Source organism: Ochotona curzoniae, unplaced genomic scaffold (assembly GCF_017591425.1).
Source record: "Ochotona curzoniae isolate NIBS_2020 unplaced genomic scaffold, NIBS_Ocur_1.0 patch126, whole genome shotgun sequence".
Taxonomy (NCBI): Eukaryota; Metazoa; Chordata; class Mammalia; order Lagomorpha; family Ochotonidae; genus Ochotona; species Ochotona curzoniae.
In genome coordinates, this window is record NW_024466669.1 from 1 (window position 1) to 70,743 (window position 70,743).

General features: G+C 43.8%; 1 protein-coding gene and 1 long non-coding RNA gene across 4 annotated transcripts; one reads left to right on the forward strand and one right to left on the reverse strand.

Moving 5' to 3' along the window:
- Positions 1-9,953: 9,953 nt before the first annotated feature.
- LOC121166331 (nibrin-like) lies at positions 9,954-59,611 on the forward strand. Of its 3 annotated transcripts, none has more exons than XM_040995477.1 (17): positions 9,954-10,104; positions 11,459-11,461; positions 12,397-12,527; positions 13,577-13,725; positions 14,487-14,646; positions 16,649-16,752; positions 26,466-26,583; positions 27,139-27,332; positions 44,551-44,648; positions 45,322-45,448; positions 47,130-47,396; positions 49,238-49,682; positions 53,248-53,334; positions 54,452-54,604; positions 55,819-55,932; positions 58,331-58,380; positions 59,486-59,611. In XM_040995477.1, the coding sequence occupies exons 1-17, from the start codon at positions 10,068-10,070 to the stop codon at positions 59,514-59,516; spliced, it is 2,268 nt and encodes a 755-aa protein (XP_040851411.1). In that variant the 5' UTR covers positions 9,954-10,067; the 3' UTR covers positions 59,517-59,611. The 3 variants fall into 3 exon arrangements, with proteins under 3 accessions (XP_040851411.1, XP_040851410.1, XP_040851409.1); XM_040995476.1 differs by having other exon boundaries at positions 9,955-10,104; positions 45,322-45,451; XM_040995475.1 differs by lacking the exon at positions 11,459-11,461 and having other exon boundaries at positions 9,955-10,104; positions 45,322-45,451.
- LOC121166332 lies at positions 35,207-40,003 on the reverse strand. Its single transcript, XR_005885395.1, has 2 exons — positions 39,815-40,003; positions 35,207-35,371 (listed from the first exon to the last, which is right to left on the reverse strand). It is a non-coding gene; the product is annotated as an uncharacterized LOC121166332 (long non-coding RNA).
- Positions 59,612-70,743: the final 11,132 nt, after the last annotated feature.

The following is a 70,743-nucleotide window of genomic DNA, read 5'->3' on the forward strand; positions in this document are numbered from 1 at the left end:
GCAGGGATTCCTGGAAGGTACAACTGACTCACTTCTGGGACTCGGAGGGGACAAAGGGCAGCAACACTCCTGAACCATACCCATGTGGCAAAGGCCCTGGGCTCTAGGCACATTCCTAGCCAGGCCAGTTGCCATGGCAGTCTAAGGGCTGGTACAAACGTCCCAGTCTGCAGGGCTCATCTGGTCGCCAGCGACAAGGTCACCTGTCACACTGTCCTAAGCAAAATGAAGAAAGGAAGGAAGGAAAAGAAGAAGGAAAGAAGGAAGGCAGTCAGGAAGGCAGAAAAAAAGGAAGGAACATGGTATTTTCTAAAGAAAAGACAAAACAAGGCAACGTGCCTGAGCCCACTGTGATGGCTCGATGGCTAAATCCTCACCTTGCAAGAGCTGGGAGCCCATCTGGGAGACAATTCTAATCCCGGCAGCCCCACTTCACATCCAGCTCCATGCTTGTGGCCTGGGAAAGCAGTCAAGGATGGCCCAAAACCTTGGCAACCTGCACCCACGTGGGAGACCCTGCACCCACATGGGAGACCTAGAAGAGGCTCCTGGCTCCTGGTTTAGAATCACCTCCGGTTTGGCCATTACAGCCATATGGGGAGTTAACCAATAAATGGAAAATTTTCCTCTCTTCCTCTCTCTCCTCTTTGTAAATATGCTTTTCCACGAAAAATTTAAAACAATCTTTAAAAAAGAAGAAAAAAAGAAAATATTACAGTCAGAAAGAGAGAGAGAGACAGAACTTCCATCCAGTGGTTCACTCCTCACAGCTGAATCCTCTGCTGCTTTCCCAGGCCATCAGCAGGGAGCTGGACTAGAAATGGAGCAGCTGGGACCTGAGCTGGTGTCCATATCTGACGCCAGTGCCACAGGCAGAGTATTAGTTTGCTATGCCACCCTGCCAGCCCATAACGTTTTTTAACAGCCAGAAGCTTCATCAGGTCTCCCACAAGGGTGGCCAGAGCCCAAACACTTGGGTCATCATGCACAGCTTTTCCCAGGTCATTAGTAGGAAGCTAGATTGCAAGTGGAGCACTGGGACACAAACCAGCATCCATATGGCATGTTGCGGGCAGGGACTTGACCAGCAACGCCACAACACTGGGCCTCTACTTTAGCTTTCAAGAACTGGGAGCCAATGTTGTGGCACAGCAAGTTAAGTCCCTGCCTGTAGTGGTAGCATGCTTTATCAGAGCGCTGCTTTGGGTCCCCGCTGCTCTGCCTGTGACCCAGCTCCCGCTGGTGTGCCTGGGAAGACTGCTTAAAGCTTTTGTAAGGAGCCCAAGTACCTGGGCCCCTGGCACTCATGTGGGAGGCCCAGATGGAGCTTCAGGCTCCTAGCTTTGTTCTGGCCCAGCCCTGCCAATTGTGCCAGGTGGACCAGTGTAAGATTTCACTATTTCACTGTCTTCCTTTGTCACTCTGTCAAAAAAATAAATTGTCAACTAACTGATTTTCTAAAGCCCCATTATCAGATTTACTAAACATGCAATATTATACACACTGAAATTCTTAAGCTCTCACTTTCCCAGCTGCCTGCTGCTCAGTCTATTCTGACATATTTCCTTCATTGTTTAGTAATTTCCAAAACCTTATGTATTTAAATAGCACAGTTTACAGAGAGAGGTAAGGAAAGACAGAGAACTCTTCTATTTGCTGGTTCGTTCTCTAAATGGTTGCAATGGTCAGAGAAGGGCAGGTCCAAAACCAAAGAGCCAGAAGCTTCTTTAGAGTCTCCCACGTGGGTACAGGAGCCCAAGCATTCGGGTCACCTTCGAAGGTTTTAACACACACATTAGCAGGGACGTGCATCTGAAGTGGAGAAACTTGCAGCAACTTGTGCCCATAAGAGAAGCCAGCTAACAGATTGTGCCTAACTTGCCAAGCCCCAGCACCATCCCCCTATTTAATGAGTTTCAACTCTGAGTCTGTGTATCCTGTGATTCTGCCTGTGGGAGTTCTTGGAAGCCAGAATAGAAGGTGTGCTGCTCGAGAGGAGAAACTGAAATGCACATTCCTAGCTTGAGGCTTTTGCACCGTGTGGCAGGGCTACAACACTTGTTGGCCTGCATTGAGCTGCGTTAGCAGGAGTCAGACTGGGTCAACTGGCTAGATCCACTGGGGCATGCATGAGCCAGAGTAAGTGCAGGTTGCTCAGGCTTTGCTGCAGCATCAGTTGGCATGCTGGGAATGGGAACAAATCCTGTGAGACTACACTACAGAACCACCTGGAAAGTGTAAGATCTGGGACTGGAAGCAGGCCTAATTGGGACACTTGGATACCCCTCTATTGGGGTACAGCTCCCACCAGTGAACATAAGAACCAGGGCTGAGGCAGGCCTTGCTGGACAGGTGGTTGCACCCATCGGCATAAGTATGGGTGGGACATGGTACCGGTCAAGTGAACTAGGCTGCAGCTCGCACTCACGTGTACAAAAGTCAAATGGGATGCGGGATAGACTAGACAGTCTGCTGCACATGCTGGCAAGCACAGGAACTAGGTTTGGGGGTGGGCCTGGTGCGGTTATTAGGGGTTGCTCTGACTAGGCTACAGTTCCCACTGATTTACATCAGGGCCAAGTGTGTGGTGCACAGGGATGGGCTGGGCCACAGTATCCATTGATTTGTGTAAGAGATGGGCTGTGGACAGAATTGACTCAGAAACTGCAACCACCAGGGGGGTTGGGGGCGGTGCTGAGGTGGGTGAACAACTGAGCCAGACTCCGCACTGGCTGACACACAAGACTCAGGTCTGGGGTTACCAATGATAAGGTTTCTTTGGGGGCTTCCTCCCCATACTCCCAGACTGGAACACTACACTCAAAACACCAAGCACAGGGAAAATCACAGTATCTGTGGTCTGACCGTGGAATGCATGTGTCAGAACTGGGCCTCCTCACTTGCTAATGCCAGTGCAGTGGATGACATGCCTAGAAGCACATGATAGACATGACAGCTAACTGAAAACCCAGGGGACGTCTGGTACTATTGCAGATGATAGAAGACAGAATAAAATGGACACCTACCCTGGCCAAGCGTTGACAGCAAGTATCCAAGCAAATTGAGTCTCTAAGGTGAACTATTTCAGCCAGTGGACCTTGAAAGGATTTCCTCAACCTTGGAGCAATGAAGTCAACAACATGTCAGAAGTGTCAAAATCACTTGAGCAGTACCCTTGGAACACGCTCCACATCAGGGACCCTGGGATGACATCAAGTGGCCATCCTGCATCTCCAGGGTGCTGATGCAGTTGGGCTGCTGGAAGTGGCCCTCCTCCCTTCCTTCCCAATTGACCCAGGTACAGGGAGAAAACAAAACAAGAAAAGAAAGTGAGAGAGTGAGAGATAGTGAGAGAAAGAGAGACAGTGAGAGAGACAATGAGAGAAAGAAAGAAACATAAAGAAAGAAAGAAAGAATTATACACCAAAGCAAAAAAATCCTACTTTCATTGTAAAACTTTGAATTCTACTAGAAACATTCAACAAATATCTGAAGAAATAAAAAACTGAAATAAAACAGGACCAAATCATTACCAGTAACCGTAACACTGAATGTAAATGGACTAAATTCTGAGAAACACAGATTAGATGAATCAATTTAAAAATAATAATAAAAGAACACAATAATATGCACAAGGCTGCCCACAACAAACAAAATTCGTCTGCAAAAATGCAAAGTATAAGTGAAAGAATGCAAAACCATAATAAGCCTGGCATGGGAACCTATTGGCTAAAGTCTTCGCCTTGAATGCACCAGGATCCTATATGGATGCCACTTCATATCCTTGCTGCTCTACTTCCCATCCAGCTCCCTGCAGTTGAAGATAGCCAACTGTGGCCACTTGGAGAATGAACTAACAGATGGAAGATCTTTGTCCCTTCTTCTCTTTGTGAATCTGACTTTCCAATAAAAAGCAAGAAAAAAAATTTTTTTTAATTTGCTCTTTTTATTGTAAAGTCAGATATACAGAGAAGAGAAGAGAAAGAGAAAAAGATTTTCCATCCAATGATTCACTCCCCAGGTGATCACAACCACCAGTGCTGTGCAAATCCAAAGCCAGGAACCAAGAACTTTCTCCAGGTCTCTTATGAGGGTGCAGGGTCCCAATGCTCTGGGCTGTACTCAACTGTTTTCCCAGGCCACCAGCAGGAAGCTGGATGAGAAGTGGGGCTGCTGGGATCAGAACCAGTACCAATATGGGATCCCGGCATGCCCAAGGCAAGGACTTAACTGCCTTACCACTTCCCCTGGCCCAAAAGTAAATAAATCGAAAAAAAAAAAAGGCAAAAAAGATACTCCAGGTAAATAGAAATTGAAAATGAGCAGGGATTAACCATGCTTATCATAAACAAAGTAAACTTTAAGACAAACATGGTTAACGAGACCATGATCCTACACAATGATAATGAAATCAATTTAACAGACAATATAACCACTGCAAATACATATACCCCTAATGCTAGAGCACCATTTAATAAACAAATTTAGTAGATCTAAAAGGAGACTTAAGTTGTAATAATACCAGGTTAATTCAAACTCCACTTTCATCTATGAACAAATCAACAAGACAAAAAAGTCAACCAAGAAATAACAAACTCAATACACACAAGGACCAAGTGGAGCCTGCTCCTGTCAGCAGAGCCAGTAATTTGGACAGGGAGAGGGTCTGAGGCAGAAGCACCAAGAGACCAGTCATGGTGGAAGTCTCTCCAAAGCCTCCCTTTTTCCTCCTTTCAGTATTCTTTCCCCCCAAGTCCTTTAGCCAGACAACAGCATGCCAATGAGTCCCATTAGTCCAGGTGCTTTTAGCCACAAGCCCATTTCCTGTTACTGCTCAGCTTAACCAGTGCTAATTAACTCCTTCCCCACAACAGACCCAACACACTTGTACACTATCCCACCTCACACTTGTAGAATGCACATCCTTTTCATCAGCACATAGAACAACAGGACTGATCATACAGTAGAAAAATAAACAAATCTCAAGACATTAAAAAAGACTGGCTCCTGTCTTAGGTCTGGCCAGGCTCAGCTTTTACAGCCATTGGGAGAGTTAACAAGTAGATGGGATGGAAAATCTCTTCATCTTGGCCACTCTCTCTGTCACTCTTTATTTCAAATACATACAATTAATCTTTTTTTAAAAACTCACTTGAATGAGACACAAAAAAGAAAACAATGGTTGCTACAGAAATAGAATCAGTCAGAACTATTATGAACATATACCCACAAATCAGGAAATTTGAAAGAAACTTTGAAATCTACAGGAACATGTAATTTACAAAAGTGAGTCACAAACACATAGAACACTTGAACAAATAACTGGTAATGCAATAGCTCAGGACCAAATGCCTTCACTAATGACTTCTCCCAAACCTCCAAGAAACAGCTAATACCAGTTCTTGTCAAACTGTTTTGAATTACTCCAGTAGTATTTTGATAGGCCAACAGGCTCTTTCTTGGCTGAGAAAGAACTTGATGAGAACAATCCCAGTCACAGTAGCTACAGAAATACACACAGGGGCGGGAGCAGTGAAGCAGGCTGATCCTCTGCTGCAGCACTGGCATCCCATATGGGCACTGGCTCATGTCCTGGCTGCTTCACTTCCCAACCCAGTGACTGGAAAAGCAGTGGAGAATGGCCCAAGTCCTTGGGAACCTGCACCCATATGGGAGACAAGGAAGGAGTTCCTAGCTCCCAGCTTCACAATGGCCCAGCTCTGGCCACTGCAGCCATTTGGAATGGAAACTCTATGTAACTCTACCTTTCCAAGTAAAATAATTTCTTTCAAAAATACATACAAAAAATACATACATACATATACACCCTGGCACAAATAAGGATTAAAAGAGATTAGCAATGAAAATTAAAAACAACACTAAAGAAAAGCCTGAAGATACCCAACAACAAAATGAAAACAATGGCAAAGAAAGAAAAAGAAAGAAGGAGAGAGAGAGAAACGAAGAAAGAATGGAAGGAAAGAAAAACCTAAGTAGCATCCCTCTGTCCCAGCGTCTGCACTGGCAGCAAGTCTGACTCTAGAGATGAAGCCAGCAAGCAAGCACTCCGATGTTGGAAGGAGGTCACTATGTTAGCCACTATGTTAAGTGCTAGCTCCCTAAATCGCAGTTTTTTTTTTACGGTGATGTTTACAGGGTTGATTGGGGCTGGGAAGGATTGAGGGTTAGGGGAAAGTGGGTGAGATCATTGTTTGCAAGTTTCCTTTTCTTCCTCCTGTATCTGGGAGCAAGGGAGGAGATGAGAAGAGAAGCTGCACTCAGCCTTCCAACTGCCTCAGTACCTGGGGTGGGGAATGGCCACCCAATATCATACCAGGGTCCCAATGGGAAGCATGCTCTGAAGGTTGTGCTCAAGTGGTTTCAATAGTTTTGAAATGCTGTCAGTTTTGTTGCTTCAAGGATGAGAAAATCCATCCAAGGACCATTGGCTGACACAGTCCACCTGAGAGTTTCCATTCGCCCAGATATATGCTGTCAACACTTGGCTGGGCTAGTTGTACAGTTTGTTTTACCCTCCTTCCTCTGCTGTGGTAGCAGATGTCCACTGCACTTCCCAGTGGACTGGCATATCCTCCATGTGTATCTGGGTATGCCATCCACTACTCTGCCTTAGCTATTGTAGAGGCCCACTTCTGATACTTGCACTCCACAGTCAGTCCATTGGTCCTAGGATTCAACACACGGTTGGAATTCTAAGTGCAGTGGTTCAGTTGGGTGAATCCCACAGAGACTTCGTCTCTGCTGAACCCAGACCTGACTCTGTGTGTGCTTGCCAGTACAGGGTCTGGCTTAGTCTGACAACACATCAGGCTGTGCTGGGTCAGTTCTGTGTCAAGCCCATCTCTTACACAAACGAATGGATGCTTCATCCAGCCCAACCCAGCCCACTACACATTTGATCCTCAAACATACCAGCAGGAACTGTAGCCTAGTCAGAGTGACCCCCCAAAACAACCATCAATGTACTTCTCACTATGTGCAGCAGACTGCTCCTGTCTGACACACATCCCATTCAACTCTTGTACACATCAATGGGCGTTTTAGCCTAGTTCAACCCAACAAACACTGTTATCAGCCCACACTCATCCCAGTAGATGCCACTGCTTGGCCAGACAGTCCCACTCACAGCCCTGCTTCTCATGCTTACCTGTGGGAGTCACAGCTCATTAGAGAGGAGCCCACAGTTTCCCTACTGGGAGATCCTGCACTCTCCTGGTGGTTCTGCAGTCTAGCTTGACAGGAATTGCCCCTAGTCCCAGCATTTGCCAGCCCTGACGCTGTGGCAAAGCCCGGGCAACCTGCACTTCTTCTGGCTCATGCATGCACAGTGTTTATAGTCACTTAGTCTTGCTGCCTTTCCCAGCTCACATGCAGCCCTATGGGTATTGGTCTGGCCTGGTCTGCCCTCAGTCCCAGTTCTCACTCCCACCAGTACGAACCCCTGCTGCCACCCTATCACGCTAACCCACATCTCCCTGGTCTCACATGCACTGGCGGGTGCTGCAGCCCGGTATGGCATGGTCTCCCTCACCTTGGCATTTGTCAGCTGATGCTGCAGCCTGGCCTGGCATGTTGTGTGCCTAATTCCAGCTCATGCTGGTGGGAACTGCAGCCTAGCCTAGCCTAGCCAGCCCTCAGTCACAATCCTAAATGTGAACTGGCTGCTGTTACAGCCCGACTAGGCCTGTCCTGCACCCTGTCCTGGTTCTCAGATCTGCCAGTGGGTGCCAAGAACTGGTCCAGCCTGGCCTGGCCCCATATCTGAACCACAGGTATACTGGTGGGTACTGTAATCGGGCCTGGGCTGGGCTGCTCCCTGCCCTGGTTCTTGTGCTTACCTGCAGGGACTGTGTTCTGACGGAGATGTTCCCCAAGCTCCTCTATCAAGTCTCCTCCGAGTTCTTTCAGAAAAGCAGAAATTACACCATCACACGTGTGTTCTCAAGTAGTCGGAGGTGTCCTGGCTTGAAGAAAAGATGAGACTTGCAGTTAGATGATGATACATTAGGAGACCTTAAACCAAGCTGAAACAGGAAAAAGTTGACATAGTGGCAGACTACCCATACTTCATGTATGATTAGATGAGAGCGTAACATGAAATAGAGAAGTTAGGATAAGTTGACTTGAATTTGAAAAAGAAAATCTCAAGGAGTTACTTTGGCATGAAACCATCATCCTCACTGCTAACACTCTCCTTAGGGATCCACACAAATGAATCATTGCAACCAAGGAAATCCAAATGCATGGGGTATCTTAATGCATTAATCAACAACGTCCTCAAGTTGTTGATTAAACAAAAAAATCTTTCCAAAGCAGCTGGAAGATGGCCCCAGTGCTTGGGCCCCTACCACCCTCAAGGCAGAACCTGATGAAGTTCCTGACTTGGGCCTGGTCCAGCCCTGGTCTTTGAGCCATTCGGGAACCACAGGGCAGCTGAAAGATTTGTCTGTCTCTCCTGCTCTCTCTGCAATTCTTTTTTTTTTTTAAATTATGTTAGCTTTTTTATTATTTTATGATATATTTCAAAAAATGACCTTACAGATGTCTTATCTGCTCTATACGACCTGGAATAAAAGAACACTTAGAATTAGAACACAGAGACATTAAGCTGTAATACTCACTTGTACTGAACCATTACTACCAAAGGGTAAGTATGTTTTTTAAATAAGCAGATGTGTGGCTATGCAAAATAAAATACAAACTTGTTAAAACAGAACAGTAAACTTGACTTTAATAGCTATGGAAAGGTGGCAATAGGAAGGAGGTGGTTTTGTTTTCTTTCTTCAACACATCTGGTTCTGGCAGCAAGTTGCATTACACATTTAAAGCAGTGTGTGCCCTGAAAGCTCATAGCTTCTGTTTGCGCGTATAACTTGGATCAGAGACCAGACACATGGAAAAGCACTGTTCTCAACACCCTCAACATCTCTCCTTCCAGGAGGTCACAATGCTAACAAACTCAAGACTTTCCTTGCTGATGGTACTTACTCTAGTTAACACTGGATGCTTTAACATTCTCTAAAAGAGAAGTGATGAAAGCGTGTAGAAACCCTCCAGGGTCCAATTTTCACTTCCCATTTCCCAAGTAGTAAAATAGCAGCTCTACATGTTATAAAAAAAAACAGAGAAACAAAGATAATTTAAATTTCTTATTCGTTTTTAACCATAGTAACTTTACAATGCTTTTAGATTTAGTTGAATTTCCAAAATGAAAATGTCAGTTGTCAAATAATTTAAGAATTTATTAAAGTATTACATACAATTGATTTCCTTTTAGCTACCCCTCCCCCTCAAAAAAGTATATATGGTGTATGTGTGTGCATTTACTTATCTTACCTTAACTGAAGTTCTCTTTCTCTGGTTGGACATGAGAAACCAGTTTAAGCAACCAATGCTTGCTTTTATTTCTATTATAAGCAATAATTCAGATCTTTTTTCACTAAATATGACTGCAGCATTTTCACAATAAAATGCACAAAAGGCAATACCAAAAAATGCCTTCTGAACAGGCTTCTGACAGGCAACCCACGTAAGTTAGACTCTACCAAAGTGGCACTACGACAATATAGGCATCCAGTTTCTTTTCCTTTTTCCAAATTTATCAGTTATTTACCACAATTATTTTTGTCTAGTAGGAGACAATTTCATGCTGGACTTAACTCTTAAGAGTTGACATAAACCAAAACTGGACAGCAGTCAACTGGAATCACATTCCAATGGTCTCCAAACATACTTGGCCAAAACACATCTTTTCTCTTTGATTGATTTTGCATTAATTTTATTAAACGTATAGCAAATAACACTGCAAAGTTTTTCTCAGAGCTTTTTCTTAGGGGACTCTGCAATTCTTGCCAACAAGTACCTGGTGAACTTGTAGACAGCGCTGTTCCTGGCTCCCCAGCAGGTGGCGGCCCCGCGCCCTGGCCGCACGCCCGCTGCATCCCGCCGGCAGCACAGAGGCTCGCGCGGCCCGGGAGCGCTCGCCCCGCAGCTCGGGCGGCTGGCAGGCGGGCTGGCGCCGGTCGCGTCGGCCGGCAGCAGGGCCCATGTGGAAGCTCCTCCCGGCCGCGGGCCCAGCCCGAGGTAAGGACAGAGAGGGACAGAGGGCCCGGGTTCGGAGGAGCGCCAACGCGGGGAAGGAAGTCGGGGAGGGTCGCTTCCGGTCGGGTCCCCTTACCTTCCGGGGCACGGCGGAACGGGAAGGAAACCGGGGGTCGGGCACGCGCGTGGTGGTCGCGGCTGCGCCGTGGCGGGGAAGGCCGGCTGTCCTCGGCCCCGGGGTTGGGCGGGTGGACGCCGGGCCCTGTCCCGCGCTGTGCAGTGGCCGTGGGACCCCGGCGCTGTGCAGTGGGCATGGGCGGTGGGGCGGCTGGCCCTTCGCTGAGCCCTGGCTGAGGTGGCTGAGGAGAAACAGGTGCACGGAGATGCTTTCTGTTGTTTCAGACGCGTTTCCGTGCTGTCAGCAAGAGGGGACAGCCCAGACTTTTTCTTTTTGAAAGAGAGACCAGAATCTTGCATCTCCGAGTTTACTGCCCTAGATGTGTCCAATGCTCGGGCTGGTCAGGCCCAAGCCAGGAACCCCGGGATGCAAGGGCCTCAGTTGCTGTCTGTCAGAGTGCGCCTTGGCGGTGCTGGGCTGAACCCCCTGCACAAACCTGGGATGCTGGTGTCCCAGGGGAGCTGCAGCAAAAGCCAGGCCACTTCACCCCGCCCCTTTCCTGTGTGTCTGCACTTCCCTAGTGGAAGTTGCTAGTTGCCTGCCTGGTGTTTGTGGTCCTTATTGGCTGATAAAAGAAAGGGTAAGCCAGTAAAGCCATGATTACCTGTGTGCTCAGGGTGTTCACGTTGTGATTGGGAAAAAAAGGGTCTCCCGAGATGTAGTGTTGACTGGCTAAGTAAAGAGGTTTAAAGAAAAAAAAAGAAGATGATTTCTTTATTTCACTTGAATGAGAGCAGGAAAGACAGAGAAGTCTTCCATTCTCGCCATGGCCAGAGCTGGACCAGTGCAAAGCTGGGAGCCAGAAGCTTCGTCTTGTCTCACATGTGTATATAGGGGTGCAAGGACTTGGGCCATGCTCCACTGCTTTCCCAGCCAGAAGCAGGGAGCTGGATGGGAAGTGGAGCAGCTTGGGGTTGAACCAGTGCCCACATGCAATGCCAGCATGCAAACTGAGAATTAATATGATCTGGCCTCTGAAGGACTTTTGTAAACACCAACATAGGCATCCCTATGAACTTGCACCAGTTCAAGGCCAGACCGTAGAGATTTCAGTTTGTCTTGTGGCTCTCAGAGTTCCTGTGGATGTGTGGAAAGAAGACAGACCTGAGACAAATTGAGTTTGGCACAGCATACCTGAGGAAAGGCTTCATGAATCAAGGTGTGGCCCGAGCCAGTGGAGGTTGAGAGAGCAGTACCCAACAGTCCAGCAGATGGTAGGAGGTGACTTCCAGAAACAGCGGGATTGGTTAGTTGCAGCTTACTGTTGGCCTGGTCTGAGTGTGCAGTGAGAAGGCATTTGCCCTGCAGGACCTGGTATGAGTAGGTGACAGGCTGAGACTTAGCCATCTGTAACGGGGATAGCACTGCTAAGTGCAGACATTTGGCACTGTGTAGCAGGGCTAGCCTGGGAGTCCTGTTCAGCCTGTCTCCAGCTGTTGGCTAAAGTGCACCCTTGGCCACAGCTCAGAGTTGAGTTACTGCCACCTGTGGGCAGACCTAGTTTGAGTCCAGGGCTCAGATACCCTGGATATTTGGGCAGTGAGTCAGAACATGTATCCCTGTCCCCCAAATAAGTAAGGTAAAAATTTACAAACAAAGAATAGGGGCTGGTGTGATGGCTCAACTGGCTAATCCTCTACTGTTAGCACTGGCATCCCATATGGGCACCGGACCTTATCCCAGCTGCTCCACTGCCCATCCAGCTCCCTGCTTGTGGCCTGGGAAAGCAGTCCAGGATGACCCAAAGCCTTGGGACCCTGCACTCAATATGAGAGAACTTGAAGAAGCTCCTGTCTCTTGGTTTCAGATTGGCACAGCTCCGGTGTTGTGGCCATTTGGGGAGTGAACTAATGGATGGAAGCTCCAGTCAAGTTCATATTGGGACTTTACTTGGGATTTCAGTAAATGTGTACTTTGGGAAAGCAATTCCTTTCACTGTTGTTATTCCTTGAGAGAAATGGTATGCCCTTGCATTAATGTAGGTGATCTTTTGATATTCCTTAATAAGGGTTTAATAGAAAATGGGGGTTTAATTTATGTAAAACTGATGAACATTGAAATAGCAAAGTGTTTTCTTGACACATCATGAATTTTATCCTATATAATGTACACATTTATGTATGTGTGTTTGTGTCTCATGATTTTATTCCTCTTAGAACCATACAGACTTTTGACTGGCACTGAGTACATCGTTGGAAGGAAAAACTGTGCTATTCTAATTGAAGGTGATCAGTCAATCAGTCGAAATCATGCAGTGTTAACCTCTAATTTTGCTGTGACCAACTTGGTATGTTCCTGATTGTATTTTGCTAGCTTGCAGTGAGAGTTGAAATCACAGTATATTGCCTTGATGTGACAGAGAGAGAGAGCTGTTTGAGCATTTTATGCTTTTGTTTCAGTGACTTAGAAACTTGGAGAAAGTAGGTTGTATTTGTATTTGTTTACTTAACAACATTGACTGTTCCGTGGTGAGAGTTGTTGGGCTTAGCTGTGATACATTCATGATGCTCGCTCTTAAAGAGAGTATGTGACTGATGGACACAAAGTCTGGGTGTGTAAAGGGAGGCTCCGCAGTGGGAATGACGGTTTTCCCGGGGAAGACAACTGTTGCTTCTGATCCACAGCTCTTGAATGGCTTGGAAGGTATTTGTTAGCTTTCACCAGAACCACGGGTGATGAGAGTGATAAAAATATATGAATAAATACATTCAAAATCATCATGGTAGGAACAAGAAAGTGAAAGTAAGCAGTTAGTTTGAACAAATGTGACAAATGCACAGGTGATGGATTAGTTTACTGGCATTTAGGTTTTGTGTCTATTTGTGTTGTAGAAAAGCATTATTATAGAAGTTGCAATAGAAAAAATAAAATTATTACCAAAAGTCAGAACCTCTAGGCTTTATGCCTTGTTTTCATTCGCCCAGTGTTTACCATGTGCTTTTGATAATGTAAACAAAACAAAACGAAAACGTAGGACTGAAGCTGTCATGTTATGCGTGAAGCAAACTGCTGCCAATCATAAAATTCTCAAGTGTGTGAAATGGAAGGGTTGGGAAAGTCCCAACTGATTTACAGAAATAAGGAAAAATGTGTGTTCCAAGAGTTATAATTCTGAAATTCAGAGATTTTCTTAAAGGGAGATACTTACGTTAATTGCTAATTACTCCTTTGAAGGCAGCCAGAACAGTAGCTGTCATTCCCTGTGGTGGCAGGATATGCAGCTGTTTATTATTTTGCCCTTTTCAAAAGTTATCAAATGTCTCCTGTGAATCGTTTCCCCCTGGATTGTATGTGCTTGAGCTGTAAAAGACTTGTAATTACTTCTCTAATTTTCAGAGTCAAACTGATGAAATCCCTGTATTGACAATCAAAGATAATTCTAAATATGGCACCTTTGTTAATGAGGCAAAAATGCAAAATCACCTTCCCCAAACTTTGAAGACAGGGGATAGAGTCACCTTTGGAGTGTTTGAAAGTAAATTCAGGTATGGATTTGTTTATTTAATTTTTGTTGTTAAAGATTTACTTTTACATGAAAGGTAGATGAACAGAGAGAAGGAGAGACTAGGAGATCCTGCCTTCACTCCCAAGTTGCCACAACAGCCAGAGGTGGGCCAATCTGAAGCCAGGAACCAGGAGCCTCTTCTGAGTCTCCCCCATAGCTGAGGAGTCCCACAACTTTGGGCTGTCCTTGACTGCCTTCTCAGGCCACAGGCAGGGAGCTGGATCCACGTTTGGGAAGCTGGGGTATGAACTGTTGCCCATATAGAATCCTGGTGGAAGCTTAGTGTACCAAACCAATGGCACTGGCCCCACACTTTTTAAATTAGATTAAAGTGGACAATTTTATTTCACAACAATTGAATTTTAAAGCAAAGATAAGGATTATAAGGTGACAGTATAATTGACTTCCCATTTAGCACAGTAGTGAACTCTGTGTTGTTGGTATATTTTGTGGATCAAAGGTGGGGGGTGACAGGTGGGTAAAAGTTTGTGTTAGTCCCTGTGAGTTGTGATAGGAGCCTCGTTTGTTTGATGCTTCATAAGTTAAAATGTAATGTTGATGTTGGTCATGTCTTTTTCTTCTTTGGGAACACAAGATTTAGGAGGTAAGAATTTCCTAAGTTACAAATTTATAATGTGTCAAAATTAAACGAATAATATGTTGTAAGCTTAAAGTTGTAAAGTATTGTAAAGTTGTAAAGTCTTTGTAACTGTGATAACATAACTTTATTGTCATTCACAGGGTAGAGTATGAGCCTTTGGTTGCCTGTTCTTCTTGTTTAGATGTGTCTGGGAAAACTGCTCTAAATCAAGCTGTGTTGCAACTTGGAGGACTCACTGTAAACAACTGGACAAAAGAATGTACTCACCTTGTCATGATGTCAGTGAAAGTCACCATTAAAGTAAGTTGAACTGTGTTCCCATACTAAAACAAGTTCTGGGACCTTGAGTGAACTCACCACAGCACAGAGTTAGCACCATGTGTCTCTTCTGTCAGATTGTCTTCCTCCAGTCTCTGACATTGTCTCATGGTCTCATGCTCCCTCAGTTAAGCTGTAATCACACAAAGATTTCTTTGCTGTATCTTTAAAGCCCTGAGATGTATAGATATGTACCTTCCAAAGATGCTGACTAGTCATTAAAGCAGTGATGTATTTTGGTATATTTTCAGGTTTTGCATTTTCATCAGATTTGATATATCCAAAGGTAATTGAAGAATGGCATTTAAGATGTGATTCGTTAAACAGGCTGACTGTGCCAAAGATATGTGGGATTGTTTTAGGCTGAAAAGCAACAAATACTTTGATTCCTGTGTTTGAAGATGCAAAAACTTTTTGTTATAATTAATTAAATATTAGTGTTATATTCTAATTTATACATAAATGGCTCTTATGTGTGTACATATATGTGTATGCAATAGCTGTCAAAGAGAAAGGCTCACTGCCCAGATTGAACCTGAAGTTAAATTTGTATCATGGTGAAGTTACCCTGAACAAAGATAGTTCCCTCTTGGAAAATTTAGGACATTGATTTTTTTGCTGCTGCAGCAAGACTAACTTAAAAAATACTCATGTTGATAAACTCACAGGTAATAGATTCATAAAACATTTGTAAAACCAAAATTCATATGCATGAGGACCTGATATTTAAATGTTAGCTCAGCATAATCCCCCTTAAGATATTAAGTTACTCAAATGAAGTAGGTAATGATACATGGGTTTAGAAGGTCTGAAATAAGGTCAAAGATGCTTTGATTGTCTTGGGAAATTTTGCCAAGTCCTCAGAGCTGGACACTTCTAGTACCTGACATGCTAATGACCACCATTAGAGACACCACCATGGAGTGTGCAGCGTTTCTTCTTTGGTGTTTCTGATCACTTTTTGTAAAAAAAACATCAAAATAAACCCTGATCATTAGTTTTTGCTCAGTGTTCTCAATGCATAGTTAGGCTTATAGGGTTTTGTTTTGTTTTGTTTTGCTTTTTGCTTTTATTTTGTTTAGATTATTGAATGTTAGGACCAGAGGGAAACCTGAGGAGTATTTAGTTCAGCTTTTATATTTTGAAGAGAAATTGCAACTCGGAGCAGTTACGTGCTTAGCCCAGAATCGCGCGTGTTGCAGTTTTATTCAGTCCTGTGTTGATTGAACTTAAATACTCTATGTTGCATTTGGATGATCTCATTCACATAGGAAGTTGGGATCTGTCAGATTCCAGTCTTTAGAGATACCCTCAATCTGGTCACTCCTAACACCTGCATTATTGAAAACATATGTATAAACTGTATAGTTGGATTATTTTCTAGAATATGCCAGCTCTTTCTTATTTTAATTGCCCACAGTAGTATTTTCTAGTCCTTTATGAGTTTGTGGATGTGTGTTACTTGAGGCTGATAGCTTGATTCACGTTAGTTCACAGTTTCGTTCTCTCTTTATATGTGCATCAGCTTCCACTGAGCCTAACCAGTTGCTCCTTGATTTACTGTGTCGAAGAGGCTTTATTCTATACTCTTACTCCTTCTGAAAGCAGTAAGACTCCAAAGAAATTTCCATTTATCTCTTAATGTGTATTGGCTCTGCAGGATGGGTTAGATTTCTTTAGCCTGAACGTGTACTTGTAATGTTTTTCCAATTGGAATGCATTTTTAAAGTCTTTGTGTTATTCTGCCTATCCCAAAGGACTACTGTGTCATTGGCTTCTGATAATTGAGTAGTTCTGGTTTGTGGTATAAAACTGAGCAAATATGAAATTCTATTTTACAGATTGTGACTTCATTTATCAACTTAAGAAAAGGAAAGAAAACAATTATTAGAAAGGCATGTTTGTAGTTTATAACATAAATGTTTTCTTTAGAAGAAGCTATCATAATGACTATATATATCCACATATATTTTCTTTCTTTTAGACGATTTGTGCACTCATTTGTGGATGCCCCATTGTAAAGCCAGAGTATTTTACTGAATTTCTCCAAGCAGTTCAGTCCAAGAAACAGCCTCCACAAATAGAAAGGTATATTATGTGTTTCTGATTAACAACATATGACAGAAAAGATGAGCGCATTGACTTTCGGTTAACTCTCTGGAATTCTAGATGTGATAGTTGCTGTGTTCCACGTTTTTCTTGTGTGTGTATGTGTTCCATGTTAATGAGATTTTTTCAGTTAGTATGTAAAGAAAGAGTACCCCAAATTCTTAATTGGTTATTTCTTAGCTCTGTGAAACAGATGTTAACTGCTAATATATAACAAAAAACTGTTGAAGCATGGTAAATAGGTCAGCATTGCTCATGTGCCAGTGTCGGGGTCGTGGGTGAGGTACCCATGGTAGTGGGGCTGCAGCAACCCTCTTGGAGAACCACATATTTGGACCTAAATGTTGACGGCACTGGGCACTGCTTTTGTTACCTCATTTCAAAATGAGGTCAGCACTGACACAGTTTAGTAGCTCTAGATTAGTAATTCCATCTATAAAATCTGAGCACATGGCTTGCTCTCATCCTACTTGCTTGTTAAAAGAAATGTTGATTGTTGGTAATTGCAACAAAATGTGGATCATACATGACAGATTTGTGAGCCACTAGACTTGGAGATCTGTTTATGGATATTGTTAGTGATGCTTTAAAGCAGTAAGAATTAGGGTTACAAGGGAAAGTATTTGTTATTATTTATTCCAAATTGTATGATCAAAATGCTGAGCATTACAAAATGGTAAATGTGTTTAGTCAGTTACGTAGGAGAAGAGCTTGTTTACTCAAAATGTACAAGTCAGTGAATTATAGGGTATGTGACAAAATAGATTGTATTTTTTTTCTTGGTAAGGTTTACTTAAAAGATAAGGACATCACAGACACACACTTAGGGCTAGAGTGGCTGTAAAGAGATTTTCTGCTTTAATCTTGTTATCTTGGGTGGGGAAGAGAGAGTGCCACTTGCCATTGACTGGCTTCTTTTGAGCCTGGAACGAGGAGTAGTACCTAATACCACCCCAAGTCCCAGGTGAGGGGAGTGCCTCCTGAGGAAGGGGCCATCTGATTGACAAGTAGATAGACCACATTGCATAAGGTAGGGGAGCTTTGGCTCCCAGTTGGTGATGCTAAGCTTGCTACTTATGTGTCCTGTTTCACTCTCCCACTAAGAGATTTCCAACCCCTTTTCTTAAGGGCTGCTGGAGGATATACATTTGTCTCATCTTCTGTAGCTGCTTCTTACTGATTAGGTGTGAAGGTCTTCATGTCCTGGGTTCAGAAAGCTCTCTGCATCTCACCTAATGGCTACATCTCAGGAGCCATAGGAAACTTAGCTGATTCTGTTGGCTGTGTCCATAGATTACTGTCACTAACTCTGAGAAGTTTCTGGCCTTTTTTGTCTTTGAGGTGGCGTCTGAGGACCTCAGCTGGTTTGTAGGAGCAGGCAGACTCATTCGAGTGCACCTGGACATGCTCCCCTCCTCTGCACTGGAGTCAGCGCAGGCAGCACAGCATGCACTGTGTGTTTCAGCACTAGGACACACAGCCCACTCTGTGCTCCCTGAGATTGGGGATCCTGCCTTGCCTGGGACCAACCAGTCCCGAAAGCCTGGGGTTCTTGGTGACACCAAAGGCTGTTGGTTGGATCACCCCACATTTCCTGCCATGGGTGTGACTGCCTGTAACCTGTTAGACCCCTAACCTGCTGCCCAAAGCCATCAGTGTGGCCAGATTGTACGAGTACAAGCTTACATTGATTCTATAGAATGACTGGCTATTTCAAATGGCCTTAAGTTTAGGAGTGTTAAGCAAGTTAAGAATTTCCAAAGTATTTTTATCAGCATGTTGTAGTGTTACTAATATTTTTATTTTATAAGGATTTATTTATTCTTATTGGAAAGACAGATCAGGTTTATGATGAGAAAGAGGGACAGAGACAAAGATCTTCCATCCGCTGGTTCACTTCCCAAATGGCTGCAACAGCCAAAATTGAGCTGATCTGAAACCAGGAGCCAGGAGCTTCTTCTGGGTCTCCCAGATGGGCACAGGATCCCAAGGTTTTGGGCCTTCCTCTGCTGATTTCCCAGGCCATAAGCATGGAGCTGGATGGGAAGTAGAATGGCTGGAACACAAATCAGCACCCATGTGGGATGCCAGTGCTTACAAGACAAAGATTTAATCTCTGAGCCATTGCACCGGGCCCACTCATTTTATTGTTAGAGGAGTAACAAAGTGGTTCATGTTCATAAGCATGTCTTATTGCATACATATGTATGAGCTATGTTTTATAGGACTGACAGATATAGATTTGTTAATATCTGCATCACCATAAACACATGGTTATGTGTTATGCTACATCACGATAGGTATGAAGTACTGGGTAGTAGTGGTAGTTTGTGATTTTTGTCCTTCTACTTCCAAACATTTATTTATTTTATTGGAAAGGCAGATTTATAGAGAGTAGGACAGAGAGAAAGATTTTTCATTTCACTGGTTCAATGTCCAAGTGGCCACAATGGCCAGAGTTGAGTCGATATGAAGCCAGGAGCCAGAAGCTTCTTCCAAGTCTCAATGTGGGTGCAGATCCCAAGATGTTGGGCCATCCTCCAAGGCTTGTGCAGGCCACAGGCAGTGAGCTGGATGGGATGTGGAGCAGCCAGGACACAAAACTGGCGGTCAAATGGGATCCCAGGGCATGCACCGCAATGATTTAGCCATATGGGATCCCAGTGCTTTCAAGGCAAGGATTTAACCACTGAGCCATTGTGCCGGGCCTGCACATCCTCTTTTGATGTCACCTTCAGCCTCATACACATCCTTTGAAGTCCTGAGTGTGGACATGGTCACCAGGGGAAATGCAGAAGTAGGCAGGTGACAGAACCTTAGAGAGCCACTGTCAGCAGGCTTCTGTGGACGTTGTCTGAGATGCTGAGTCTCCTTTGTAGTTTGCTCTTTGCTTTTCTGCTGGCCCCATCCACGTGGCCTTTCATTTTCTGCCCTGGTGGCCCAATGTGGTGCTGACCTCCTCCAGAGTGGCCAGAAGAGGATCAGGGTAAAGCATACACACAGAGGTGGCACAACAGCCTAGAATCACTGCCCATGTTACCTTGTGGATATTTGATGATCTGGCCAAAGACTATCCAGTGCTGGTGACCTTGAAGGGAAAAGAGAGAGAGAAAGGAGGGAGGGAGAAAAGTAAAGAAGGAAGGCAGGCAGGCAGTAGTAGGTTTTTTTTTTTTAAATATTTATTTTTATCTGGGGCCAGGTGTGGTTGTCTAACAGCTAAAGTACTCACCTTGAACACGCCGGGATCCCATATAGGTGCCAGTTCTAATTCTGGCAGCCCTGCTTCTCATCCAGCTCCTTGCTTATGGCCTGGGAAAGTAGTGGCGGATGGCCCAAAGTCTTGGGATCCTGCACCCACTTGCGAGACCTGGAGGAAGTTCCTGGCTCCAAGCTTTGGATCGGCTTAGCTTCGGCTGGTGCAGTCTCTGGGGTGTGAATTATCAGATGGAAGATCTTCCTCTCTGTTTCTCCTCCTCTCTGTATATCTGACTTTGCAATAAAGATGAAATAAATCTTTACATCATGCATGTGGCATAGGTGGGGGGCAGACCAGGCTGAACCCATTCACATCAACCGCTGGCGAATCTGAGCACCAGCATAGAGTGTGGGTCAGGCCAGTTTCAGTCACAACACATACTAGTGCACATTGAGGAATGCCAACGTGAGATGAGCCGTACCGAAACAGCACACGTGAGAACTGGGGGGTCGAGGGGAGAGAGCAAGTAAAGCTGACAGGGGAATGTGGGCTCCCCTGCTGGACAACCACTCCCACTGGAGAGCATGAGTTGGGATGGGGGCAGACCAGACTAGGCAGGGCTACAACACCTGTGGGCCTCATGTGAGCTAGACTTGGGGAAGGGCCAGGTTTGGCTGACTGTTCCGACTGGTGCAAGCAAAAATTAGAGTGGGTGAGGGTTGGTTGGGCTTTGCCACATCATCAGATGGCAGAGGCTGGCACTGGGGGCCAATTCTGTTAAGTTAAATGCCAGAACCACCTGGAGAGTGCACAATCCGGAAGTTGGAGTGGCCTAGTAGGGAGATAGTGGGCACCTCCCTTGTGGGTAACCACTCCCACTGGAGAGCATGAAAACCAGGACAGGGACAGGGGTGGCTAGACAGAAAGGCATCTGCAAGTGTGTGTGGGGGCTGGATAGTAGGTTGGTTGGGTTAAACTAGGCTTCAATGCCCACTGACAAGTACCAGAGCTAAATGGGATGAGGGACGGGCTGAACAAGCCTGCAGTACATACTGGCATGCATGGGAACCAGGGTAGGGAGCAGGCCTGGTGGGGGATATGGGGAGTTGCCCCAACCATGCTGCAGCTTCCCCCGGATCGTGTGAGAACCGAGTATGAAGTGGGTAGGATCGAGCTGGGCTACAACACCCATGGTTCAAGTAAATGATAGGGCTGCAAACAGAACTGACCCAGCAGTTGCAGCGACCAGCATGTGCATAAGCTGATTGGGGCGACAGACTGTGCTAGATCCTGTTCTTTCAAATTCACACAAAATCAGGTTTGGGATCACTCAGATGAAGTTTCTTTGGAGATCCCTCCAACTGCACGGCTGATCTCAGAACCCCAACCATGAAAAGACTGTGTCAGCCAGTGGACTCTGAATGGGTTTCATCGTGATTGGAATGGTGAGACTGGCAGCAATTCAGACCTGTTGAACTATCAGAACTGCTTGAGCAGGATCCTTGGAGTGTGTGCCTCACATCAGGGACCTGGGATGGGTGGGAGGCTGGGTGGGGCTTTTCTCTTTGTTTCTCCCCTGACCCCAGATACAGGGAAAAAATTATATTAGTGTGGGAAAAAAATCTTTAAAACATATATTTAGTTTTATCTGAAGGACAGATTTACAAAGAGAAGGAGAGTCACAGAAAGTTCTTCCATCCCCTTGGCTGGAATGTCTGGAGATGAGCTGCTCCGAATCCAGGGTCCAGGAGCTTCATCTGGGTCTCCCATGCAGATACAGGGTGCTAAAGCTGTGGACTGTCCTCTGCTGCCTTCCCTGGCCACGGGCAGGGAGGTGGGGCAAGCAGAACATAAGCCAATGCCTGTATGGGATGCTGGCACTTGTAGACTAATGGTTAGCTTGTTGAACCATCTCACTGATCCCAATAGTTTTACCTTTGCTTTTTTTTTTTTTTGGTCATTGTTGTTGTTTTGAAAGTTAGAGTTACAGAGAGAGAGAAAGGAGAGAACTTTTCTATCCACTGGATCACTTCCCAAATGACTGTGACAACCAAGGCTGGGATAGTCCGAAGCTAGGAGCCATAAACTTCTTTCAGTCTTCCATGTGGGTTCAGGGTCCCAAGACCTTGGGCCATCCTCTACTGCTTTCCCAGGCCATAACTAGGGAGAAGGATCGCAAGTGGAGCAACCAGGACTTGAACCAGTGCCTGTATAGGGTGCTAGCACTGCAGGTATAGGACTGGCTAGCTATGCCACTGAGCCTGCCCATTGTGATTTATTACATAAACACCTTTATTTCTGAAACAGATGATCACAGGGTCCATTGTGTGTAATGAACATAAAATTTTTACCCATGACAAAGTCATTTTCAGTGCCACTGTGTATCCTTATTTCTTTTTCTTTTTTTTTTTTAAGATTTATTTTATTTTTATTAGAAAGGCAGATATACAGAGGAGAGACAGAGAGGAAGATCTTCTGGCTGATGATTAACTCCCCAAGTGAGAACAACGGCCGATGCTATGCTGATCCGAAGCCAGGAGCCTCTTCCTGGTCTCCCACGCGGGTGCAGGGTCCTAAAGCTTTGGGCCGTCCTCGACTGCCTTCCCAGGCCTCAGCCAGGGAGCTGGATGGGAAGCGGGGCTGCTGGGATTAGAAACGACTCCCATATGGGATCCCAGGCATGCAAGGCGAGGACCTTAACCACTTGTGCCACCGCGCCAGGCCCTGTGTATCCTTTTTTCGCTGTTTCCTACAGAATAATCCGGAGTTACTGCTTTATGTGCTTGACATGATCGGTAATATTTCATTGTCCTGAATTGTCATCAGAGTACCAGTGTAGTTTAGAAGGCTTCATTTAAAAATGTGTTCAATTTTGATAAAATGTGTTCCAGTAGAGGAAGTTCATAAAATGTTGTCTATGTGTAAGAAACTACTCTTTAGGAAAGAGGAGGCTGCCTTTGTTTGAATTTTTAGCATCTCTGTTACTGTGGATTGCTCTTTCTGTTACTTAGGAAGATGCTGCAGGGAGACCAATCCTTTGTGAGTACCCTGTATTCTTACACAGCTTGTGGGGTGAGCCAAAAATGCAGTGCTCTGAAGGCCTTTCACACGAGCCTGTTCTCAAACCAGAGGCTTATTGGCTGCTTGTTACAAAATGGGCGGGCCAGAGCCCAGCACGATAGCATAGTGGTTAAAGTCCTCACCTTGAACACACCGGGATCCCATATGGGCACCAGTTCTAATCCCAGCAGCTCCACTTCCCATCCAGCTTCCTGGTTGTGGCCTGGGGAAACAGTCGAGGATGGCCCAGAGTCTTGGGACCCTGCACCTATGTGTAAGACCCAGAAAGGCTCTGTACATCTGCCTTTCCAATAAAATACATAAATCTTTTTAAAAAAGAGAGAGAAAGAAACGGGCAGGCCCAAGGTCAGTGTTCTCTCCCTGGTGGCACAAACCACACAAGATACTGACTATCCTGCCACGGTCCTTGATCAGGGACGTGACCTACAAACAGTGATGCTAATGCTGCCTGCTTTGTCTCTGAGCCAGCAGTCTGTCTATTGCCTGCAAGTGTGAAACTGGAACAAGTTTGACCTCACTAGCCTGCCATCAGTTTTTAGGCCTAATAAACACACCAATCTGAAACAGTCAGTACATGAACATTTAGGAAGTTTGTACTAGTAGAGAACAGCATATATAATCAGTTAAAATCCAAGGCAAAGCATTGTGCCACACACCTGCAAGTTGTAGCTGCCCCTTGGGCTAAGCTTTTAGAGATCATGTAAAGAAGCAGTGTAGTAAGTGGTTCGAGAAAGCAGGAACATGCTCCCAGCACACTGATGAAACAGGGAGCTGTGCAGGTCCTGGGGCAGTAGTTGTTGCTGGGGATACTGATTTCACTGTATTCAGTGTGTTTGGAGAAATGCTGTATTTGAAAAAACTTACAAGACAGAAGTAAAATGAATTATTGTGGGTTAGATGAAATTTCTTGAAGATGAGATAAACATTTATGTACAAGTATATAATGTAAATGGTAAAAAGTATTTCTTGATTATCTTTACATAAATATGTGGATAATGTGTGCCAGTTACTATGAAAACATTATTTTACTTATGGCTCTTAACATTTTATACAATCAGGCCAAGTTTATTTTAAAATATTTTTATGTCACTTTGTATTTGGCAGCCTTCTATTGAAGCAGCCTGCCTCTAATCTATATTTCTGTCAGATTATATTTGTGTTTTCTAGTTTTCTTACTAGCTGTCACTGGAGCACCAGAAATGCTTTGAAACTTCTTGAAAATATTACTTCAGAAATAGTGACTTTAATTAGTTGTATAGTTCTCACTAATCTCTGTTCTCATCAGTACACTGAGAAATGAAAGGCTCATCTAGGAATATGAAGTTCAGAACATGGCTCGCTTTTTCTCACTGTGTTATTAATCATCTGTGTTTGTCCTGGAGTTGGAGCACAGGGGTGAAGCTGAGATCGCAGTCTGTGTGCCAGGTCAAGTATGGCTTTCTCTCCAGCTACCCACTAATGCATCTGTGTTCTTTGCTCAGGGTAGTTCTTCCCTATATCTGTGTTTTTGTCAAGGTAGATTGTACCTAGTGGTGAGTTTCAAATTGCACAGTGTTCTAAAGTAAACCAAGGTACATTGTGGAATTTTTAAAATATTTATTATGTATTTTTATTACAAAGTCAGATATACAGAGAGGAGGAAAAACAGAGAGGAAGATCTTTCCTGTGGCCCCGGTCTCCCAAGGGTTAACTCCACAGCTCAGCTTGTTTCTCAAATGTGTAACAGGATGGGCAATCTTGGCCTGATACATTTAGCCCCTGGCTTGACTGCAATTTCCCTCCTTCCTGCTTCCCCTTTTTATATGTCCTCAGGGGAGCTTAGGTGTTGCTTGATCATTGGGAAAGTGCTGGGAGGGGCCAAGCAGACTATAAAGATGCAACTTGACTTTGAATAAACTGGCATTCTCTTCACAAGAATGAGGCAAGGTGTGTTGTGTGTGTTGTCTGTCTTGTCTTTCTCATAACCCTAGTCCCTCCTGGCAACGTGGGCCTTGCCAACAAGTATAAACATCTCTCAATTTGTGGACTACAAATTTAGGTATTAAAATTCTGGGATTAAAACAATGTACTGGGCCCGGTAGCCTGGCCTAGCAGTTAAAGTCTTCACCTTGAACACACCAAGATCCCATATGGGCACCGGTTAAGGAAAAGCTGTTAGGAAAAAAAAGTTGTTAGGAAAAGCTGAAGGTAAATTCTATGCTTATTTTTAGAAACCTAGTTCAGTGTAGAGAGGATGTTAAATCCTTTGAACTAAACTACAGTTAACTCTTTTCTTAGATACAGTAAACCGCTAAAAGTGAACTGTGTAATTTTAAAAGTTGTTTAGAAACAGGAGAGTTAACATGGTAGCTCGAATTTTATATTGTCAGTGAAATCTGTGGTGATCTTCTGGATAACCCAGTCCCCCAAGATTTTGGCTTGCAGAAATCATTTCAGGATACACATAGAGCATTTGTTGTGATGGATTGGAAAAATGCTGTTATTCTTCAAGTTGCCATAAATTTTCCACTTTTCTGTCAAGACTCAGCTTTACTTTAGGAGATGTGTCATATTCTGTGTGGCCAAGGAGAAATGGAGGCGGAGCGAGATGGCAGCTATAAGGAGGAAGCAGGGAAATCAGTTCTACCTCCTTTGATCACCATTAAGATTGCAATATTGTTCTGTTTGATGTTGCTCTCTGAAGAGAGTTAACCCTTAAATGTTGTGAATTGCCTCTTCCTGTCTTGTTCCCTGTAGTCATCCTTATGTTGGGCTAAATGTTTTCCCCGGAGCTAAAGGGACAAGCTGCATCAACTGTAACAAAATATCTTAGGGAATTCAAAGAATGGCCTAATGAAATTTTGAGAATTATCTGTTCAGTTTTACTTCCTACTTGCTTTCTTCTCATCTCCCCAGATGTTTAAAAAAATATTATAGCATCTTATTAAAGAGCAGAAAAATAGGTTCTTTACTCTAGAGAAAGTTTTAAACTAATGTGAACTTTTCTAAAATGCTCTGAAACAATATTACGGTAGTGTTCACAGAACTAAATGTGAGCCTTAGTAACACAGAGTGGCTCCCCAGTAAACACGAGCTGCTGATGAATTTGATCTTCTCTCTCACCCTTTTGCAATTCACATTAACTGTTTGAGTCATGTGTGTTTCCCATGTGTCTGATTATGATTGTCTACCTTGGTTGTTCTGAGGAACTGAAAGCCAGTCCTGCTGTGCTGTGCAGTACCTCTCACTATAGTTCCTGAAAAGGCACATGGGTGGCTTTTGGTCATTTTGTACCAACTTAAAAAAAAAAATCTTACTTTAAAAAGAACTTGTGATTTTGTGGAAATTATGCTTTTCTGGTAGCAGAAATTTATCAATTTAATAGTAAGCATGCAGAGTAGTATATAACTACAATATGCTTTACAAACTTTTACAGTTTTTACCCACCTATTGATGAACCAGCCATTGGAAATAATAATATTGATCTGTCAAGGCGGCAGGAAAGAAAAGAGATCTTCAAAGGAAAAACATTTGTATTTTTAAATGCCAAGCAGGTAATGTTAGAAATTATACTTTCCTAAAGAAGACCATAAATCAACACGTGCTATTGTTCTCACACTGATAAGGTATTTGATTTGAGAATTTTTGTACAGAATTGTGAAGTGCAGGCACCAGCATCTGCCAGGTGATCATGTATATAATTATACTTCTTAATACCTGGTAACTGACTGGGTTTATATAAATATGTAAACACAGAGGACAGGAAACTTTGTCCTGGCTTATTCAGTCAGTAAGCATCCATAGAGTGTCTTCTCTGTACCAAACAAGGGTCCTAACACTTTGTTACTGCAGAAAGTCATGCTGGTAAGCCGACAGAGTAAGTCTGATGACGATGATGTTACTGTGGACAAGGTAATGGTTCCAGGGCTGCATGGAGAACTTCTGAGTAAGGATTCTGCCCAAAATGAAATCTCAAGTGATCTATTCTAGGAGTAGAACCCATTCTTTTTTAATTCCAATTCCGTGTTATTTTCCAAATTCAATTTTTACATAGTAAAAGTTATCTCAGGACACTTTGGCTAACAAAACATGTTTCTTTCCATTTTTAGTATAAGAAACTAAGTTCAGCAGTTGTCTTTGGAGGTGGAGAAGCTAAGTTGATAACAGAAGAAAATGAAGAAGAGGATAGCTTCTTTTCAGCTCCTGGAACGTGTGTTATTGATATTGCAATAACCAGTACACAAACGGTACTTCCTGACTCTCAGAAAAAATGGATTCACTCAATTATGGAGATGCTTCAGAGGTACAGCACTGTTATTTTAAATTAAAATGCAAATGGGAAGTTTTATGTGACATTTTGATTACACTTCATTTAGTAATGTAAAAGTACTAGCTTACTTGAGAAATCTGGGAGAAAATGACCTTAAAAGACATTCATTTGGGAAAAGCACTTGAAAATTCATAGGTAGTGTTTTCATAACACAGTTTCTATGAACTTTTGAAGACGCTTCCTAGATACAAGAATTCTTGTGATAGTTATGCCATGTGGTTTACTTGAAAATTGAGTGTGACTTGGTTTGCTAGGAACAGTTTTATCAGCATGTTTACTGCCTCTTTTTTTTTTTTTTAACAATTATAGAATTTGTATTTAGCCTGTCTGATTGAATAAAGTCATATTAAGCTTTTTTACTGAATATGATATAGTTAAGTTTAAAATTCAAGATAATTTCTTTCTGAAGTTGCTTAAAGCTGAAATGTATTCATCCTTTCATAACTACATATTAAAAGTCATATAAAATTTTTTCTTCCTTTATAATGTAATTTTGAGGAGACAAGAAAAAAAAATAAAGGTCAGATACTTTAGTATTTGTAGTGCTGATAGAGTCAATAGATACGTTCTGTCAAGGGTTTCTGCCATTCTGCCATCAGCTTTTTATTGGTTAACAATCTTAGCAATATTATTATCTTTATTTTAAGATTTGTTTATATGAAAGGTTGAGTCATAGAAGGGAAAAGGGGGAGACAGAAAGAGATCTTCCCACGTGGCTGCAGTGACTGCAGCTGGACTGATCCAAAAGCAGGAACCTGGAGCTTCTTCCCCGTGGGTACAAACACCCAAGCACTGGGGCCATCCTCCCCTGCATTCATAGGCACATCAGCAGGGAGCTGGATTGGAAGTGAAGCAGCTCAGACCTAGCCACCGTGCCACTGGGTCCACAGTCTCAGTGTTGTTGAAGCTTAAAAGGATTTGTGAAATTGTGGAGGGTGTTCCTGGAGCACTCGGTGGAGTCCTCTAGGATGACGGAGGATATAGATTCCCCAGCACAGGGCAAAATCGCCAATCACCTACCAGAAAAATGTGATGGACCAGAGAAAGCTCATCCCAGCTGAGGATCCAATTGTAGCTACAAGTATGCTTCTTTAATTGGTCAATATTGGAACAGACAGCCTGAGGCGTTCCACCCACTGCTCCCTTCCAAGCCTGTGGTGGCAGTCAGCATAAGGAATAAGGGACTGCACTGCAGGTGCACCCCTCAGGTCACTATCTGTGTGGCCACAGTTGTCAGCCACTCTGTGGGGACCTGCCTGTCTCCTGCCTCCTTGCAGGGTGAGTTCAGTTACCCTAGCTCTGCTCACTCTCTCTAGTGAATTGTTCACCCCCTCCATCACACCAACTTCTCACAATGGAAATACCAGGTTAGCTAGTCTGTTGACTAAATTTATACTCACCTAAGAAGATACATAGTTGGGACCTTGAGTGCAGATATGCCCGAGAAATTCATCACCAGCTCTCTTAGAGATTCAGTTGTCCTGTTCCCAGAGTCCTTCTGGCGATGTCGATTACTTTTCTTTTTCCTCATGTGGGTTTGCTAAATAGAAAATAAATTTCAGGGGCTGTCACCATGATGTAGTAGGCTGTGGTGTCAGCATCCCATACGAGTGCCAATTTGAGTCCCTGCTGCTCCAGTTGGAATCCAGCTCCCTGCTACTAAGCCTGGAAGACAGTGGAGGATGGCCCAAGTCCCTGGGCCCCTGCATGTATGAGAGGTACCAGCAAGAAGATCCTGGCTCTTCAGACCAGCCCAGCTCTCTATTGCAGCCATTTGCTGAGTGAACCATCAGATGCAAGATCTCTGTCTCTTTATCACTCTGCCTTTCAAAGAAAAAAGAAGTAAATCTTTTTTTGTAAAAAAAAAAAAAAAAGATTTAAGAAAAGCAAAATTATCATTGTATTGCTAATACAGAAATGTACTGTTTCATTATATTTTATATACTAGGAATTTAATGGTTAGCAAGATAATCATAATCTCTTCCACTAGTGGAGCTTACTATCTAGAGAGAGAGAGAAGGATAAAGTAGGCCCATAATTATGTGTGTGCATGAAGGAAACTAGGTAACAGGGCTAAGTGGAAAAGTCCATTCTAAATATAGAAGGCCCCTCCTGCTAGTACCGTGGTGTGTGGGTTAACGACACTGCCAGTGGTGCTGGCATCTGAGATGGGTGCCTGTTTGAATCCTGGCGGCTCCACTTCCAGTGCAGTTATCTGCCTGTGAGAGCAGCAGAGGATTGTCCAACAGTACTTAGGCCCCTGCACCATGTGGAAGACTTGGAAGAAGCTCCTGGTTTCTGTCCTTGGAGTGACCCAGCTCTGCATCCCATTATAGCTGTTAGGGGAACAGCAGATGGATGATCTCTCTGTCTCTGCTTCTCTCTAACTTTGCCTTATTGTCGCGAACACCGAGCCCGGTCACCAGAACAAATGCCAAGAGTCGAGAGTGGATGCTTTGCAATCAAGCATTCAAGCATTTATTCAGGCAAGCACACACCAAACAGGATGGGGGAAGCCACCGAGAGTGCCTCTTGACTTCAGTCTCATGGAAGTCTGCTGGGCCTTTGGCTCCGGCCTCGTGGGAGCCTGCAAGTTCGAGTGGAAGCCCAAACCTTGGCTCCGGTCTCGTGGGAGCCTACTGGCTTCTCTGGCTCCGGCCTCGTGGGAGCCTGCAAGTCCGAGTGGAAGCCCAGGGGCTTTTGGCTCCGGTCTAGTGGGAGCCTGCTGGCTTCAGTGACTGGGACAAATGCATGGGTTTATATACAAATTCAGGAGCAAAACAGGCAGTTGTTTACAATATTTTGATTGGTTATTACATATTATCTATCAATAACACTTGCTTTTCTTAATTCTAAAAAACATGCATATTCATTCTCAAAACATACTTATTCATTAATATACAATTATTTCTTCTTTTATCATTCCTACCATGACATGCTTACGTACATTGTGGCTTCTTGACAAAGGTGATAAGGGGAGGGCTTGTGCGCCTAGGAGTCTCTTGACAGGAGCGATAAGAGAGGAGGCCCCATTTCACCAGTAGTTTAGGAGGATGGAGTCACCTTTGTTAAAAGACTCTAACATACACACTATATCCATTATTAAGTCACAGCATAACTTACAAAAGAAATCTATTATTGCAGCTATTTCTGGATCATCAATTTCTGATAAAACTATAACAATATTAAGGATACAATTAAGATTATTAATAATATTCCAACCCATATTTCCCAAAGCTCCATTTTTATTTATGGTCATGTTTTGCTGGAGCAATGTAAATGTAAAGTACTTATAGTCAGACTGTTCCTATCAATCCACCCCCTGATCCGTCGGTGGTTCCAGAGGAATCGCCGATGGATCACAAATAGGAGACAAGGGGAATACCCAATGGGAAAGATGTCATAGGCTGAGTCGCCTACGACGACGACGAATTCGTCGTTCGCCAACAAGTGTTGGGTGTCTCCAAGGGTGAAGAGTTGCGGTGGTGAGGGAGCTGGGCGGCGCTTGGATAAAGGGCCGTACAATTGCTACAGGAGTAGGTCTGTTGGGATCGAACGTTGAAAAATTACGGCGTCCAAAATCCAACGGGTCAGGTCCATAAATAAAAGTGGATCTCAGAAAATGATGGTATGCTAGGCAAAGTCGACAGCATGCATGGTGCCTAAGATTGAGAGCGGATCTTCTTCTAGGCATGGTTGTATAGCCACTTCTTATGATATTCTTTGGTAGAAGCACGAGCAGTCCTGCGACAGAAGAAGAAGAAGGCACGAATAAAGATGTAAAATAGTATCAGTATAGTGATGATACGAAATAGTTCTTTCATCCAGTGCCAGGGATTCCATCGCTGTAAGCAGGCAAAATCCTGTAAGATTGCGCGACGTATCAGTTGAAATAGGGTACAATCTTGAGCTATCGATGTAAAGACAGATGATGGGACTATACGAGCGTGTTGTACCATGTAGCGCATTTGTGAGATGTCTTGCTTCATTGTCTTCAGAACTGCAGTAGAATCTTGATGTAGTTTATCTATGACGTGTTGGTTTTGAGTGAAGAGTGTGTCCAGATGTTGAGCGGACTCTTGCCACTTTCTAAAAATTTCATGGCTGGATGTGACAGGCTTAACAAAATAATGCAAACCAAAGGTATGGTTTGTAACCATGGCCACTGAGGTTAGGACTGTCTGGTTGGTTTGATCGTGTTTTGCCATCATGGTGTTGGTATGAACATGGCATCCTGTGGGGAGTTCGACATGTTCCTTGTAGGAAGCGTTGTGCCACAATTGGACCGAATAGGCAGAGTCACCGCACGTGAGGATGCGATACCCACCAAGGTCTGTTATGCGTCTGATGCCATGAGGCCACAGGGCGATTCTAGAGATCGGATAGTCCGGCCTCCAGAGCTCAAACCCTAGAAAAAGGCCTGGCCCAAGCGCATATACTGAAGACATGGGCACATACCAGGAACTATTGTCCACCACCGCCAACAGGTAACGATCATAAGGTACCAGCCAGGAGCCAGAGATGTATTGTGGCACCGGTACAGTGTCAAAAGCCACTACAGCCGATGAAGTGGAAATCTGCCATATATATAAGTCACAAAAGCCGTCAACACAGGAACTTTCTTTAGTAGGGTCTAAAACAGTTATACCCGATCTTGTGTCACGACCAACGCCAGTGTTGAAAAGCATCTTGAGATCATTGAAGGCAGCTTGCAGCATTAACTGCGCATGTAGACACTCTTGACGATGGAGAATCTGGGATACTTCCTGGGCAACAATCTTTTCATCTTCTAGTTGTTTTTTGAAGAGGATGTTCATGCCTTCTTTAAAGCTCTGTTGTTCTGCATGCATTTTGTCCAATGTAACGGCAACAGCATGCAGGTTGTTGGAAATAGCTTGGACTGCTCGGAATTGTTCATTCTGTAGGTGTCGCAGGCTCGTGATCTGTACTTGAAGTTCTTCAGTCATGGCACCTGCAATCAGTGCACCAAGTGCTGTCCCCACAAGGAATGCACCTATTTCTGCTACCTGTAGCAGACGTCGTCCTGAGTTTCCGCCTCGGGCTGCGTGATAAAGGGTTGGTAAGGCGAAATATCGCTTATCACATTGCAAGCTGGACAAGTCTGTAGAAGCGAAAGATGTTAGGGACAGACGTATATGCATAGGTGTGATTGATGGTTTGATTAGAATACGATGTGGTCTTGAAACTACTGGGAGGATGCCTGGTGCTGAGATGGTCATAGCTGGCACTACTGGTGGGTTCACTACTGCTGACGGATAATGTGCTGTGACCCATCGGTGGGTCTCATTAAATCCACCGCGATCGATCAAACATGGGTCAAGCGGGGATTTAGTTCCACATGTATCAAAATTCATTCGATATTCAAAGACAGGGTGTACAAATGAATTGTCTACAACATCCGTATGGTTTTTCAAGATATTATGGCTAATAATATCATACATAGCCCATTCATTATCTGGTCCAGGTAAAAGCATATAGGTATAATATGGGAGACTTCCCACCCACCGTACATGAGTGAAATTATCAAAGTTCATGCCTTGATAAAGCCACCAGTGCACAGTATGGTGGTCCGCCTCCGGAACCAATGGATATCTTACCACCGCATCAGTAATGTCAAAATCATTTGGACAATTGGTTTGTGTAGGCATATATGCGGCCAATTTAGAATTTACTGTCAATACCACTTCATTAAGAGAGGGTGGGTGGTAGTCATATAAAGTGACTGCTGGAGAGAGTTTCCTTGGGTAATTTGCACGAATTGCATAAGTAATATTGGTAACATGGGTGGAGATATCCATAGGTAAATCAAAATAGGATACATTGTACAACAAAGAGCGATGTTTGGCAGACACACGTTTCATGGAAAAGGGTCCCCAATCACACCTCTTCCAGAAACGGGGGTGTGAAGAGACTGGCTTGCGTCCGGCTCGTTCAACAGCCATGGTAGAATAATTGGCCCATAGATATTGGACAGATGACTTGGATATATTAGCCACTGGCACCCAATGGGGCAAATGTTCATCACATTCTTGGAAGCAGGTAAAGCCAAAATTGACATTAACCCGCGAAAGGTTAGTCCAAATTAAAAATGGTAATCGTTGTGTGACATTAACAACATTAGATGCATCAGGGCTCAATATATCTGTCAAATTCCATCGATAAGGGATGGTTACATGAGTTTCTGCAAGGTGGGCATCAGATGTGGTATAAGCATTAGACCAAGACACAGGCCTGTTGGGGTTGAGATATAAATGTGACTGGTTCCACATTGGTTTTGTATACCAGTTTGCATAATTGTATAAGGAGAATGTGAAATTAAAAATATCATTTAATACTCGCCACGGTGGGGCTTGGCAAAAATTTCGGCTCAGCCGGAAGGTAGTCCAAGTCTCTTCACCCCCGGGACCATATACTGGCATAGTATAATCAGGAGCATATCTGGGCTGTGACGGAAGTAAATCACAATGATATTGAAATTCAAAAGGAAAGCAAATCCAACCCATATCAGTACTTTTGGGAGTTTCATGCCAGAGAAAGAGACTACGCACACAAAGGAATTGGCGAAGAGCCTGAGTGCCAGTTAGGTCAGGGGTACGGGTACTTTCATGGGGTGGGTTAAAAGATGGAAAGGGTTGTGGAACAGGGTCAGTAATGACCAATGGAGTGCGCCAGGTTTGAGTACCTAGGCGCATGACTTCCCACCATTGATTGATAGGTAAATAAGAAGAATTAGTAATCAGAAGAGAAAAATTAGTATGAAAGTGCTGAGCATAGGGCCTATCGTCAGGTGCCAAGGTAAAAGGACGGAATGAGCCATAAATTGGTAAATTGGGAAAATTTGCTACACATGACACATAGATAGTCTTATTTGGGTAAAAAGCTTGGATCTTCTGGGTCAAACTTTTGTCAATGAAATCACAAAATATTCCCCAAGGTGATGGCAAGGTACGGTTGGGCTTTTGAAATTCTGGTTTACATGTGATTGCCTGATTGGACATACATGTTCTATAGGGAGGTTCCGTAGTAGATTCCGTACGTGCAGTGGGGAGAGTAGGAGGGGAAGAATCAGAAGAATCAGGATAGTCAGAAGAGTCAGAATAAAAAGCAGAATAATCATAATCATCTGTTGGTGCGGCAGACTTTTCCCATAGGGCAAAAGCTTGAGCTGGCAAGGAATATTTAAGAAATTTTCCACACGTAAAATATGTGTCAGAAGTCATTTGTGTATAAAAGGTAATATTCCTGGTGCCATTGATCTGCAGTCCCACAACATGTGGGCGTGCCGCCAGTTTCTGGGCATAATAAATATACATGGGAGATGACCCCCATACATCTCGGACCAATTCTATAAGATGACATCTCAAAGGATTTTCTTCATTAATATTAGTTTGTAAAAAGCCAATGTCTGATCCATCTGACAAATCAGAAGCATGCCAGACCGGTGAAAAATGAGCATCGGTCCTAGCATCCCAATATGCCGTGCAATTACTTGGGGAAAAACTCCTTGAAAAATGGTTGCAAAAAGCATAATGATTCCAAAAATATAAATTATTAGCGGTAAAATTTGAGAAAATAGATCTGCTGAGCCAATAGGTCGGGGAAGTGGCGTCCTTCAAGGAAAGCTCATCGCCACTTACAAAGCAAAAAGGCAATAGGAGAAATTGGAAAATGTGCCACATGGCCCAATATCAATAATTCCAACTACAGCAGTGTAATCGGGGCTGCAACTGCGTGTAGTACAGATAGTATAGTGGGCAACAAGCCACAAAGCCAAAAGAAATAAGACTATTACAACAAGCAATTGAATGGCACGGCAGACTGGCCTAATCATCTTGCAATTAAATCATCAGACTTGGTGAGGCGTAATTCGCCTTTACCTGATGTAGTCCAAAATGAGTGTCCTGGTCCCTGTGCGACGATGTCCGTCGTATATAGGGCCTTATTCTTCCTGTCTCTGCCAATTGCCTTGTCTGGGACAAGTAGAGTGGAGTCTGTAGGGGTTGGATAGGGCAAGGCTAATTTGAGAAATGCTTCTTGAAAAGGTGAGCGGCGCTGCACACGATCCCTATCATTTAACTGAAAACAAGCTAAATTTAGTGCACGTTGTAATTGTTCACCTTCAAACTGGAGCAGTTGGGCCTTAAGAAGGCCATTGAAACGTTCCACAAATCCGGATGCAGTAGGGTTGTAAGCAATGTGGAAATTCCACATAATGTCCCAATCTAAAGCCCATTTCTGTACACTGCTACCGGTGAAATGAGAACCTTGATCTGATTCAATGATGGTAGGTAGGCCATATGCAGAGCACCATCTGATAAGGGCAAATATAGTAGATATCTGATTTGCCTGTCTAGAAGCGGTTGCCATGCCCAACCCTGTACAGACGTCCACTATTACACATGCATATTGGTCCTTAAATGAAGGCAATGGTCCAATATAATCTATTTGAACAGTATGGTTAAACTCTTGTGGCTTGCCCATTGTATTTGGCTTATGGTGTCTAAAACGCTGCTGCCAATTGGGGCATGCTGGGCAAGTCTGAATAGCCTTGCGGCATGCTTGCCATGTGACTTTAATGTTCCGTCGTTGGAACCATCGGAACACTGCATGTGTGCCCATATGACCATTAATTCTGTGAATTTCCAGAATTTCATGTGGAGTAACTGGAGCTTCAGTACCTGGAAGGGTCATTTGCCAATTTGGGTCTCGTTTTAATTTAATGCCTGTCTCTGTAATTGTGCTTCTCCAGGGGGCTGTATTTTGTAATTTAATAGCTATGTTAACTTTAGCTAACCTATCAGCAATGGCATTATTCTCAGCCTCAAAGGTAGTTTTGTTAGTGTGAGCATCTACATGGGTAACAAAGATGGAAATGGGTGCTTGGTCTAAAAATAGCCAAGCATCCTGGCCCCATACAGGTTTGTTGTTAATAGTATAAGAGTTTGCACGCCATTTAGCAGACCAAATGGCTATACCATTGCATACAGCCCATGAGTCTGAGAAAACATGTACATGTTTCTGACCTTCCTTGATGGATTCCTCTACAGCCAATTTTACTGCTTGTAGTTCAGCAATTTGTGCCGACTGTCCGGATCCTTCTCTAGTAAGAATCTTCCTGTCACTGGGCCTGAAAGCTGCTGCTTTCCATGATATTCTGCCATTAGTCACTGAGGAGGAACCATCTGTAAACCAAGCATTAGGGTGGGTTTTACTAGATCCCCATCGGCCAATTGGTTGGCGATCAGGTTCTGTAGTTAACTTGGGTGCTGCGATTACTGGTGTTTGGCTTAACTCTTCTGTTAGAGTAGATACCTTGGTACTGGACTTAACAAAAGTGTCCTGCAATAACTGTTGTAATTGCCATTTCCAGTGGAGTACCTTGTTTTCAATGGGAAGGCCTGACAAAGATTCATCACGCATCCTAACCCAATCTAAAATGGGTGCAGGCGTGCGGATGTGTATGCGTTTATTGGAAATAGAAAAACCTATTGATGATAAAGCACTATAGGTTGCCCAAACATATTTCTCAAATAGAGAATATTTGTTTGGTGCATATGGGAATCTTTTGCATCTGAAGCCAATTGGTAAAGTTTTCCCTGACCTTTTAATAAACATTCCCCATGATGCATAATCCTTCACAAATAAAATATCTATAACTAATTCTTCATCTGGTTGGGGAATATATAATTGTGCATATAATTTCATATAGCTCAAGGCAGTATGAAAGGCATCTTGTTGTTCTTTACCCCATACAAAATCTTGTGCTTTCCTAGTAACCTTATACATTGGTGCTAGAAGAATTTGTAAATAGGGTATGTGATTTTTCCAATAGCCAAATAAACCAATTATATGTTGGGCTTGTTGTTTAGTTTTGGGCTCTTCAATGTGGGTTAGAATATCCATTACCTTGTCAGGGATGCTGGGTCCTACTGAGGACCATAAGACTCCTAAAAATTTCACCTGTTGACTAGGGCCTTGTATTTTATCTGGATTTACAGTCCATCCTGCCTGTTGTAACAGGGTGACTAGTTGTTTTATTGTAGAATCAACTTCAGATTTGTCCTTGCCACAAACCAACAAGTCATCCACATAAGAGAAGACTCTTACAGATTTTGGGAATGAGTCCCAAGGAATAGTTTGTCGGAGTGTAGCATGGGCAATGATTGGACTATTCCGGTACCCTTGTGGCAACCTAGTGAAACGATATTGGCATGCATCCCAGGTAAAGGTAGTAATTTCTCTTGATTCCTCAGCTAGGGGTATACAAAAGAACATATCGGAAAGGTCAACAGCTGCATACCACTCTGGGGCTAGTTGTTTAATGCCCGAAAATATGGATTCTACTTCAGGTAAATTTCCTGGCATTTGTGGTGATAATTTATTAATGTTACGATAATCCACTGTAAAACGCCATTTACCATTAGGTTTCTTTACTGGCCAAACTGGACTGTTATAATTAAATGATTGGGTGCGCTCTACCACCCCCTGATCTTCTAACTCCCTTAAAGCCTCAGTAATTTCATCATGTCCTCCCTTAATGGGATATTGTTTAGTAAAGCTAGCTGGAATTCGAGGGAGTACTACTGGATCAATTTTTACTATACTTATTACAGCACAGATCCCCTTTAATTGTTTTAATGGTAGCCATTCCCCTACTATATCCTGCAATAAATCCATGCCTAAAACACAGCATTCAACATTCATTTTCATAATATTTGCCTGCAGGGGTTCCCTATTATATACATATATTACAATTGGAATTTTTTGGGCGGGTATGGGGGCTCCGGATATCCCCCTTACCCAATTTTCTGGCTTGATTTCCTTAACATATACTTCATTATTAACAATGGTTACCTGTGACCCTGTGTCGACCAAGAACCTCGCACGAAATTCCTTCCCTTCACACCTTCCTGCCAGGAGGATGTACGGTCTGTTCTCTCCGGTCTGCCTGGGGGGCAGTGAAATTGCCTCTCTACTGGACTGGTGAACCGGGGTTGTTGTCGCCGTATGTTGTGTTTCCAACCTTGCCCATTCGGAAACTGTCTGTTGGACAGTCCCTGCCTCTGAAATCCTATTCTCATCCCTTGGGAACCTTCTCCATTCCTTCCGCGTAAAAAACTGCGCGGTGGGGGAGGCCTCCTGGAAAGGGGTCCGGGCTGGCCACTTCCCGGGCCCCTTCCTTCGTTTTTTACCCGAATGTTTTGGAAAGGGGCTCTTACCTGAGATGCCTCTGTTACCTGAAAGCTCGGGAAAGGCTCATACATTTGTGTGGCAAATACTGCCCTAGGATTGTTACTTAAGTCCCGGTACTGTCTAAGGCAATCAGTCACTTCCTGTAAGTCATGCATGCCTGCAATGCTCCCTGCCAAAAACATCCTCATGGATTCTGGTGCTCCTCTTACTATGATATTCCTCATAGCTGGTGTTAATCGTATTCTCAGTGGGTGAAGCTCTGGGTTATCCTCATACATTTTGCACAGTAACCCTATCTTCCTTATCACCCGAATACCTTGTACTGGGTCACTCCACCTGGCTTGGGGTTCTATACTAGCCAAATCTAAATATGGGAAGGCCTGCACCCATGCTCGTGCAATCCATGCAAACAAGGATCTGGTCTCATCTTCATCTAATTCTATTACTGATCTTAAAGCTTCCTGTAAATTTGGATGTTCTACTGTTAAGTTAATCTGCTTCATTTCTTCTGCTGTCAGTTTTAAACCTGTGGCTCCCTTAGTCCATAGTGCATCTAAATAATCTACATCAGAATGCTGTTTCTGAGAGAAATCTCCACGAATCTGAGAGATCTCAGCCCTAGTTAACTCTCGGGTTTCCACTACCTTTTCCCCAGCCTCTGCGCGTCCGCGTTGGCTTACTGGGGTTGACAATTTGGTAATTGTCACTGGCATTGCCTTACTAGTTTCCTCCAACTGTTCCTCATACACCTTAGCTAGGAATGGGTTACCTGATTTTAACAATGCTTCCTTAACCAACCTTTTTCCTCGCTGTCTGTCTTCCTCTATGTCATTAATAACCTTGCATAAGATGCCGGGAACTTCCTTCTTTCCTGCTCTTGCTAGGATCGGCTCTACTATATCTGGGTTGCTCAGCTGGACCCCCACAGCTGTGCCCTTTGGATAATTAGGGAACTTTGCCTGAACTACACGTTCACAACTGCGCCATAAGGCTTGGGGTCTAAGTTCCTTATTCTCATTTTCTTCATTTCTCTTCCGGAAATTCAATTTCTTAATTCTCTCTATTATTTTTGGGCCCATATTGATAATCTAACTAACAATTGTACCTTAATTAATTTAAATTCCCACTGAACAAAATTACAACTGCCGGCAGTTTTAATTAAATCACCGATCCCTTCTTCAAATTTCACTTCCAAATATCTTTCTATCCTCCTTCTGACCCATCCCATTCGGGGCACTCACCAATCCGGGTGTTCGTCCTCCTCGATCCTCCAAGCTGGGGTTGGAGCTGGAATTGTGTCCTCCGAGGATCCTGCCGACTACGCCAACTGTCGCGAACACCGAGCCCGGTCACCAGAACAAATGCCAAGAGTCGAGAGTGGATGCTTTGCAATCAAGCATTCAAGCATTTATTCAGGCAAGCACACACCAAACAGGATGGGGGAAGCCACCGAGAGTGCCTCTTGACTTCAGTCTCATGGAAGTCTGCTGGGCCTTTGGCTCCGGCCTCGTGGGAGCCTGCAAGTTCGAGTGGAAGCCCAAACCTTGGCTCCGGTCTCGTGGGAGCCTACTGGCTTCTCTGGCTCCGGCCTCGTGGGAGCCTGCAAGTCCGAGTGGAAGCCCAGGGGCTTTTGGCTCCGGTCTAGTGGGAGCCTGCTGGCTTCAGTGACTGGGACAAATGCATGGGTTTATATACAAATTCAGGAGCAAAACAGGCAGTTGTTTACAATATTTTGATTGGTTATTACATATTATCTATCAATAACACTTGCTTTTCTTAATTCTAAAAAACATGCATATTCATTCTCAAAACATACTTATTCATTAATATACAATTATTTCTTCTTTTATCATTCCTACCATGACATGCTTACGTACATTGTGGCTTCTTGACAAAGGTGATAAGGGGAGGGCTTGTGCGCCTAGGAGTCTCTTGACAGGAGCGATAAGAGAGGAGGCCCCATTTCACCAGTAGTTTAGGAGGATGGAGTCACCTTTGTTAAAAGACTCTAACATACACACTATATCCATTATTAAGTCACAGCATAACTTACAAAAGAAATCTATTATTGCAGCTATTTCTGGATCATCAATTTCTGATAAAACTATAACAATATTAAGGATACAATTAAGATTATTAATAATATTCCAACCCATATTTCCCAAAGCTCCATTTTTATTTATGGTCATGTTTTGCTGGAGCAATGTAAATGTAAAGTACTTATAGTCAGACTGTTCCTATCACTTATAAATTAAAGCCTAAACCTTTCTTGTTTGTTTTTTTAACATAAATACAAAATAAGTAGAGAAGGCCGCTTTCAGGCAACATTTTACCTGTGATGAGAGAGCCTGTGATAGAGAGCCAGGTAGTGAATGTACCAAGCAGAAAAAGAGTGATACCATTTATCACTTAAAAATTACATAAATCTATAGAAAAGGTTAGTATATTCAAATTTGTAATCCTCACAAGCGTTATTTACTGTTATGATTCCATTATGTAGATGAGGTACCTGATGAAAGGACTTGACTAGAAGATGTAGAGCATCATAACCAGAATAGGGATCCAGGCGTCTAGTTCTCTAGTCCAGGCTCTTCAGCAGTGCATGTTGCTTTCCGCATACATAAATGCTGGGAAGAAACCCTCAGTGGAGTACAAGGTTGGACTGACAACCTTGGTCATACGGTGACATTTGCTTCTATAGTCTTTGCCCCTGTTATTTGTTTTGGGGCCAGGATAAGGGTGGAAGACTCTGGGACAGGCAGAGAAGTCTTGGAGTTTGAAAAAGATGGTTGGTGTTGTGGCACTGCAGGTTAAGTAACCCTGCTTGCAGCACTGCAGTATGCCTTATAAGAGGGCTTGTTCCAGTCCTGGCTGCTCCATTTCAGATCCTGCGTCCTGCTAAGGCACGTAAGAAGGCACCAGAAGATGTACCAAGTACTTGGGCAGCTACTACCCATATGGGAGACCAGAATGGAGTTCCTGACTCCTAGCTTTGGCCTGGCACAGACTTGGCTGTGGACTCTCCGTTGCCCTCATTCTCACATTCAAAAAAGAAAAAAATCTTAATTGTTGGTTACATCTTGAACTATCAAAGAATATTTGCATTCTTTACAGTGTTTGTTTAAAAAAATAGACTTTTAGAAACATTTCATGTAAAGAGTAATTTGTGAATAAATGTCTGGAGAATAAAGATGTGGTGCAAACACCAGGCCATTTTTTTTTTGGTTGAGATTCATGTATTTATTTATTTTTTACTGGAAAGGCAGATTTACAGAGGCAACCTGACCGACACCGAAAGAAAGATCTTATCTCCACTGCTTTACACAGCAAGTGGCCACAACGGCCAGAACTGAGCTGATCCAAAACCAGGAGAAAGGAGCTTCTTCCTGGTCTCCCACATGGGTGCAGGGTCCCAAGGCTTTGGGCCATCCTGGACTGCTTTCCCAGGCCACAAGCAGGGAGCTGGCTGGGAAGTGGAACAGCTGGGACATGAACCAGTGCCTGTATGTGATATTGGCGCTTGCACGGCAAGGATTTAGCCACTGAGCCAACGTGCTGAGCCCACAGGCCATCTTAGTATTTGCATGTTTCTGTGTTCTTTTTACATTTATAGAAACTTTTTACTAATTCTTTTTTGTTTGTTTCTTTACTTAGGAGTATTGCAAAATCTGTGAAATGTTTACAACTTGTAACTTTGGAGCACATGTTTTTAGTGTGATGATAAATAAAAAGCCCTTAAGTTTATTGTAGTGAAATTGACAACTTTTGTAGTCAGTGATTTTGTTTATGTTTAAGAAATATTTTTGTAGGTCAGAAAATGCTCATGTTTTATTGACTTTTTACTAGTCTTATTTTGCTTTTCATGGTTGTGTTTTTTTCTGTTGCATAACAAAGTTCCTACATGTGCAGCTATGCTTTTACCTTTGTTTTATTCCACTGATGAATGTGTCATGCCACATTTACCACTTTGTCGTAATTGCTGTCACTTCAGTGAATTTCTCTCTGCTGGGAGACTTTTTCTCCACTTCTTCAGACGCATCCCAGCTATTATTTGCTTCTCAATTTTCCATGTACGTTTAGAATCACAGTCTCAAAAGCTGTGTTGGACTTTTAGGAATTCCACTGAATGTATGTGCACGAAGTAGAATTAGGTGTTGATTAGTATCTGTGGATATGATGTCCCTAACCATTCGCTTAGGCCTTTTAAAGACCCTTATAAATCACTATAATTTTAGTGATTTGTGTGGACATTTTAATATTTTTTGTTAGATTCATTTGTAGATAGTAAGCACCCTATGGTACCATGCAGATGCATGATACTGTCTCCCTGATGGTCCTTTCTGGTTATTTGCTGTTGATGTTTGCAAAGTGCTGACATTTAGATATTCATCCTGTGTGCAGCCACCTCCTTAGACTCCCGTTTAACCCTTAGTCATTTATTCCTGTTTTGTATAAATTGTACCTACAGATAATAACACGTCTGCTCTCTTTCCTAATCCCTGAGCCTCTGATCTGTCTGTTTTTTTCTCTGTCCTTTTTTATTTTGTTCTATTTGGAGCTGTGAGAGCAGTGTTGAATAAATGTAGTAATGGTGACCACATTACTCTCTTTATTGATTTCAGAAGCAGTGGGGCAGGCATTTAGCTGAATGCTTTAATGAAGATGCCACTCTCCCACATCAGAGTGCCTGCATACAGTTCCTTATTTTGCCTCCCGACTCTAGCTTCCCAGCAGTACAGATCTTGGGAAGCAACAGTGTCCAGTAACTGGGCCGCTGCCAAAGCCATGGGAGAGCTGGATTGCTTCCTCAGTTACTGAGCTTGCAACTGGCCCAGCCCCAGTCATTGTGCCTATTTAAATGAGCTAGTGGGTCAAAGCTTGCAAACTCTGTGTCTGCCTCTCAGATAAATATTCAACAATTTTAATAATATGAAAGATGCTTCTTTTGTCTTCCCGCAATATTTCAGGTACTGACTCTTCAGAACTAATTGCATATTATAATTTATAGTTTTAAAAAGCTTAATAGGACATTTAAATACTAGTTTTAAATTGCCTAAAAGATATATAGGTATTTGTGATCAGCTGGTTGTAATGTCTTCAAAATGTTTAAGTATAAAATTTTTAGGATTATACCTGTACTTAAACCCTTTTTAAAGTTCAGTTCATAATTATCTTTGTTTTGTAAAATCAGTCATTCACAGTGGAAAATAGCAGCCAATTGGTATACCACGAGATTCCTTTAAGAAGATACTTCAGGGCCCAGGGCAGTGGCTCATGTGGCTAATCCTCCCCTTACAAGCTCCAGGATCCCCTGTAGATGCCAGTTGGTGTCCACTTCCCGTCCAGCTCCGGGCTAATGTCCTGGAAAAGCAATGGAAGATGGCCCAGTTTGTGGACTGTGTACCCATGTGGGAGACCTGAAAGAAGCTTCTGAGTTTGGATGTGCTCAGCTCCGGCTATTGTGGCAATTTAGGGAATGAACCAGAGGACAGAAGATAATCTGCCTTTCCAATAAAAATAAATAACCCGCCCCCCAAAAGGGGATACTTTAATACATTCGATTGTCGAAGTTTATTTGAAGTGCAGAAGTAGCACATGTATAGCTATAGCTTGTATGTAGTCCTTTCTACTTCTTTTCTTTTTTCCCTTTTTCTTGTATCATTGTCATCATAGAGTAATTTATAATACTATCTTATTTTTTCATCTTGGAATTGCTATTTTCTGCTCGCTGTAAAAATTATAGAAATTTATGACTATAAAGATCTGTATCTTTTTCTGACTTTTTTTTTTCATTTTACAGATAGTTACCTGACTTCATAAAGTACGATAGACTTGTCTAATGTAATATACTGCTGCAGTGTTATTAATGGAAGCTAGGTCTGTGTTTGAAATTCTGTTCACACCAAAAAATTATGGTTTCAGGGAGAAACATAAGATTGATTTTGCATGATGTAATCTTAATATTTTGTCCTGCTAGACAGGGTCTTCGACCTATTCCTGAAGCAGAAATTGGATTGGCAGTTATTTTCATGACTACAGAGAATTATTGTGATCCTCAGCACCAGCCCAGTTTAGGTAATTAAAACATTATTCTGTGGTTTAGCAACTTTATCATTTAGTCATAGTCTGTGTATGTGCTATGTTCTATTATGCTTTCTAAGACCGATTGCATTTGCAGTCTTGAAAACATTTGTTTATACATGCATACTTTTATTAACTTAGTAAATATTCGTGGCTATCAGGTACTAAGCTCTGTTCTGGTGTTGAAGACACCTTGGTGAATAAAGTAATGCAGGCCTCTTTTAATGAATTTTATATCCTAAAGCTCAGGATTCCAAAGTAAACATCAGTCTACTGCCTCAGTTCAGATAGGGCCGTACAAAGAAAGAGAAGAGTAAAGCAAGGTGAAGAGAAAGTGATTGAGGACAAGCTCTTGTAGTGAGGCAGGTGTGGAGGGCTTCACTGAAGTGCATCCTGAACGAGGGAGAAGGCAGATTATATGTCTGTGTGACAGAGTGTCCAGGTAGACAAGAAGGATTAGCCTGGATTTTTGTGTGGAGAATGGGTTCCTAAGGTCTGTAGTGGAAGGGTGGGCACAAGTGAAAAGCTCAAGGTGAAAAAGAGGCTGGTGCTTTGGTCCAGTGTGGTAGTTGTGGAAATGCAGAGACTAAATGTCTCTCTTGGTTCTAGCCCTTGTGATTGTTTTTCCTTTGTTTTGTTTCTACTTGTTCACTTGTGTGATTTACAGGAGCAAAGACAACGACTCCAGGGCCAAGCCTTTCACAAGCCTTATTGGTTGATGAAAAACTAAGGCCAAGTCTCCCAGTGAACACTACAACGTATGTCGTTGACACAGAATCAGAGCAAGTAGATACGTGGTAAGGCATCTGTGTTAACAAGCTTTTGCCAATGTGCTGCCACTAGATTAATGATAGATTAGTATGATGAAGAAATAGTCAGTGCCTTTATCACATCATGTCTTAGGAGATGAAGTGTGGGAAAGTAGGATGGCAGGGAAGGTGACAGAATAGAAGTCATCAATTTTCTGTAAGGAACCAGCAACTAAGTATTTCAGCCTTTGGGCTTTTCTGTTGCATCTACTCAGTTTTGCCTTTGTGGCATGGAAGCCAGCACTATAGATGCTTGGCTTATGGTGAATTTCTTTTTTTCATTTCCTTCAGCTGTGTCTTGTAGACTAGAAAGAATTACACAGCTTTGTCACTGTGATATAAGTTTGAAACAATGGTAGTTTTCCTTTATCCATAGTTTTCTTTTTGGGGCTTCTATTATCTGTAGTCAACTATGATCAAAAATGGTTAAGTGGAACATTGCAGAAAAGCATTTTGTAAGCTTCAAATGTTGTGCCATTCTCAGCATGATGAAGTCTGTGCTGCCCACGCCTTCCCATCCAGGATGGTTGTCATTCTTCTGTGCAGTGGGAGAGGAGGGGAGAGGAGGGAGGTTAGAGGAAAGGAGGGGAGAGTAAAGGAGGGGTGTAGAGGGGAGAGCAGAGAAGAAGGGAAGGGAGGGATGGAGAGGGGAGGGGAGAGAGAAGGAGAGGAAATGGGAGGGGAAAGGGAAGAAGTGGGAGGAGAGGGAAGGGACAAGGATCCAGGGATCCCATAGAACTACCTCGATTTCTTAAAAGGAGATGCTCCCATTGACAGAATTACTTACAGTTGAAATATTTCTCTATAAAGATAGCTTATTTAGTGCTTTTATGTTTGTTAAGCATTTGGGGGTTTTATTTTTTTGAGATGACTTTCTTTGGAATGCATTAGATTAGCTTGCTCTGTTATACTTTTTATTCAAAATAATTTATTTTATTTTAAATACTCCTCAATGAAGTGTTTGTGTTAAGTATTTGAGCTATCCCTACTCACATATTGGACTGTATTTAGTTATTGCTATACTTACATTTATATTGAGGTCAGATTTAACTTTTTAAACAGAGACACTATTTTGGATGCTGAATGACAAGTTTACCTGTTGTGCTATGGGTGAATGTGTGTGTGTGAAAATAATAGCATTGGCATTATCCAACCATATGCTGTAAAACTGTCTTTAAACTATTTTCTGCCAGTGTATGGAGTTCTGTTCTGTTCTAGAGATGCCATCTGGCTGGAATATCAACATCAACCCATCTAGACTGATATTAACAGTTCTTTACATGTGATATTGGAATGACAGATTTTTCTCATTTTTTTTATTATGGCACATTTACTTAGAAATAATTTTAGAAAGAAAATAAGCATTTATCTTCGGTTATTGCTTCATTTGGTCTATAATAAGAGACAAGGTAGATTTTCCTTGTGTAGGCTGTTTATCTGTTAGAGCATGCCTGAAAATACATGCTTGTGAGGATGAAACTCTTCCTCCTGGGGCTTGTCTGACCCTAGCTGCTCCCTTGGACGGTCACATCAGTCCAGTGAAATAGTGTCTGTCAGGACTTTGCTCCTAAAGTTACATCACTTTAGACCTCTCCAACATCCTTATTTGTAGATAAATTTGCTGTAAACTTGATTACCTACTTGCATTTTTTTCCTTTTGCTACAGTATGGATTTGAGTGAAAGGCCAAAAGAAATCCAGATGTGCAGATTGGAACAAAAGTCTGTAACACTTGCACGGGAAAGATCCATTGTAAAGGAACCTCCCCAAACAGGTTCTCATAATCAAGTATCAAATACTCTGGAAAGGAAGCAAATGTCAGACTCTCAAGGTTCACCAACAAAGTTTGCAGGTGAACATAAAGGTAGAAAATGGGCTTCTCAGCAGCAGACTAACTCCATCAAAAACTACTTTCAACCATTTCCTAAAAAAAGGTAAATGTTTAGATGACTTTCCTGTGTCTCTAGAAAATCTTGTTTTTCTATTATTATATAGTTGGCATTTTCTTTAGTCCTATTTTGCCTCTGCGTGTGCTTGTGGATAATAATTCTCCTAGATGAAATTACTTTTTGTGGATTTTTTTTTAAGATTTTGCTTATTTTTCTTGGAAAAGGCAAATTTGCAGAGAGAGGGAAAGACAGAGAAAGATCCTCTGTCTGCTGATTCATTCCCCAATGGCTGCAGTGCCTGGGACTGAACTGATCTGAAGGCAAGCTCAGGAGCTTCCTCTGTGTCTCCCATGTGGGGTTGCACAGTCCCAAGGATGCAGGCCATCTTCCACCACCTTTGCAAACCACAAGAAGGGAGCTGGATGAGAAGTGGAGCAGCAGTGACATGAACCGGTGCCCATACAGGATGACAGCGCTGCAAGCAGAGAATTAGCCACTTGAGCCATTATGCTGGCCCCTTCCCTTTTGTTTCTAAAGTCACCATGAAGCTGTTCAAGATGATTATTGCTGGACTAGCGTTGTTGTGCAGAGTGCATTCAGTTCATGCTTGTGATAATCAAGAATTCTGTCATAGTCCTGGTTGTATTGCCCTCAGTCCAGCTACCTGCTAGTGTAGGTCCCTAGTACTTGGTCTCGAGCCACCCACGTGGAAGAGCTGCATGGCATTGCAGGGTTCTGACTTGGGCCTGCACAGCCATTTGGGGAATTAATTAATGTATGAAAGAGATCTGTCTATATCACTCTGTCATGAAGTGTGTTTGCCTTTCGATCAATGAATATTTTCTAAAACAGATCCTTGATGTTTCTGCCATTTTGTAGGGCTTGTCTCTTAACCAGCAATGCATCATCTATAAGGGACATCCTTGGACACAGTTGCCTAGTGCTTAACAGTTAAATCTTTCTCTTTATTGTAGTCTTCATTTGTTTTTCACAATAGTGGCCTATCCAGGTTCTTAGATCTGTCCGATTTGGCCCTGAGAGAGTTTCTTCACACATTTTTGTATGTTTTTTTAAGCATTCTGATTTTGGGGGGTCGTTCTGGTTTTTTTGGGTTCTTTTGGCTGTTGTTTGTGATCATTTCCCTTGTGGTTAACTCTTCTGTGCCTCTCAAAATAAATGTGTTGCTGCTGCTTCTCAGTATCTTTTCAGTCCTTCCCTTCCTGTTTGAGCTGCGGCTCCCTGGTTTGAATTCTGATCACCTAAGTTACTATAAAATTCTCTTAGTCATTCTGCCCGTCATACACCCTTATATTAAATCAGTGTTAAACATCTCCTTCACGGGTCCAGTTCAGCACTAATCCAGTAAGCATGTGAGAGCAGGGACCTAGGTCTTTGTGTTTTCGTGATCCGGTCACACAGTAAATGCACTGAACGTCAGTAGCATCTTGAAGATTTAGTTACTCTGATTTGTTAACTTAAAGTGAGTTAACCTGTCAAGTTTTATCCTTTGGATAATGTTCACTGCCCATAATTCCCTACATTACACATCAGCTGCTGTCTCCTGGCAGCAGAGTATTTTTAGACTTTTTTTGTTGTTGTTTTTACCTTTTTCTCAGCAGTGATTAATCAGTTCTGCTTCAGCAGAGAAAATATGGATTTCCATATTGCTTGAGCCACAAGGTCCATTAGTCCTATCACAACTGTAGAATGTGTATAAATATGAAATGCTTTCAAATGTCTGTGGTTGGTTTCCAGTGATAGTATTAATTATGAAAATCAAGAATACATTGTGAGTTAGATGGAAGGAACCGTAAATCTTACCTAACTGAAAAATTACTTAACTGTACTCATGATCTGTTTGTGTCTTTTCTTTGTTGAAATCTAAGGGAAAGAGATGGAGAAGATCAAGAAATGTCTTCTTCCAAGTCAGCACGAACAGAAATGTCTTGTTCTCTTCTAGAACAAACCCAACCTGCCCCAGTCTTAATATGGGAAAACACAGAGCAGCATCTATCTCAGAATGAGCCTCTTGACAAAGAAACAGATAACTTGATTCTAGTGAACAATTTCAAATCTGATGTGAAAAATTCTGCTCATCAGTGTCTTTGCCCGGAAAAGCTAATAACTAAAAAGAGAAAAGAAATGGATGATCGGGCAATAGAAGATGAAGTCTTGGAAGAGTTATTCAAGAACAGAAAACCAGAGTTGGAAATGCAAGTGAATGTTCATAAACAAGAGGACAATGTCAATATGAGAAAAAGGACCAAGATGGATCTGGAAACAGGCAGCACTCACAATGATGAAACAGCACTAGAAAGAGACAAAGGATCTGTAAGTGTCTTTTAAAATTTGTGTACTGAATTATTTATTTGAAAGGCGGTGTGACAAGAAGGGAAGGATGTGGGGAGAGAGAGAGATTGCAGCCAGGTGGCCATGACAACCTGGACTTGGCAAGCTCAATCTCAGCAATAGGAATTCCATGCAGGTCTCCCCGTGGTGACATGTTGAATCCAGCCTGAGCTGGATTTCCAAAAGGTAGCTTCTAAACTATGTTGATGGTAGAACTATTCTGTGCTTTCCTTTTTTTTTTTTTTTCTAAAATGTATGTATTTGTTTGAAAGAGTAACAGAGAGGGCTGTTGAGAGAGATACCTTCCAGCTGCCAGCTCACTTGGCAAATGGCAATAGCAGTTACGGCCAAATCCTGGAGCCAGGAGTTACATCCTGGTCTTCCATATTGGTGACAGGGAACTAAGTACTTAAGCTGCTCCCTTCCTAGGCGGGCGTGTCAGCAGGAAGCTGGAACAGGAGTGGAGCAGGAGAATTTGAACTGGCCCTCAGGTATGGTGTACTGGTAACACAATGTGCAGCTTAAACCACGTTAGCACAATGCCAGCCCCTAGAACTGTTCTTTCTACTTTGGGACTTAATACAGATTCTAGTATGTCCATAGATTTACTGTGAGTTAAAATGGAAAACTTAGTGCTATTCCTGCAATGATTTTATCCTTTTTCAGTTATTTCTATTCTGTTTGAACTTTTATTTTATTTTCAATGTTATTTACAAAATTGAGGGAAATGTAGAGCATGTGGGCCTCCAATCAGGGTGGGGAGGGAGGAGGGTGGGACAAATGTATCAGTTCTTTTTTGTTTTTTTCTCATGTGTCCACAGTGGGAAAGAAAGGCAGTCACTCCTTGCTGTCAAACTACATCAGCACCTAGGAATGGAGGCCAGTCATTTGATGAGAATTAGAGACCCCGATGTGGGGAAGAATGTTGCAAGGCTGATAACTTGAGTGGTTGTGTTAGTTCTGGGTTGTGTCGGCTTCGTTGCATGAGGTTGAGAAAATTTGCAAGGTTTATCAGCTCCAAGTCTTATGAGGTCACTCCTCATCTGTCAGGCATGCTCTCAGGGCTCCCCACTGCAACAGGCCCCTGACCCCCTTCCTCAGGTAGTCTGCAGCACCCCTGCCATTGAGCAGCACACAGTAAGCCCGAGGGCCAGTGTGTGCAGGGGGCTTCCCAGCCTAGTGTCTGTCCCCTGCCCCCCACTGCATGGCATTTGCTGCAAATCTTTAAAATCAATAAGATAAAATAAGCAGCTATGCTGGCACACTGATTTACATAACACTGGATTGGCATTATCCAGGCCAAGAATGCCCACCTGCTATTGGCTGCTTTTCTCCTAACAGTAGAACACTTGTCTAGGTCCAAGACAATCTAGGCAATTGCCTCCTGCAATGGTAACATTCTTCTTAGTAGCACCCACTGCGTCTGTGGTCTAGTTCTTCCTCCCCTCATTATATCCGCCTAGTCCAAAGTTTTCCTTCTCATTTAAAATTATATCATTTTCCACTACCCTGTCATAATAGCTATTACTTGGGAGATACATCATTATATTTACAATCAGCCTACAGTGCAGTAGTAAATATCCATTGAACATGGGCGGACACTAACTGTACTGGGTCTCACAGATACTGGGACTTATGTTGATGCCCTGTGATTTTGATCTCTTCTGTCAGCTTTCCCAGAATGTCATTCGTTCATTTAGTTAGTTATACTGGACACTGAACATGCAAATATGAAAGGCAATCTGAGATGTTATTTTTTCATAGGCCTTGAGTAAGATCTCTGACCTGGTGATAGACTTACATGACACATGAGAAAAAGTATAGGTCATCCCCAAGCTTACATTCTGAGAATCCACGTTGATAATTATGTGATTCTCTAAGTTACAAAATAAAAAGTTAGAGGCTGGTATTATGGTGTGGTGGGTTAAGCCACTGCATGCCATGTCTGCATCCCATATAGGAACTGGTTTGTCTTTGCTGCTCCTCTTCTGATCCAGCTCCCTGCCAATGGCCAGGGAAAAGCAGTGGGAATGGTCCAAACGTTTGGACCCCTGCCACCTGTGTGTGAGACTTGGGTGAAGCTCCTGGTTTCAGCCTGGCTTAGTTCTAGGCAATGCAGCTACCTGGAAAGCGAGCCGATGGATGGAAGATAGCTCTCTCCTTCTCTCTCAGTAACTGTGTTACAAATAACTACATAAATGTTATTATTAAAAAGAAATAAAACCCTAGGAGAATTAGCAGGTTGGAGGATGTAGAGAAGAGGAAGGTAGGAGAAGGTTCATATATTGAATGTATGTTATCATTGTGTCTAAATGAAGTTAAAATATTCTGAAGGTGATAGCAACTGGATGTATATTAAAGTAGTCATGCCTGGTAAGGTTGAAGACACGTATTTACTCGTAATAATTGGTGAGTGAAGCATTAATTTTCTTTAGTTCCTGAACATGCACTTTCCAATCTCCTTTTCAAAAGTGATGTGAATATTTATTGCTGTAACATTGAAAACTTTATGTAAAATGATATGTCGTGCACTGTATCTAAAGGGATTGTAGTATTACTGAAAGTTTAGGAAACTCTTTATGTAATATGGTTTTGCCTAGAACATGATCTGGACATCTCAGCATGAAAGATACTGTGATTCTATACAGGACACTCTCCACTTTCATTGCAGACAAGTATCTTGAACAGTTAATGTGACTTTATAATTGTAAATATGAGTTAAGATCCCAATGTAACATATCTAAACGGAATTAAGGTGTTTTTCTTTTGATTGTACAAGTCATTTGCGAGAATTAGGAAATGTGGAAGACAAAGGGAAGTACAGTGACAGTTTATTGGTATTCCCACTATAGGAATGAAGGAAAAATTTCCCTCTGCCCTATGAACCTTTCCTGGAATAAAGTGACAGAATGAAGTAGGAGGAAAGGCATTTAAAGAAGGGGAAAGATTCACATCATGGGGCAAGGCCACACAAGTGTTTACCACAATCCCAGTTATGCAGAAACATAGGTCCCACTTTTCCTCAGGGAAGGGGAGAAGAAGGGGGCAGTGGTACAATGGCAAATGATTTTAGGGGAACTCAGTGTGCTTGTAGAACTTACTATAGGCCTGAACAAAGTCTGTTTGGCTTGCCCAGTGGACAGTGGCTTGTGTTTAAGATTGATTGATTGATTTGAAAGTCAGGGCTACAGAGAGGCAGAGACAAGGAAAGCTTGCATGTGCTAGTTCACTCTTCAGGTGGTCACAGCCTCCAGGACTGGCAGGTGAAGCCAGGAAGTTCTAGGACTCCAGGTGGGAGGCAAGTAGCTCAAGGTCTTGGGCCATCTTCTGCTGTCAGCCATCTGGGAGACCCTCATGGAGCTCCTGGCTCCTGGAACCTGGGTTTGGCCTGGCCCAATCCTAGTTGTTGTGTCCATTGGGTGAGTGAACCAGCAGAAGGAAGATCTTTTTCTGCTTCTTTCTCTGTAACTCTGCCTTTCAAGTTAAGTAAATATGTATATTTTTGGTAACTCCTATGAGCAATATTTTATGAATTTTATTCCTTTAGCAAGAAAGTGAAATTGGGAAGAAGTTTAATCTCAAGCAAGAATCACTGTGGTCAGTCAAAGAAGTGTCCATCAAAGAAGAAGCTTGCGTGAGGAAATTTTTATGTGTTCTATTTTATTTGTACGAGATCTGACGTGTAGGGAGCAACTGTCATCTGTTTCCTTCATTGTACATTCTTAGGATTAATTGTTTCTCTTTCTGCAATTCTGATCCTGTTCTTCCTTGTGCCTCCTCTGGAAATGAATGCTGTTGTTAACTGTGACAGTATGGAGTCATTCCTTGCCTCCTGTGACATCAGTAGGTACATGACCAGGAGCAAGACATTTTCAGACTCATAAAAATCAAGTTCTTAAATAATGAAGGTGAAACCTGGAGGGCAGGTGGGAGATGTAAGATATTTGTGAACTGTGGAGGTATTAGGCTACTGCTTTTTAGAAAGAGTCCCTGACAGTGCTCTGCCTGTCTCAGGAACCCCTGCTTGCTGTCTCTTCTGGTTTTCCTTTCCTTCCTGACTGCCTGTAATTTAGACCTGTTAGCACTTTCCCCTGTTATTGTTTCCAGTTTAGCAGTTTCAGCAGCAGCTGCAACAGTGGTGCTGTGTGACTGACTAGGTAGCTAATAGCAAATGTCATGAATCAGAGGTCACTGTTAGCAAGTGAAGGATGTCTGAAGGAATCCTGAGGCTGATTTTAGAACTCTTCATCTGGAGAAAGAAATGGCTTGTGAGTGAATGAGGTAACGTCTGAAAACAAAGATTGATTATTTTGAGGTATTAAAGAAATTAAAAATAAAAAAGTGCTGAGAATCCATGAATGCCTAAGTATGGTAGATGACCTGTGGAACATGTAGAATATGTAATCATCTGTGTGAGCTGTTCTAATGAGAAGCAGACAGTGCTGAGGTTTTGTATTGAGAACATATGCACGAAGGTGAGCTGTTTATTTATTAGGATAGGATACTAAATTTAAAATCCCATATGATTTGTATTCTATTACAGGCCAATGTGTTGAAATGTTTCCAAAGTTATAAAGCATTTGAATTAATAATTTTGGGGATTTGAGGAAGATATGATTTGGTTCCAAATACAAAGTGCAGGCACCAAAAGCAAACTTGTGTCTCCTCAGACGTTCTAAGTTTTTGCCGTAAGTTGCTAAATAACAAGTAATTTTATTTCTCCTTTTCCATCCCTTATGACTCCATTTAAGAACGATGATGAACTTCGGGAAGATGGCGAGGAGTTTCCAAAGAAGCTGTTACTGACTGAATTTAGATCATTGGTGGTTATCTCCACTTCCAGAAATCTGTCGGATGTAAATATTGATTATGGTCAACTGAAGAATTTCAAGAAATTCAAAAAGGTAGTTCTTTCTTTAAGTGTATCACAAGAGGGCAGTGTTTGAAATGTTTTTAGAAATATTGTTAAGATTAAATGGTAATGAAAGCAGTTTATGTTCAAAATGGATGCAGTTTCTTCTACTTAAAAGCTGAGCACAACCAGTAATGAAGGCTGCAGGCATTCTATTATTTCATGCCTTTATAAAACCAAATAGAAACCCAGTCATGTATCCCTTAACAACACTGAGATACATTCTGAGGAGACAGTTTCATCATTGTGCGATACCATGGTGTAGATCATATCACCTGACTACGTATCTAGCTTATATATTAAAACTGTTTGGAACCAGTGTCAATAATGTAAGTGTATCATTGACCCACATTACTCCATGGACACTGAATGTTGCATCAGATCTGAATTCCTGCTTATTAAGGAACTGACATTACATAAACTTGATGAGCGCAACTAATGGAATATCACTGGTTCAATCAGTGCGAGTTTATTATCTGTTCTGGGGATTTGTTTCTTGATCCAGACCTAACACTAACTGGTGGCCTTTGCCCTCTGCATTTGATCAGAGGACAGTAATTATTTCAGTGTCTGCCGTAACTGACATAGTGTAGCTCTTTGTCTGTGATGTGAGCGTGTACTGTTGTCATTTCTCAGGTTGATTTGTACCTGCTATGATGCTCTAGAGGGGTCTGAACTCCGTCCGACAGGAGCAATCTCTTCTGCTTAGACAAGATCCCTCTCATATGACGCCTTTTTAGTGGTGCACTTGCTCTTTCCCAACTCACAGCTGTGGCTTGTGAATAGAAACTCAAAAGGGACGAGATTTTATTATTGATTAAGTTACCAGGGAAAAATGTGGTGTTTGCTATTGGTATGTAAATAAGTATAAAACAGTGTAAGTAGTTAAATATTTAGAAAGTAGTTTGAATATATAAAAATCATGAGAAATATTGATATGCTAAAAATTATTTTTAAGCTACAAATGGTATTCAAACCAAATTTATTTGGAAATGGTACTGAATTGCCTCTAATTAAAATGAATTTGAGTTCTATCTAAATCAGTAATATGGTGGTTGTTGTGCTTTGAAAAATGCATTTGCACACAGAATGTTTTTAGTGCAAACTGTTCATTTGTAAATAGTTAAAAGGTCATTTAGAGTATGAATTGATCATTGTATTTGTTAGTTAAGTGTTAAAAACCGTATTACTTTGACTGATTAACAGGTCACATTTCCCGGAGCAGGAAAACTGCCACACATCATTGGAGGATCAGATCTAATAGCTCATAATGCTCGAAAGAATGCGGAATTGGAAGAGTGGCTAAGGCAGGAGATGGAGGTTAGTACAAGTGAAGCCCACAAACTGAGATACACTACTGATGCAAGTTTCTTAAGATTGAGCTCTTAAAAACAACTACTTAGAACCAGAAACAAGGATAACTGGCCTGAGATCATTCAAGAAACGTGAGATCTGAAGCCTTGAGATTAATCTGTACTTCCTGGATCACTTCTATTAGAAAATTCTACTTTATTGGTATTAGTTTACAAAATGGTACATAAGCAAGTGGGTTAGTTAACATTCTGATCTAAACAGGAAAAAGTTTTCAGCCACAAAAAAAATATGGGTGTGTAGACTTCTGTAGGTTATTACAAATCTATCAGTGATAAATTTGATAGATAGCCTGCTGTTTCTAAAGCAGGAACTGTGTGTGAGTAAACATACCTGATCATTTATCATAGGGAATTTTCTTGAGTAGTGCCCATTTTGGAAACCATTAAAATATGGTGTGCCTACCAACAAGTGCACGATAGCTGCAGATCAGTGGGTGTTTCTGTGCTCACAACCACCATCCAAGTTAAGAACAAAACATTCCTAACACCAGGGCTCCAGTTTTTATTTAATCTGTTCTCTTCTGAAAGTCCAATTTGGCATCAGTTAGATTTTCTCACCTTTTTCTCCCATGCATCCTGACCACTTTTCTGCATGTTTTCTTTCTTTATGTCACTGAACTTTATTTTTGGCGATATCTTCGGATCATCTCCCCATTTACAGCTTCTTTCTTCAGTTCTGGTTGGTATGTCCTCAGTCCATTGAGTTCTAATTCAGCCTAGTGTATTGTTGGATCACTGGGAGTCTGTTGCATTCTTCTGTAAATTTTCTTGTTTCCTGCTGATTCTTTTAAGTTCCTCTTTCCTTTGCCTGTGAGATCAGTACCTGGTATTTCTTGATCCTTGATCTGTTTTGCCCTTTTTTCCAGAGTATCTATTTTGTATGCTCTGATTGTGATCACTTTCCTTGGAATGTTATCTGTGTGTTTTCTTTGGATTGTAAGTTCAGTTTATTTCCTCCAGAAAAATAAAGTTTGCATCTATATGCCAGTCTTGCTCACCAATACGTGACCACTTTACAGTCTCTTGTGATACTTGTTTTTGGAGCACTCAGTATGTATTTGGAGTCAGAAGCCTAAAGTAAAATTTCATTTCCTTCTTTTATCAGGTGCCAGAGTCGAGACACACACAGTGCTGTGGTCTGTCCTGTGTTTTGTAGTTTACGTTTCTTTCTCCCTTTAGTGCTGAGTTCATCCTCCCCTTGGGTTTTCTTCTGTGTCCCTGCCAACATCACAGAAAGTGTGTCATTTGTTGCCTCTCTGCTGTAAACACAGAGGGTATTGTTTGTGCCTCTGTCCAGCTCCCCTGCTCTATCTTTTGATAGTCCAATGTTTCCACTTTCTGGATGACTTGCTTGTTTGAAGTATCCCTTTTTCAGCTTGAAAGTCCGTAGGAAACAGAATATATACCATTGTCGAATGTTCTCCACTTCTTTTCCTAGAGTACTGTATAAGTGTTCTGATTTTTGAATATAGTTCTGAAGCTTCATTTTAGGAGAGTCTCTGTGAAAGCTTTTAAAATATTTTTCTTATTTATTGGTCTCTACATTTAAGGCATAACTGTCTTATTGCTATCTACTTCTACTTCTTTTGCAAATTTTTAGGCTTTATGTTATTTTTATTTGAAAGGCAGAGTTACAGAGAGAAGGAGAGACAGAGAAGGATGTTCTTCCATCTGCTGGTTCATTCTCCAAATGGCCACAACATCCATAGCTAAGTGATATGAAGACATGGGCCCAAGAACAGGTCTGGAGATGCAGGATATGATTAGGAAGGTGACAGGAAGCCAGGTTCTCCAGGGATTTGCACCTTGTAAGGGTCAGACTCAGTCACTGAAGGGTTTTGGATGGCAAATGAAGGGATCAGAGGCGGGTTTGAGGAAATGCCCTCAGCACATGGTTTTTCTGTTTTAATGTGTTAGAAGCCTGAGGACTTTAGCATGAAAAGTACTGCCTGGCTGGGGTAGTTCAGCAGCCACTTCAGCATGCTCAGCTGGGACTAAACGGAAGGAGCCCATTTGCTGCTGGGGAAGCACCCCGTCTCAGGCTCAGGAGTGGTCTTGTGTCAGTGCACTGGAATTCCATGTAGTAGAAGGGTTCTGCTGGAAAGATCAATTAAAAACTCAACAAACTAATAATATGTGTGGGACACCTGTAGAAGGCAGGTCGGGTAGAATTGTTCTGTTCAAGCACTGGGGCAATGATAGTCTCAGTGTGAAGTGAAAACAAATGATTTGTGGAGGGGGAGATGGTCGGGAGGCCAGAGCTCACTGTGACGCGTCAGCCTGGATATTCATGTCCTTAATATTCACCCCTGAGCAAATGTTTGAAAGTGTGTTCATTTCAACAGGTGCAAATTCAGCACGCCAAGGAAGAATCGCTTGCTGATGATCTCTTTAGGTAAGGTTTAATTCAGCTTTCTTAAACTTTGCATTGTTATTTATATAGATTCCTTTTTGTTGTTCTGCCCTTTTGGACAAATAGGCCCTTCACTACGGGAATGTTTTATTTTTAGGATACCTATTTCCTTGTACTATTTGAGCACCTCTCAGTTGGGCTTATTGGGTATAGCTTTCAAATTTGGGGTCGATGCAGTTGTGCTGTAACACAAGGTAGTTAACATCCGTATTGGCTCATGCAGGGAAAAGGAGGCTTCCTGAGCTAGCTGAACTTGACCACTTTCTGAGATTTATTTTCAACTCTTCAGTAGACTTATTAATGAAAGGGGCTTTGCATTAAGACAAAATGACAGACATTAACTTTAATTGGCACATAGATAAAAACAAAGAAAAATAGATTGGAGTTTTCAAAGTTTGTGGGAGGTTTTAGAGGAGTGTAATGAGTGTTGAAAATGTAATAGGCCAAACAAGTCTTAGTTGACGCTCAAATACTAAACAGAAGAGAAACACAGTGTGAGGGTGCATTTTCCTAATTTTTTTTTTCTCTAATCGTAAAGACAGAAGAAAGTCATGTACTTTTCACAGTCAGTTTGGTTGATTCTCTAATTTTGGAAATACAATCCACTTTTTTTAGATGAGAATGCCTTTTATACTGGTTTAATACTGATTTCTTCAGGATTAAATGCGACTGTCAGGTTGCCCAATTATATTTGTTTAATTGCTGTAGCAGAAACTTTTCTACAGTTATAATTCTATTTGGGGTTCATTCTGTTCTGTTGTGCAAATGGTATGCTTTAATTTCTGAGTGCAGGTGTGTGGGATCCATTCCAAGCCCTACTGAAAGAAGTATAAACATACCGTGACTTTTAAACTATTGTTTTAATTATTTTAGTGCTTTATAACATTTTTTGTTAATGATTTGTTTCAGTTTACAATATATTCATAAAAGCAACATCAAAGGCATAAATGAAAATGAACTGCCAGTCCTTTAATAAAGGATGAAATTGGCATTTCCATCCTGTTGGCTATTGTGTGTGTCTTAAGCTTTCAAAGTAAATGATGATCCCTTACTTTAACATTCTTTAATGCCAATTCTTTCCTTGCAGATATAATCCTAATGCAAAAAGAAGAAGATAACTGAAGGTTTTAAAAAGAAGCTGTGAGGAACGATTTCTAGCAAACACTTCACGCTAACTGGGTTATATACATTTAGTATATAGAAGAAATTTAAGTCACAAGTATTTTATGGCCTAAGTTTGTTTAATAAAATAGACAAAACTCTGTTCCTTTCTTGTGTAACTCTGCTGCAGTCCTCATTATTTGATTCCCCTCAGGAAAAAAAAAGAGAGAGAGAGAAATCCATGATACCATGCCCTTTGTGTGCAGAGTATTAATACTTATTCAAATTCCTGCGCATGTAATATTTTCAGTAATTTTCTACACAAGTGAGAGCATAATGTTTACTGTGTTCTGCACTTTGCCCGTTTCCATTTAGTAGTTTATATGACCATACGCTTATTTGTATAATTTTTACTCTTCTTTGTTTGTTTGTTTTCCATCTTGCTGTCATGTTTAACTGAAGGGACCCAGATGAAATGGCTATTCTAGTAGTAGGGACTGAGGATTGTATGGAAATCTCCAACAAGCATGTGCTGGCCACAGGGAAAACCCAGCAAAGTATGAATAATGAAAAACATTGCACAGAGACTAGCCTCAGGTGACTGGAAAAGGAAGACAAGAAATACTGAATGTTTGGAAACTAAATGACACAGTCAATAAGTAATCGATGGGTCAAGTTAGAAATTACAGTGTGGATGGGAATACATTAATATCTGAATGATGATGACAGTGTCGGAGCAGAAGTTGTGGAGACAGCCAGCCCAGTGGTCGGGTGGAGCTTCAGAGCCTCGAGTGCATTCATGAAGAAAAGTAAAAATCACTCCTGACACATCATTACCAGGAAATTAGACAAAGAGCAGCAAATTAATCCCCCTCAAGGAAGGACATTGAAATGATAAAGGCTGAATGGTTAGGTGCAAAACCAAATTTAGTTCTTTGGAAACCGTGGATTAAAGTTGAAAAACTGGGGCCAGTGTTGTGGTGCAGGAGATGAAGCCATTCCTTGCAACAGTAGCACACGCTCATCCTGTGTTAAGGCACTGCTTTGAGTTTCCACGGGTCTGTTTCCAAGCCAGCTTGCTGTTGATGTGCCTGGGAAAGCAGCAGGTGAAGCCAAGTCCCTGGGCCCTGTCACCCACATAGAAGACCCCGGGGGAGTTTCTGCTGCTGCCTGGTCTGGCTCAGTCTTGGCTTGTTGCAGGCATTTGGGGAGTGAAACAATAAATGGAAAAATCTTTGGTTCTCTCTCTCTTCCTCTCTTATTCCGATTCTCAAGTAGATGGAAGTAAACAGATAAACATTAAAATACATAAGAGAGATGGAAGTGACACAACTTGGTGAGTGTGTGATAATGAAATTCTCCTTCTCCATGGGTTGGAATAAGTCAGGCAACTCCTCTGGAAAAACTTAGCTGTGTCAGCTAAAGCTACTGCCGCCCCCTCCAGCAACTAGACATGCACCTGCCAGAAGTGAGAGCATGTGTGTGCCAGAGACCACAGGGCTGTGCATTGCAGTAATTCCTCCACATGAGGGGAAAACGTAACTCCATCAACAGGAGAAGAGGTGAATTGTAGTGTATCCACACAGGCGTGGAGAGGCTGACTCCTGTTTAAGGATGTCATGTCTATTTAACGATGAGGTCAAGAAGCCATTTGTATTGATTTTTTTTTAAGTGAGCAAGACTAATCTGTCAATCACTTGGTAGTCTGAGGTGGTAAAGTAGAAGAGCTGCATTCTAGGATCTGGGGAGTTTCATATCAGGCGGCACAGGTGCTGACAGCTCCAAGTGAGTTTCCAAAGGAGCCAGGGGGAGTGGGCCCTTGTGTAAGTGTGCAGCTCTAGTTTACTACAAAGGAGGAAATACTCCATCAAAGGAAATTTCTGCATGCTGTCAAATGGGCTGCACGATCAGGGTAAGAAAACAACAGATGAATAAATATATATATATACAGTGTGTCTAGGAAATAGATATAATAAGGCTCATTAAGTAGAAGTCCGGTAGCCTTTTGCATGCACCTGGAATGCTTCCTGACACCTGCAGTCAAGGAGGGGAGCTGACCAGATGTTGACATTCCCCAGCAGCAACTTGACAGATGCAGTAAGAGCTTTACTTGGCTTGTGGTTGTAGGGAACTCAAGTCCAAGATCAGGCAGTCCCATGGTTTGGCCTCCCACAAGGGTAGTAGATGGCCCAGGGAAGACTGCAGGGGGAGCCAGGCAGCCAAGCCAGTGCCTGGAACCCACTCTGCGACAAGCACTACAGAGGGCCTTCAGCCCTCCCACGAGGCCCCACCCTCTAAGGGCTCCTCCAGGTCACCTTAGCATCACCCCCTGGTCCAAGCCTGTGCACATGGGGCCTGGGGACAGTGTGTGAGGTAAGAAGAGTGGAAAGGAAAAGCAGCAGTTGTTAGACCTGGAGCAGGAGGTGCTGATTCTTGTCCAGCATGGTCGTTTGGTGAGGTTTCACTGTTGTATCCTGATAATTTGTGTATTAAAAAAAATATGTGGATATCTTTTTTTTTTTTAAAAGCACTTTAAAGTTGTCTATAAATGTGTGAGGATATTCAGAGAAGTGTCCAGAAAGCCATTTGATCATCAACTATGGACCATGATGTAATGGTTCATCTCCAGTCTGTCCCCCAAGGGCCTCTGTAAAGGTACGGGGGGTGGAGGGGAGGGGAGGATGGTGTGTGTGTGTGTGATGGACACACCTGTGTATGGTGTGTGAGTGAAATGGACATACCCGTGCCCCCACCACCTTCATCCACTAATTATCTGCATCACTGCTCTTCCCCTGGCCCTGCTCTCCTCCGCACACTGTCTGCTGACTGCCTAGCCCCTGGCTTCATAACTAGGGAGACAACTCAAGTGGCCCGGACCAGGCTGACACAATTGCCCCATCCAATAAACTCGCTCTGTGGCACCACCTTTGCCTCTTCTCCCACACCGATTGGTAGATGAGGTGCCAGGCTTCTGACTTCAGATCTGCTCAGCTCTAGCCATTGTGAACCAGCAGATGGAACATCTTTGCCTCTGTCTTAACGTCTTGTCTTTGATCTCTGTATCTGTCTTTCCTTTTCTCCATAAATCCACATTTTCATTAAAAATAAATAAATCTAAAAAGAAAAAAAGTTACAGAGAGAGAAATCTTTCATGTGCTGGTTAACTTCCCAGATGCCTGTAACAGCCCGGGCTGGGCCAGGAGTCAGAGACTTCTTCCTGCTCGCCCACGTGGCTCAGGAGCCCAAACACATGGCCCACCCTTGTTGCTTTCCCAGGCCATAAATGGGAAGCTGAATTGGAAGTGGACAGCCAGGGCATGCATTGGTGCCCATTTGGCATGTTAATGTCACAGGCCATACCTTAAAACGCCATGACCCCCTCCCCCTGTTCTGTCCCTTCTTGCTGAGCCCCAGGAACAGCATTAGCTGGGGCTTCAAGGTTTCCTTAGCTCCCTGTGCACATTGTGATCTCCCTAAGCCCCACCCCAGGGAGTGGGACTCCCTAACACCTTTCTGAATCCTTCCCCAGAAATAGGAGACCCCCCCCCCAAATAATCTCAACTCCACAAGGGGCCAGAGGTCCCGTAGCAAGCCAGGACATCACATCAGGTCTGGTTTTGCAGGTTGTCAGGTGGCTTGGTGTACCCTGCTAGAATGGGCAGCAGTGGGAACCAAAGGATAGTCGGGACTCTGTGCCTGCCACCCCGACTGGTTATGCCCATGAACAGGGAGGCACTTCTGAAAGCAGAAGTGAGATTGAGGGACTCGTGCCTGACTTACCTGAACATGGTTTGAGCAGGTGGCTAGCTGCCTACAAGGGCCTGGGCCGGTATCCAGCCCAGATGAGAGATCCATGGAGCAGGTGCACATGGAACTATGAGCCATCCCCAACCCCCAAATGTCCCCTCGCCACTGTCCCAGTCCACATCTTCTGGTCATGGATGTGCTCGGGAATCACCCCCCCCCCCCCCGGAGTGTCTGGGCTCCTGGCACCTTGCCGCAAGAAGACAACTGTGCTTTGGCAGTGAAGTGTGCTCCATCTCTTCGTTCTACTTTCATCAAGGCTACAGGGTGTGGCACCCCAGCCTGTTGTGTCCAAGGGGGTCTGAACTATACTGCTCTGCCCTGGCAGGTGAGTCACAGGCAGAAGAGGGGTGCTGAGCTGGGCTGCTGTGCCCTGGCAGGTGGAGCATGGGCAGAGGAGCGCTGAACTGGGCTGCTTTGCACAGGCAGGTGGGTTACTGCCAAATGGGAGCTGTGCAACTACAGCTGCAGCTGCACAAACATGCAGGTGTTCCCCATGCACTGCATCCAGCCTCTCTATAACACCACACAACAACAATGCAATACAACTACAACCACAACCACAACCAGCCCAAGAGCTGTTGGGGCTGCAACTGGGAACTGTGCCCTGGCCACTGGTGTGCTGACCCGTGGTTTCAGTTAAGTCCCCATCCCCAGGCTCTGGCAGGGGGTTGCCACCTGGCCATGGCACATAAAGTCATTGGTCACCCATGGGGCAGCATCCATTCACATGCACAGTTGGTGCTACACAGGTGTACATGGTAGCACGTATGACATCCCTGCCCTGAGACAGACCCCCTCCTTGGTTAGCGCTATTGGGGTCTGGAATTGCAGAAGGTTGAGGGGGCAACAGATGGGCAGGGCCACTGTGAATGAGGAAGACCCTGAGCTCATTTCAGAACACAAGATAAGCCTGCAAAGAGCTCAGAGCATGGAAGGCAAAGGGGCACGGCCTGGTGCTGCAAGGGAGTAATGAAGGTGGGCAGGTGGCGGTAGACTACAGAGATGCTCCAGGAGGCATAGGCCAAGCTGACAGCTGATGTGCAGGGGCCCCAAGACCAGTCTCAGGCTCCTTGATCTCCACTGGGACTCTCTGGCATCCTCCTCCCCGTCAGGTGTTTGATACGGAAAGACCATGGATCAGCAAAGGGAAAAGCAGGTGGAGTGAGGCGAGTGGGAAGTGGACCCAGCTTGCAGGTGTTCCCTCCCACAGGGAGGGACTTACACAGGGCCACCACAAATAGTTCCTGGAATGTGGAATGCTGTGCAAAAGGGGGGATTTTATTCATCTTACATGAAAACTGCCTATTTTGAGAATACATGCTCTGGTTTCAACATCTTAGGGGGCCAAATAACTTGTCTTTTAAATTCCACTTTCTGTGAGCTTTCTGAAATGTGGCATTCTTGAAGCGGTCACGCGTGGCAACACTTGTGGAGTGCTGCTCTGCAGAGCCTGGGAGTCCAGGTTTGCACTAGGAGAATCACAACTTTACCATGGATGGTCTTGCTGGCTGAAACCACAGGACAACTGCAAAAGCAGAAAGCCTTCATGCCGGGGAACCACCTCGGGCCAGTCGTGAAAACAGCCCCTTTCTGGGACTATGCCAGATGGGAGCTCCCCAGGCCTGCTGAGTCCACTCATCCCATACTTATGGCCCGTCTCCATCCTAGGGAGGCTGAGGGTGTGGGAGTGCTGAAGGGCCAGACTTGAAAGGTGGGGTTCCCTTTCCAGCCCAAGGTTCCTGGCGTGGGTTGGTGATCTCCCGCAGCCCACCCCCCACACACACAGGGCAACTCCCCCTGGCATGTGGCCCCTCAAGCAGATGTGTACAAGGGGCCTCACAAAGTCCCTGGAAGATACCAATTATGCAAAACCTGCGCAGGAATTTCAGAAATTTTTTACACAAAAGCAAGTTTATATGCACTTCAATTTTCCACAAACTTTTTTTGTTTGTTTTTTTCTTTCCTTCTTTTTAGAAAATGCTTTATTTCAGTACTTTTCTGCTACTTCACATTTACAAGTTGTGTTGTTTATGTGGGTATGCGTTAGGCATGGCTTTATTCACACATGCTAGGTTAACACTTTTGAAGTGCTCTTGTTTTAGTCTGTTTTTCCGTTGCTATACTGAAATATTTGAGGCTGTGTACATTATAAAGAAAACGGGTGGGGTTTTTTGTTTGTTTCTTTAGATTTTAGTTTTTATAAGATAGAGTTAGAGAAAGGAAGAGGGTCACAATGGCCAGGGCTGAGTCAGGCTGAAGCTGGGAGCCAGGAGCTTCAGCCGGGTGTCTCCTGTGGGTGCAGGGGCCCAAGTCCTTGGGCCACCTTGGGCTGTTCTCCTGGGCACTTTAGGGAGCTGAGATGGATAAGGGGAAGCCAGCAGTGGAGCTGGCACCCATATGGGATGCAAGTATAGGCAGCATCAACTTAACCTGCTTTGGGACAGTGTCAAACTCAGAAAAGAAATACATTCAGCTCACAATTCTGGAGGCGCAAGGGCCTGCTGCAGACATCAACCTGACTCTGGGGAGGGTCTCAGGGCAGGTGGTATTACAGCCCCAGCGTTTATGAACAGAGAAGGAAGCTGAGAGAGAGATGGGGAGGGAACAGCAGCAACCTCCCAAGAGGCCCCAGCCTTGATAGATGCCTCCGTTATCACCACACTGAAGACCAAGTGTCCTGCCTGTGGCTCCCACAAGCACCAGGCCACAGGCAGGCATCACACACCTGTGTTTAACAGCCATTGCTCAGAGGTGGACACGTGTGTTCTGTCTTTGGAGCCCAGGAGGTTGGGGTGGCCACCAAGAATGGGCAAGCTCTAACCTGCACTCTGCCCCTGGAGCCCACCCAGTCTCTTTTGTGTCACATTCAGAGGAGGTGAGGCAGGGCTGTCACAGCCTCTTCTCTCCAAGCTGAGGACCCTGCCTGAGAGATAAGCCCTGAACAGGGATTCTGCCTGTGACCTGTGGCAATGGCACCCAGAAGTGGCCAGTGCTTTGCCACATCTCAGAAGAAACTTTGGCATCTGCTGGGAGGAATGGCTCCAAGAGAGTAAGAACCTGCAGGCTTGGCCCTGCCCCATAAGACTCTCCTGTTCTGTCCCATCCATCCACTCCCAACCCCTGAAGTAGGCAGCAGGTGAGGCAAGGGCGCTGTGCAATGATTCGGGAAGATTTGACTCTTTCTGAAACTGGCTGTCCTCCTCATGCTGATCCAAAGCTAGGAGGCAGAGGCCTCTGGGTCTCCCACGTGGGTGCTGACCTCTCAGCCACATGACTGCTAGTGGCCACCAGGTGCCACACTCCAGGTCTCAGGGGCCCCAATGGCTGCATAGGGTGGGGTGAGGCCCACTGCCCCGTGTGCCCACCCCAGGAGGCAGCTTGGCTGCACAGGCCCCTGCAGCCCCAGTGTCCTTGGTGGCTTCTTCCTGGGACGCAGGCCCACACACAAGCTCACCTGTCTGCAACCCCACAGGGCAGACAAGTGCCTGGCACACAAGAGGACAGAGGGTGCTCCTGGCTCAGGGTTTCTCAGGGTTTGGGTGTCATATGGAACATGGTGCCTGTGCTATGGTCCTTGGGGTACTGGCGGCTGAGCACAGAACAAGCTCTGCTGATGTATGCACCCACGTGCCTGGCCTGACGCAGCCACCACAGACCCCAGCCTCAAGTGCTGGGCGACCACGAGCTGAGACCTGCACACTTCAGTCCAGGAAAGCCCATTGCCTGCCCCTTTCCAACAGCTTTATTCCTTCAAGCACTGGGCTCATCAGAGAATGTTCGATTTCAGCCGGGGTGTCCCTGAGGACTGGTCCCGCTGTGTGGAGGAGACATCCCAGAAACCTGGGTTTACCTGTCCTGGGGACTGCATCCAGGCACCCTCTGGGAACCTGGACATGGATGTGGAGAGGCCTTGCCTCACTCCTCATCCATCTGCTTCTCTTGGGCTTGGGTCCTGAGAGCTACTGCCAGGTGCCTCAGGCCCTTGGGTTTGGGCATTGGAGCACATGGAGAATGGGGTCCAGTGAGGGCTTGGGGGTTAGGGCGGAGAAGTGAAGGGCCTGGTATCCGCTTCTGCCGAGAATCCCTTGCCCAGCCCCACTGTTAGACTTTGGATGAGTGAGTCTCAGGCACCTGACCCAGGATTCCTGCTTGCAAGCCACTGTGCTGCATCTCTAGGCACTGCACCAGGCTCTCAGCTGTGTTGTCAGTGCAGGAGAGGGCAGGGCAGAGAAAGGCATCCACTAGAACTCCTCCCCTATAGAATCATCCTGGCAGGCTCTTGTGGTGTGCTGTAGCTGGTGAAGCACCACCTGGGAGGCTGACATTCCATAGGGGCTCCAGTTCCAGGCCCAGTTAATTCATTTCCAGTCTAGCTCCCTGCTAATGTGCCTGGGAAGGCAGAGGAAGATGGCTCAAGGCCTCGGACCCCTGAACCCATGACAGAAACCTGGAAGAAGCTTCTGGCTCCTGGCTCTGGGCTGGCCTGTTCCCACACTTGCAGCCATTTGGAGAGTGAGCCAGTGGATGGAAGCTCTGTCTCTCCTTCGTGCTCTCACTGTAACTCTGTCTTTCGAATGAATAAACACATTCTTTTCAAAAGTACAATGGTGTTGAACTTCCTCTGTCCCTCACTTATGCTACACATACAAGGACGTGCATCAATTTCAAAAGTTTTGGAAAAGGTTTGGAAAACATTTTAATCTCCTTTTTCTAGAAGTTTAAGAAGGAGAAGCCTCTACATCTACATGGAACCATTTGAACATTAGGGTACAAAGCAGGGGCTGGAGGGGAAGAAGAGAGTCTCTTAGAAGCCCTACTTTAAAGGAGGGGCACCCCTCCCCCTCTATCCACCCATGACCCCAGAGAGTACAGATTTGGTGCCCAAGTGCCAGGTTGCTGGCTGTACTGGACCCTGATTCTTGGACATCTTTCCCCACCGCCCTTCCTGCCGCCCTGGAGGCAAGGGCACTGTCACCTCACCAGACCACAGAGCCCAGGACAGCATCCCAGGCACAGACACAAACAACCTGCACCTCTTGTGCCACTGTCACCGAAGACTCTGCACACTGTGGTTGGCAGTGTACATTCTACTGGGCAGTTCCTCGCCTCCTGGGGCTGCATTTCCCTGGGACAGGATTTTGTTCTGAGGCCCCGCAGCCTGCCCTGCACTGGGGCAGTCCCAGTGCAGGAGAAGGACAGGAGGCCGCCTTCCATGAAGCTGGAGAGAAGGGGAGATGGCTGGGTGAGGACATGAGGCTGTCACAGACAGTGGGGAAGCAAACTGGTGAATCGAGGGCATAGGGGTGGCGGCCCATAGCAAAAAAAAAGGGGGGGGAGCGGGTGAGTGAGGTAAGTGTCCAAAGTCATTCAAGATGTGGTGGAGACCAAGCACTCTGCGAGGAATCAGCTGGGCGTGAGCACTTGTAGGACCATCTTATTCAGGCATCAGAACACGCAGGCAGTGGTGTGGAATGGGGTCGCTGCAGCAGATGTCCGGAGCGAAGCCAAGTGCCAGCTCATGGCAGCTGTGTCCTGAAGAGGCCTCCTCACTTCACGTATCTCCTCCGGCTGTCAGCGTAGTCATCTGAAAGGGAGAGACTGTACTGAGTGCACAAGAAGATATCAGAGAGGTTGTGAGCACAAAGTTGGGGCCGTACCAGGGCCACGGCCAAGGCATCCAACCCCCACCAGGGTAGTCCCTGTTGAGGAGATCACGCCCGCCATGTGCACGCATGTGCAAGACTAATGCTGTCCATGAAGCTGGTGGACAGGAGACAGCTGGGAGAGGACATAGTGGCTGTCACAGACAGTAGGACAGCAGACCTGACTCAGAGGGCACAGTGGCTAAACAGAAGGGGTGCAGGTATCTAGGATAAGGGGACACAATTGGGACCTAGAGGGGTTCAAGTCATGACATGGCATCATGGGCACACTAAACACAGTGGGAGAAATCAGCCAGTGCTGAGAATTTATGTGGTATCTTGTTCAGGCATCAGAACACGTCAGCATGCGCCGGCATGAAATGGGGTCACTGCAGATGTCCGGAGCGAAGCCAGGTGCTGCTGGCCAGGGCCAGCTCACAGCAGCCATGTCCTGAAGAGGCCTCCTCGATTTGCGTATCTCGTCTGGCTGTCAACGTAGTTGTCTGAAAGGGAGAGAGACAACACTGAGTGCACAAGAAGGTATCAGAGCGGTTGTGAACACAAAGCCGGGGCTGCACCAGGGCCACAGGCAAGGCCTCCAGTGCCCACAAGGGCAGTCCCTGTGGAGGAGAACATGCCCACCAAGTGCCCGCATGCGCAGGACTGATGTCTGCGTGAGCAGCTCCCCAATGAGGAGCCCAGGATCTCACCCTCAGGGAAGCAGCACTGAGACAAGAACCCCCAGACCTGCAGTGTCTGCAGCCAACTCTGCATGCCTGTCTGGACAGAAGGACATCTCTACTCGGAGGGAGCACTAATGCCCACCCACTCACCCACAGGAGCTCTCAAACCCAGGCAAAGTCCCTGGAGACAGGAAATGACTGACAGCATGAGGTCAGCAAGAGGGAATGTGGGCCCCGAGAACAGACAAGGAAAACAAAACCCACTCACTGATGACAAGCCAACTGAAGTCAATCCAGAGAGAAAGGACAGTGTCATTAGCAAAGGGATTTGGAAAAATAGGACCTAACTGTACAGAAGTATGCAAGAAGAACCCTACTAGACACCTCATTCAAATCAAAAAGCAACTCTAAACTGCTCAAGGATCTTAAATTCCCTCAAATGACTAAATGGAAATATTTCAAGACATGGACATAGACAAACACTTCCGGGGTAAGACTCTGAAGCACAGGCAATTCAAGCAAACGGGGATTCCATCAGGCTAAGAAGTTTCTACACGGCAAAGGAAATTATCAGCAGTCAAGAGCTGCATCAGAGTGGAGCCACTGGGACTCAAACCGGTGCCTCCGTGGGGTGTAATGTGCTGAAGCACACTGCCAGCTCCCTTAAAGAAAATGGCCTACACTCATCCACAGAACATATCTACTAAGCACAGAGGGACTGAAGGGCAAAAGACAAAAAGGAAGCAAAAAAATAAAAACACAGAGACAAATCAATAGAAATTAATTTGCAAAAGAGAAAAGTGAAATCCAACAATGGCACTAATATACTGTTTGTGAAGGCATGAACAAGTCCAAGAGAAAGGCAGTGATTACACTTCTTTTGTAACACAATCATATGCCGTAAAGCAGCTAGAATCCAACATTTGACACAGCAGGTCAAGTCGCCACTTGCAGTGCTGTCACCCTGTAAGTGCACTGGTTCCTGTCCTGACTGCTCCACTTCTGTGCCAGCGCCACACTAACAGCCTGGGAAAAGCCAAGTGCTTGGGCCCTTTGCACCCACGGGGAGATCCACATGGAACTTCTGCCTCCTGGCTTTATCCTGGCTCTGT

Excerpts from the sequence above, each read along its gene's own strand:
- LOC121166331 (XM_040995476.1), top strand. The coding sequence starts at position 10,068 with ATGTGGAAGCTCCTCCCGGCCGCGGGCCCAGCCCGAG. Across the intron at positions 14,647-16,648 it reads CAGTGAAAGTCACCATTAAA|ACGATTTGTGCACTCATTTG; the intron begins GTAAGTTGAACT and ends TCTTTCTTTTAG. Across the intron at positions 45,452-47,129 it reads TCAGAGCAAGTAGATACGTG|TATGGATTTGAGTGAAAGGC; the intron begins GTAAGGCATCTG and ends CTTTTGCTACAG.